Source organism: Equus caballus, chromosome 15, assembly GCF_041296265.1.
Source record: "Equus caballus isolate H_3958 breed thoroughbred chromosome 15, TB-T2T, whole genome shotgun sequence".
Lineage (NCBI taxonomy): Eukaryota > Metazoa > Chordata > Mammalia > Perissodactyla > Equidae > Equus > Equus caballus.
The window spans coordinates 23,053,065-23,118,227 of record NC_091698.1 but is presented as its reverse complement, the minus strand read 5'-3'; the positions used below and the strand labels follow the sequence as shown (position 1 = coordinate 23,118,227).

The following is a 65,163-nucleotide window of genomic DNA, read 5'->3' as shown; positions in this document are numbered from 1 at the left end:
TTACAGGACTTGGAACCACCCTTCCTCTAGGGCTCACTCCAGCTACAGCAGCTCGGGGAAGTTCCCATAGGACCTCGCTAGGAGGCCGCTGCTCCAACAGCCTGGCAGAGAAAAGAAGGCAGTGACAGGCCCAGGCCCTGAGGTGGGATGAACGTCTGGAGTGATGGTCCTGAGAGCCCTGCCCGGCCCGCTGTCCTGGAAGCAGAGTGCAGGGGGTTTTCCCCTTGTGCCTGTCTGCCTGGGGGCGCTGGGAAACCTCAAGGAGCGCTGTGGCATCAGACGGCCAGTTCCACATAGACCCTCCTTATCAGCAGGCTGTTCTGTGTTTGAAACGATGCAGTGTTTGGTTGACATGGCTCTGCTCTGGCCGTGCCTGGTTTGGAACCACCCCCAACAGATGGCACGAGCCAAGCTGCCCCGCTGGTTTCAGGCAGCAGGCGGTGCTTCCTGGGTCACTGTTGTGGACTGAATTGTGTCCCCCCCTCATTCATAGGGTGGAAGCCTAATTTGGAAACGCTAATTCCCAATGTGACTGTATTTGGAGATAGGGCTTCTAGGAGGTAATTAAGGTTAAATAACCCCAAGCCTGGCAGAGGGTTCTCACCAGAAACTAAGCCTGATGGAACCTTGATCTTAGACTTTCCAGCCTCGAGAACCGTGAGAGAAGAAATCCCTGCTGTTCGAGCCCCGCACCTGTGGTGTTGTGCTCTGGCGGCCCCAGCGGAGCTGAGGAACGCGCTCAGCTTCTTCTCCCCTCCCGCCCCGTCTGGGCCGGTTGCTTTCTAGTCTACGGCACCATCATCAGTGCCATCCTCAGACCAAGGCAGGAGGGACCCCTGCCCCAAGGTCTGTGCTTTTGAAATCCCTCCTTCAGGCAGAGTGAGGAGTCTGTGAGGTAATGGGGCCGGCCAGAACCCATGTCCCTCTTTCCAGACCACACTCTGGGTACCTCGGATCCTGGAATTCCCTGATCACATTGCCCTGAGTCTGTTTCCAGGGCCTGTGGGGGCCTCTTCTCTGCTCTGTTACCCTGAGTGTGGACTTTGCTGTGTGTGTGTGTATACTCTTTGGCCTGAGGAATGGCCAGGGCATCTATTGGGGTTGGGGGATGCTGAGCTAGAGAGTGAACAGAGCTTCTTGATCGGTGTGCTATGGGGTCCATCTTTGCATGTGAGGTCCCTTGAGGTGCTGGACAGGGCCCGGGGTGAGAGGAGGAGGGGATGGGCTCTCCTCAGGTCTCCACATTCCTGCCTAGAGCTCCTAGTGGGAGTCCAGAATCCCTCCTTCTTCCAGGTTGGCATGTTGGTGAATTTGCTAAGGTAGGAGTACACATATTTCATTGCCCTGTTTGTTGCCTGAGTCATATCTTTTAAAGGTTTAGATTTAAAGTACGTAGGCCTCCATCTGTGGTTTTGTCCTGGGCCCTGCAATGTTAGGGGCAGGCCAAGATGTCATCACAGGAATTCTTTTCTTTGCCGCTTTCTTGAGATAAGCCCCCTATTTGCCGGGTCACCTGTTTATCCACTAGCTTTCACCGGGTAACAAACCACCTTGATACTAAGTGACCCAAACAACAATGATTTTGATTATTTCTTATGATTTTCTGGGTTAGCTGGGTGATTCTTCCAGTCTGGCGTGGCTCAGCTGAGGCTCCTGTCTCTACATGGCCCCTCGTGCTCCGGCAGGCCACCCTGGGCCTGTTCACAGGGTGAGGGGAGAGTTCCCAGGGCGAGAAGAGAAGCTGCAAGGCCTCCCGAGAACTATGTAAATTGTCTTTTTGCCACATTTTATTGGTTAAAACAAGTCACAAGGCCAGCCTGGTTTCAGGAGTGGGGAAACAGAAGGAGCTGCAAAGGATTTGTGGCTTTCTTTTTTATTTGTTTCAATCTATCACAATATGTCTTCTTACTTTTTGGTTTATTCCCTGGTTCTGCAGGAGCACAAATTCCAGTGGTTTTTTCAGAAGGGTGCATGGGAGCTAAATGTTCTGAGTCCTTTCATATCTAGAACCAGCAGTGTGATTTCGTGTGGGGATGGTACACTCAGTAGTCTCAGTGTGGGGACTGGCCACACCAGAAAGACAGCAGCTTCCTGCTGAGGCTCTGTGTCTTACCTGGAGGGACTAGAGACTGGAGCCTGCAATCAGCCACGTGAACTAATATACCTACATGATGGATAAAACTCTGGAAACACCAATAAAAACTCTGGACAGCGAGGCTCAGGTGAGCGTCCCTGGTTGGCAATACTTCATGCCTGCCATCACATATATCACGGGAAAGTAATGCGCCCTGACTCCACGGGGAGAGGATGACAGAATCTCTGTATTTTGCACTTTTCCTGGGCTGTGCCCGATGCACTTCTTCTCTTGGCTGATGTTAACCTGTAGCTTTTACCTGTAATAAACTGCAACTGTGAGTATAATAGCTTTCAGTGAGTTCTGAGTCCTTCTAGCAAATTATAGAACCTGAGAATGGTTTTGGGAATCTCTCAGACTTGCAATTGGTATCAGAAGTGAGGGAGGTCTTGTGTGGACTGTGTCCACCAGTTTGGCCATTGGATAAATTTTTGCAGTTTCCCAGGAAAGCTTTCTTGTTCTCTGACTATTCCTTTATTTTAACATCTTATTCTTAAAATGTATACCTGGAGGGTGGGTGCAATATCTTCCCTTATTTCTCCAAGGACATTCTAGGGTTTTGTTTCCTGTTCCCTGTTTCATCGCCCTTCAATTTTCTGTGGATTTGTTTGTCTCTTTTGTTTCCTCTCTTTCATGTTGGGCACCTTCCTGAGCTGTCTGGTGATTCAGCACTGTCCATTCATATTAGGAACGAGGCATGAGATGGTAATCAGAAGCCTTGTGTCCTGTGCAGGCCTTGTGGACTGGGGCTTCATTAGGGGGACCAGATGATCGGTTGGCCTTTCCATAGGAGGATCCCCAAACCTGGAGATGTTTTCTCGGGGATTTGTGTTGAATTTCTCACAAGCCCTCAGACTTCTTGTGGTGGAGGTGATATAGACCCAGCCAAGAAAATTCTGGGAACAGAATTTTGTCTGGATCAGATTAAGATTTATTTCTTTTGTCTTTGGCCCTGAAGTTATACTGCTCTTAGTATCCTGGAGTCTGACACCCCTATGGTTCAATTTACTCAAAGAATATACTTCTTTCTTGTGGGTTGGGTGGGGGTGAGGATGGGAGTGTGGAGGAAGGCTAGTCACCTCGCTGCTTGGAATGAGGAGGGACCTGCCACTCTTAGTTGGGAGCACTTGATCCAGCAGTTACATACACTGCCATGTGCTGTTCTCCAGTGGCTTTTGTCCACGTCTTTTCTCCTCAATGAGTATCAATCAGTCATAGTGCTTATTGGGATTATTCCAGGTAGCCAACATTAGGTCAAGTGTTGGGAGAGATCAAAAAAAAAAAATGACAAAGTCCCTGCCTCAAGGAGATTAGAATTTTAAGAGAAAGGATAACTGCACACAAATAGCTACAATACCAGATGTATGTCCTATCTACTATGGGAGAGAACAACTATGAAGTCGTAGGAGTCACAGAGAGGAGAGAGTGCTTCCAGCACACCATCAGGGAAGGTTTCCTGGAGGAAGTAAGATCTGGCTGAATTCTGAAAGGTGAGGTGGGTTCCCATAGGCAGAAATGGGTGTGGGTCAGGGAGTGAAGAGTAGAGGAAGTAGGAGGCTTCTAACCTCTTTCCATGTGTTTTTCCACCTGGAACATCAGCTTCTTTTTTGATGTCGTGGTGTGCAGGTTGGTCCTTGGCACATGCTGGGTACTTACATTCAGAGGACTGGAGCAGGCTCTAGGACAGGCCTCGGGGACTGACTCCCAGAACAATTCTACAGAACTGGCTCACCAGGGGAGCTGCCGTCTCTGCCGTGGTCAGGCAGGTGGGAAATCAGGAGACCACCCCTGGAACCACTGAGTTAATGGCTTATTAAATAGTTTGATCTGAGATTGGGAAGCAGTCCTTCCTCTTAGTGCAACTAGCTTTCAACACCCACAAAGCTGATGAGAGGCCCTTGAAATGCTTTTCAGAAAAACCCAATGTCTCTATGGTCGTGCTTGTAGGTAGCAATAGCAGAAGCTACTGGACAATGGCTATGCTGCCCTTTGGCATCTGGATCCATGAGGAAATGCATCTAATTGATGGGACCTAGTTTGCACCTAGAACTCTAGCAGCAAGGGCTTTTAGATCTGCAGTACAGTAAGACAGGAATGGGTACCTGACGTCTTACCATCTCTTCCACATGTCTTAAAAATAATGTGATTGGTCTTGGGCCTCTGGAATTCTGTTAACAGTGTGTCTTGCAATACCCACTTCAGCTTATAGAACATATTTATGGTGATAGTCTGGATGGTGTGGTTCTTTATCTGGGCTGATCCATAGCAGAATGCCAAGGCTCTCCGTCTTCCCACTTTGGTATAGCCGGGGTCTGGGACAGTGGATTATTTGTTGTTCATAGAGAGTAAAAATTCTATCCAAAAGTTTTGCTGAGGAACAGGGAGATGGTGCCTCTAGAATCTGTGGCAACTGTATTGGGTGCCTACTCTGGGATGGGAGGGCAGCACTTGTTGGTAAATGTGTACTCAAGATACACCTTTGGGGCCATTTGTTCAGGTGAATGAACCAACCACACGTCGGAGGTTCCTCCAACATGCTATTCCTTCTGCCTAGAACAGCAGCTCCCTCACTTTTGTACCTAACTACTCACTCTTTAAAGCTCAACTTCCCTGGAAAGGCCAAACATCCCGTTGGGAAAGCAAGTCTTGGCAAACCAAACAGGAGCTGGGGTTTGCTTGATCCAGTGGCCCTTGCTACATGGTGATATCTTCTTCCATTGCTCACCTTGAAGGGCTGCAGATTGATATTGTCAAGGGCAATAGTGGGTTCCCACGGAAGGGGATGTGATTTCTAAGATGGTCGATGGTTGGCTCAGCCACGGGGGAAAGGACAGAGGAGGGAACACCAGGATGTTCAGGCTGACCCTTCTGCCATCAGTCTAGCCCGGGCCAGAAGTTGCTCGAAGGCTGGCTTCCCTCAGCAGGCAGGCCAGCAGGGTGGGTGAGGCCTCCCTAGGCCTTTGAGAAATGGAGAGCCATCTCCAAGGTTATCTCAAAGGTGACCTCACTCATGCCCCTCACTTGATAGAGGGAGAAACTGAGGCACAGAGACGCCATAACTTATGTCCGAAGTTGTTTCTTGAGTTCTGCAGAGTGAGAGCTAGAATCCAAGGCTTCTGATTCTTCAAATTTTCCTCCACCTCAAGGGCTAAAACATCTTGCATTTTAGCTGATGAGTTCGTAAAGGGGATGACTTTTTTTTAAAGCCAATTTGTAAAAGCAGATGCTGTGACCGTGGGCTTTGTGTACCTTGAGGTAGTACAGATCTTCCCAGACACTCTTGAGGATCCTGGCATCTTGATGTCTGGGAAGGCAGGAATTGCTGGCTGTGCCTTTTGCAGGTGAGGAGGTGAGGACTGAGGGAGGCTAAGCGATTTGCCCAAGGACATATAGTGACAGCAGGACCAGACAGTGTCTGCCTCCGAGCTGCCGCCTCTCTTCTTGTCATGTGCCTGCTCACTCATTCTCTGAAGGCAAAGCTTCCCAAAAGATAGCCAATATTTTCTTTGGAAACCCTGAGCCATGGGTCCTCCACTCAGCATTGTGGGGGTCTGCGAGCTGACCTCAGAGTCTAAAGAATTTAGGTGCCTCTGGGCCAAGGTCATGCAACTGCTTGGCCTAAAGCGATGTTTCCCAGGACCCCCTCCTCCAGCCTCTCCCCTGGAGCTGGGAACTAATCCTGGCCACCTGGCCTCTGGTTAGCGGCATTTCATAATGTGTTTCTGTTTTGCATAGAGTAAACCGCATGCTGTTTCTCAACCAGGCAGAGAAGTTCTGGCATCGCTTCTTTGCAAGCAAAATACTGTTAGGCAACCCCTGTGTTGAAACACAGCACAACTTCTAAAACAAACCCGGGGGTTCTGGCTTTTGTCCTGAAGATTCAGTCCTTCACATGTGTTCAGTGCAGACCATCCTGATTTTGAACACTGAAAGACGTGAGCGTGGAGAAAGGAGGCCGTACCACTTACTAAGGGGGGTGGGGGGGCTTGGTCAAAAAACCTCACATGCTCTGAGTCTCAGTTTCCACATCTTTAAAACTGGACTCAAAGCATACAACTTGATGAATGTTAGAAAACGAAATGAAATGATATCTTTGAAGCACCTAACTCTGCCTGCCCTGTTTCCAGCTTCCCCACCCCGACCAAGTGAGTTCCCAGGTCCCCACCCCACGAGACCCCTTGTGGGGTTGAGGAGAGTAACTCGCTGAAGTTCCAGCAACAGCAAAGAATTAGCCAAGGTGTCTGGTACTAGGGTGGGGTGGGGATGGGGCTTGTACCACACGAACCAAAATCAACTATAAACCAGTTGAGATTAATCCGTAGGAGGAAGAGGGGAATTGTTCACACTGTTGCTTTCCCTCTCTGGTGTGAACAATTCTAGAATGAAGGCATTCCGCTGGGTAGTTAAGAGGCCTTGTGCTGAAATGTCAGGAGCCGGATCTGGAAGGCAGGGACAGGATATTTCTAGCTGTGTGGCTTGGTTAGACCCCTGATATCAGCCAGGGTCCCAGCAGGAAGCATAGGAGGGCTACTTTCCAAAGTGAGGGCAGGGTAGGGGGCCATGGGGGTGTTGGGACAGTCAGATACACAGTGGGCTCTGTCCCACCCCTGTGGAGGGCAAGGAGAGAAGAGGCTGTTTCCTGAGCTGAGTGAGAAGCAGAGCATGGGAGTGGGGATGCCTTCCCTGTCTCATCTCACCTTTGATCTCCCACCCTGGCCTCCTGGAGGCTCAAGAGAAAGCCTGAGTGGTGCAGTGTGTGGGGCTCAGCCACCTGGCCCAGAGCAGGAGATGTGTGCGTGCATGCACATTTGAGCATGCAGGGTGGAAAATACCAAGCTCATCCCTGAACTGCTCTGAGCCTCACCTATAAAAGTGGGAAGACAATCCCCGCCCTGCCTACCTCGCATGGTGGTCCTGTCAGCACATGAGCAAAACTTCTTGAACTTGTCAGCTACGGCATCTCTGCCAAGGGTTGATAGGGGAGGCCAAGGGCAGAATGTAGCCCTGAGAATAAAGCATGAAATGTATTTGTCTTCTTCCATGTTAACTTAGAAATTAGTGTGAAATTTTGAATCCAACTGCGTAATATAATCACCATTTGTTTTCCTTACAAATAATATTTTAACTAACTTCTCAGTTGAGTACTCGGGGAGAATAAAGTATGTTTAACTTATGGGTTCATGTTCCAGTCATCCCCTCCTCCCCCAAGCTAGGACTTCTCCAGATGTAGCATCCCACCCTAAAGGAGCCACAGTCCTCAAGCCCGGTCTTCCATGAAGTGGGACTCTGAACAGCCACCCAGGTCCTGCCCTGGATCACACTGGTGAGCACACAGCAGGGCCTCATCCTCCATGCTAATCAAGGTTAGAAGGCACATGACAGCTCTCAGGGGGCCTACAGCTGACAGCTTCAAGTCCTTCCTAGAGGTGTGAAGCTGCAAGGGGGCAATAGCTGGACTAATATCAGGGGACCCAAGGTTTGGGGGTATCCTACTCCACTTCGAGAAGATGGAGGTGAGGCTAGTTTGTCCCACTGCGAAAATAGAATTAAAAATTGATGAATAAGTGAAAAGCGATAGGATATATTGGAGTATATGAGGAAGCCATTTGCTTTAAAACTAATATGGCCTGACCTTGTTTTTCCAGAAAGGCCTGATGTGGCCTGTTGAGCATGCATTGTACATCTGCTTTAAACATTTACAATATCCCAAAACCAAGAATGATGCCTTCAAGGATGGGGATGTTGCCTCCCCCATCAGCATTTCTTTAAGGATAAGCATTTCTTCCCAGAAATGAAGGATTAATTACTGACTTGCTTTCACTCTTCTTGTGACCCCTGACCTGCTGACCACCGATTTGCTGTGCTCACCTTGTGACCACTGACCTGCGATGCTAGCAAAGCATCTCATGACAGTAGTAAAAGAGACATGCCTGTCATGGAACTCTTTGGATGGATGCTCTTTGTTCCAAGATGGTATATACCCACTCTGTACAGCCCGCCTCTTCAGGGCGCTTCCTTCATGGTGGGAAAGTCCTCCTGGGCTATAGTTCTCAAACCTGGCTCATAATAAACTCACTCCAGTTTCAATTTTTAGATTGATTATGTATTATTTGCCTTGACAAAATAAAATTTTCTAACCCAGAAAACCTCTCCACAAAGGCAGAAGAGAAAGAAAACAATTTTATTAAATAAGCATAAAACCAGAATGTGATATGCATCACAGGCAACCTGTTAAGAGATTGCAAAGGCAGAAAGAAATTTTACCCCTTATATAGCCAAGCAGATATGACCCATTACATACATGTCCTTGAGATAAACCAGAACTAGTCCTCAAGTAAGAGGACTGGATAGCACCATTTGTCAAACAGAGTTGATCTTAAATTTATCTGGTAATTGGGGTCACCATCTGTCTTAGTTAATTGATTTTATACAAAGGAAATATAAACTTCTCCTATCTTTATGACAAGAAGTAGTTTTACAGCTCAATTCCAGACACCTGCCAAAGTGATACTCCTGTCTCCCACAGAAACTGGGAGACAGGCGATCTCCCTTGATGTTTACCTTTCAAGGAAATGGCTCCCAGGTCCTTGAGAAAGACATGCCTGGGTCATAAAGCTGACAAGAGGCTTATTCAGGTTCTAAAAAAGATTTATGAACATATATTTCAAAGAGACAGAGAAAGAACTTACAAGTTTTCTAAAGTAAATACTCTAAGAAAAGGAAGGGGAGAAAATTCTCTTCCCTTATTTTCAGCAAGGGGAATTCAGCTCCTCGTTTTTAATTTGTATTTACCTTTAAGGCCCCTAAGCAGGAAACGAATAGCAAGTTCCAAGGTGAGGGTCGCCATCGTCCAGCTAGCTGGTCTTTTATCTCGTGCACCGAGAGGACCTGAGGGTGTGATTTAGACTAGAGTGAGGGCGGACAGACAGAGCAAGGCAGGGTGTGCCGTGGGGTGGCAGGGGTGGATTCAGTCTTTATGGGGCTCTTTGTGGCTAACAAAGAGGTTGAGGTTTGGGAGATGTGGGGCTAAGACTAAACTGGATAGCCAAATTGGGTTTCTGAAGATTCAGTATTAAGATTTCTATAGTCAGAGAGCAAACTTAGTGGGACTCAGACAACCCCTGCTTTCTATTTTAACCCCCCACATCACAGGTTGAAACCCCTCAGTGAGAGGAATTTGGACGAAGCTGAAGTTGGATGTAGGTGCTCAGTGGGTGTTATTCTGACATCTGTATGGGAAGACAGTGCTCACTGCCCAGTGGGAAGCCTGGATCCCATGGCCCAAGTCTTTCATTGAGGGACACCAGCTTCCACTGGGCCTGGCTCTGTCCCAGCTCAGCAGCCTCAGGCTCTCCTCTCAGGCCATCCGGTTTCCTCAGGCTTCTGAATGTTGCAGGTGCTGAGGGCCCAGCTGGAATCTGGGAGTGGCAGGAGGAAGAAAGCCTGCTTTTAGTGTCTAATCCTCTCTTTCTGTGTTCTCTTCCTCTACCCTCAGGCAACACCTGTGCTTCCTAGAAAAGACACTCTCATCTTTCAGGTTGTTTTTCCTAGCTCCTGCTCCTTTCACTTGGGTTTTTTTGTTCTTTCTCCTCAGAGACAAGAGAGAGAAAGACAGGAAAACACACTCACACACACAGGGACACACGCACACAGAATGTGAGAGAGACAGACTCATTCAACGGTTTTCCTGGTGATCCAGGACGGTCTTATATTTTTCTCATATGCGGTTGAAGATCCACATCAGACTCACGTGAGCAGATGCAGGGGAGGGATAAATTCTCCCCTACCCTTCTATGTTCTTCTGGCTGGTCTAAGGATTAAATTGACATGTCACAGATCAACAGGAGAAATTCCAGTTTAATTTCATACATACGAGGGTTCCCCAAGAATATGGGGGCCCAAGGACAAATCAGGCAGTTGAGGCTTATACGCCTTCTTGAGTTAACGAGAAGGGGATAGTGGTTTGGGACTTCAAAAGGGAAAGCAAGTCACATGCAGATGGAAAAGCAAATATTTGGTAAACAAATGTTTGCTGGGCCGTGTAGAGACAATGGGATACAGAGCAGACTGCTCTCTAGGCCCTGCCAAGTCTCCCCCATGACCTGTAGCCCATATTCTCTATAGATATCTCTGGTGATAGCTGTATTCCAGGAGCAGGCCCTTTATCTAAATTCTTTTAGGTAGTTAAGGGGGTAAATAACAAGAAAAACTTCCTGAGTCTTCTCTTAGGAATCAGTCTAAATTAATCTTTATGCCAAGGAGACACATTTTGAGGTGGCAAATTATGCTCCCCTACAGTCCCACCTTTAAAACTTCTCCAAGAAGTTCTCAGTCCAGAAGCCGAATTGGTAGATTGTTCCATCTCACTGAACCAGTCTCTTAATCCTGACAGTAGGTCAGTTTGGTTAAACTCATTTTGGAAGGCGGTGATGCAGGTGGACTCCTAAAGTTAGCCCTATAAGGTGCAAGCAATTAAATATTTAATAAGAGGCATTTCTATAGAAACAAAATAATAAAATTGTTAATGGTTAGAACAAATGATAAGCCAGTTGAGCCTAGGGGCAGCCAGTCAAAAAGATTTCTAGATGTCATGGTTGAAACATCTTTTGCAGTTTGAAACATCTCTGATGATATCATTAGGTGTTTGAGTAAACTTTCGGAGTGGTTTACACAGCAGCAGGCACAAAGATTGTTTAAACATGGGCTATTATGCTGGTCTCTCTTAAGTTCATATCAAGTTGTTCAGCTTAGTTTGCAAGGCTTCAGGAAAAGGGCAGCTTTAGTTCTCAATGATTCTGAGTCAAAAGTGAGAGAAAAATTAGAAACATTAGTTTGGAGAGTTGTAGCCAAATATTTGAGGAAACTAGAAGAATTCAGGATTCAGTCCAGTTTACAGGTGAAAAACATAACCTCAAAGACAATGAACAGAACTAGAATCTAATATCCACAAGTGCGTATTATCATTTCTACTGAAATTATTTTTTCTAACTAAAATCACCCCAATTTTTTATCAAAGATAGCCAAGTTAAGACTAACTTACTTGAAAATAAGTCTAGTTTTAATAAGCTTGGCCTGATTGTTTACACAAATGCAGCAAGAATAGCAATTGATCATATAGCCTCTTTTAAATCTGCTTTGGTGGAACTTTTCATGAGGCATCTCCAGATTGAACTTTTAACCACCTCTTGAGGCTAAGAAACCAAGCCAATGTTTACCACCAAACTATGCCTTTAGATTTGGGTTAATTCCTCTCTTCTTGAGGTCCCCCAAATATCCCGAGGTTTCTGCACCTGCCAAAAAGTGACCTTCATTACTCACCTGGTAAAGCTGCTGGGAACCCTGTAAGCAAAAAAAATTTTTTTCCCAAGGCCAACTTTTCCAAGGGGACTTTATTGGCTTCCATAAAGTCAGTCTTAGTTCCTTAAAGCTGTCTGGTTATATCTGAGTCTATGTATGTTTCTCTCAAACATGACATTCCAGTCAAAGCCTTGATAGTATAACCAGTGTTTCCAATTGCGTCCTGTTACAAGAACAGATTCTTAGTGAACTTATCTAAATAAGTTTATTGTCATGAAAATAAGAATACTTACTAAGAGTTTCCAAATTCTGGAGGGATTAGGTAAGGAGAAAAAGAGAAATATTTCGATTCTGCTTACAAAGGTATAATTTAACAAATTGCTGTAGGTCATTGTTGGCTTAGGAGAAAAAACATTTCCTTGTATCTGGAAAAGATAAAAGAAAAAAAGATTAAAGAACCAGTAAGATTTCAAATAAAAAACCATAAAAGTTATAATCATCTTTGTTAGTTCATTTAGTCCCATGTAATTAATTCTTGCTGACCTTGATCTTTTGTTAGCAGTTTTATGAAGCCATCAGTTTCTTTGTTAGTGTTCTGCAAATCCTTACCCAGTTCAATGGTATGATCTGAAAGTTATTTGAAACTGGCATTCTAGAGTACTTAATATGAATCCCTTTGAAGATGAAGCATATTTGCAAAAGCATCAGAGTAAAACAATAACTGCCTGTAAATTACACAAGACAAAAAGGCATGGTTAAATCTGATTACAATGCAATTGACAAGGAAATTTGGCTATTTCTGTAACACACATTTTAAGATAGTGACTAGAATTATGACTGATAACGTTATACCAGGACATAGCAAATTTTTGGAATTTCATAGAATTTTTAGAACACTTATATTAATAGCATTTGCCCATGAAATGTAACTTACGGTGGTTTATCATCACTTACTTGACAATGCTTCCCATGTAATTTAACATGCCAAATAAGCCTGATTAATTTAATATCTTCCTTTTTACAAAAAGAGAGACAAAATCCTTTGAAATGTTCCAAAGGCCCTTTGGAACATTTAAAAGTTAGTTGTGGTCAAAAAGACTTCATTTAGAATTTGATTATGGGAAGTTTGTAAAAAATATCAAACGATTTTAAAACACTTGGTCAAATAGAATCATAGGTCACTGTGAAACAATACTTAGTTATCCATTTAACCATGATGATAATTAAAGACTTCTCGGGCAAATCCAGAATGTTAAATAGTTGTAAGTAAAACTTAGCTCTTGTAATGAAAGACTTGATAAAATAGCATAGGAAATTATTTTGATAAAACATGAAATCCATGCTTTTTAGGCAGACCACTCAAAGATAAAGAAAAACCTTTCACAATCTCTTCAACAAGGGCACACCAAAAAGCCAAGAAAACTTTGTCCTTTTAAGAGAGAGAAAACAAAATTCTAATTTTGCACCAGCTTACTTTTAATATTAAAACTCATTTACTCAATTAAATTCTTTCTAATCATAGCCAGTTTGACCATGCATAAAACTCTTTTCTCAAGGTTCCTTTTCCATAAACTTTCTATAACTTCTCTTTTTACATTCAGATATTGTCCTATGCTTATCCTCTCTTTAGGACAAAATTATTTTCTTTTCCCTTAACAAAACACATTTCCATTCCTTAAGCCCCTTTTTTTTTTTTTATCATAAATACATTTTATTTTCCTTACATACAAAGATGTTTCCCTTATTACTTCAGTAGTTTAAATTGCACATATTAATTAGAATTTTTAACTCTTAGAAACTTTAATTTCTAGTGAAAACTAAGAAATAAGCAGTTGTGAACTGTTTGTTATACCAATATATATTTTTTGATTGACAAATTTATGAATACATTTCATAATTTCTAGAAACATGTTTCTCCATAGTACAATCTTTCAGTAAAGCACAAGACATTTACTAAGAGATCCAAATTTATCTTTTAGTTGCTCTGTAATAAGAAACCAAAAGTAGCTAAACCTATGTTTAGTAATTAAAGTTCATTATTTTATCTTATTTGGAAGTGATCTAGATATTTAATGAATTTCCATAATTTAATTTATGAAAATTCTAAGGTTTCTAGTTACCAAAAAGATTTTAAAGCTATTTTTAAGCACATATATCATAACACATAATTATTGCAAAAAGAACACCTAAACATTTACCTTATTTATGTTTATTTAAATCATTTTTTCTTGACAATTATGTTTAGATAGCCTACAATAAGTTCATTAGACATTAGAAAAAGTCAGCTGTCATTCCTATCATTCTAAGCTATTATATACACATTTGTTTGCTGAAAAATTTTGTAACAGAAATAACATGAACTTATTTGACTTTTGGTAAACCTAGGTAGAATTAAAAGTTTTATATTTAATGCTGATAACTCTAAAGACATATCTATTTTAGTTAAACCAAACTTAAATTAGCTTTAATATTGAATATTTTCCTAGATCATGTGAACCTGAAAAACATTTAGATTGGTTTCTATTATATTTCTGAGAACTTTTAGGAACACTTAGAGTGCTTATTCGTTTTTAAGTAGAACTCTGTCAATACAAATAATCCATAACCAACCTATAAATAAAAATTGGGGTGAGTTTATTATGAGCCAGAGTGAGGATTATAACCTGGGAAGGCCTTAGAAGGTGTTCAGAGAAACGTAGGTTTCAGTACAGTCTTATATCTTTTCAGAACAAAGAACATACATTAAACACACGTAGGATACATTTTCATCAAAATTTGAAAGAGGTCTTCAGTTGCAAGTTAGCAGATCAATATGATCTTGATGTCGGGAAAGGGACTAATCTGGGCGTTATCAATAGGGCGTAGGAGGGGAAATATGCATTCTTATCCTAAGAGAGTGCTTTATAAAAAGAGTTTATAGGTTAAGCAGATGTACAATGTATGTTTGATAGGCTGTAAGTCGGGCTTTTTAGTTCAAGCTGAATCAGTTTTGAACTCAAATAGTTACCCCATATACCTCAATATGTCAGAATTTCTTATCTCAGCTCTTCTAAATTACCTTTAGTAATACTACCCAGAGGTTGGAAAGTATCACACATTTACAACATGCATATATAGATATACATACAGACAGACACAAAGAGAGATCTCATGGTTTTCATTTTAAAATTTTCCTTAAGTTAGACTTTTGGGCAGGGGGCTTCTACTGCAGTTTACACTTTTAGAGGTTTCTTTTCCACCTCTTTTTTCCCCTTCAGTCAGAGGAATTGGGGATGGTCTAGATAGAGTCCCTGCAGGCACAGGGAAAGAACGTAAATTACTTTAAGGGGGACTTTGGGTTGTCTGTATCTGGTCTCATAGAGATTTGCAAAACAAAGACAGCTGTTTTCAAGTCCTAGCCTGAATATCAAGAGACTGACCCGCCCATCCAACTAAACTTGCTTCTTTATATCAGGGAGATTTCCAACTAAGATGTAAATTAAAGGGTCTGTGTTCTAGAACTTTAGGACAGTTATTTAGACTGAGAGCTCTCTAAAAAAATTTTCTTTTCAATTTAGAAATTTTTCCAATTTAAAACATCATCATCTGCCATTGACAAATAGGATCTTCTCAATAGTGACTCAAACCAATAAGCCTTTTTACAGCTTAACCATGGACACAAGAGGCATCCCCAAGGGAGAGTACAAAGGATGCAGCCCTCAGAAGACCCAAGGAGTTTACTCCCAGAGTTAGCCTGAGAAAGCAAATGTGGTAATTATGAGGGGCCCTGTTTTTAAACAGCTGTTCCAAAACACAGGGTATCATGTATTTCCCCCCTCTTGAATAGAACAGGGTGACTTGCCCAGACAAAAGTTCATCAAATTATTCTAGATTCTCTAAGCTCATATCCACAGCCTATTCTGCTGCTTACCAGATGCATGTGTATCCTCTGGCTGGCAGAGACCAGAGGGAATATTTTCACTGGTCATAAAGACAAACATAGAGCAAGATGAGAGAGAAACCTCATCGTGTTGTTCTTATATGCACATTAACAACTTTAGCTAAGTCTTGAGTCTCTTGGAGTCAAACCAATACCTAAGAGGGATATGCCCCTGGGTTGGAGATTACATGATGTTTTTATGGTGTATCCCCTTGCACAGAAATTTTCTTGAGGTTGGTGGGTGACCTAGTGTCCATCTAACTTGTTCTGTGACCAATTATCCTAGCACAAGTGCCTTTTTTTTTCTGCTTTATCTCCCCCAACCACCCCTGTACACAGTTGTATATCTCAGTTGCAGGTCCTTCTAGTGCACAAGTGCCTTCTTGAGGTGGTGAACACCTTAAAGACTTTTAAATGCTTGACCCATGCCCACGACTTTTGTGGCTTTGGTTTCCAAGATGTCCCTTAGCAACAGTGTTATGACAAACAATACAATAGACAGAGACAAAGACAAAAGAAAACAATGACTATCTCTGGTAGGAATGGGATCAACAGAAAACCAGAGTATTCATTCCAAGTCTTTACCAGAGTCACTTATTCCAAAGAAACTAGCTCCACAAATATTTTCTCCTTCTACTCTAAATTGAGAGAGGAAAAAAAGACTGACCACTCTCATTTCCAAGAGACCCTGCAGACAGAGATCCAGGAGGCCGATGCAGTAAGAATGCTCACTTTCTGCTGGCTCTTGTTAGGGGTCCCAGGATCGTTCAGCTGTAGCAGTACTGGAGTAAGCAGCATTTAACCCCTTAGGCTAATCCTGCAGACTATGCCAATTGTTGGGGAGGAAGAAATTTTCCTCTACCCCTCTAGGTTCTTCTGGCTGGCCTAAGAATGGAGTTGACATGTCACAGATTAACAGGAGAAAATCCAATTTAATTTTGTACGTATGGGCATTCCACAAGAACATGAGGATCCAAGGACAAATCAGGCAGTTGAGGCTTATATACCTTCTTGAACTAAAAAGAAGGGGATAGTGGTTCAGGACTTCAAAAGGCAGGAAGGCAATTCACATGCAGATGGAAAAACAAATGTTTGGTGAACAAATGTTTGCTGGGCCATGCAGAGACAACGGGATACAGAGCAGACTGCTCTCTAGGCCCTGCCAAGTCTCTCCCAGCACCCCTAGCCCAAATTCTTTGTAGGTATCACTGGTGATAGCTCTATTCTTGGAACCGGCCCTTTACCTAAATTCTTCTAGGCAGTTAAGAGGGAAATAACAAGAAAAGCTTCCTGAGTCTTCTGTTTCTTAAAAATAATTAACCTAAATTAATGCTTGTGCCAAAGAGGTATATCCTAGGGGGGCAAATTTTACTCCCCTACAGAGGATAAAAATGCAGATTCTTTGACCTTGTATGCTTCCAGAACTGGAAACTCTGGGGGGGGGGGGGTGGTGGGTCCAGGAAGCTGCGTTTCTAACCAGCACCCCTCCATGCTTCCTACATTGGCGGGAGCTTGAGAAAGGGGCTCCTCTAGAGACAGTCTGCATAGGGAAAGGGCACTGTCCTCTGAATCAGAAAGGCAGGACTGCCACTTACTGTGTGGGTGACATTGGACAAACCTCCCAACCTCCCTCTGTCAAAGAGAGAGAACTCCTCAGCAGTTTGGGGAGGGTTTCATGAGAAAACGTATGCACAAATGGTCTTAAAACTGCAAAGTAGTATAGTAAAAACAGAAGTAGCATAGCACTGTTTCTGCTTGGGAATCTTCTGGGCCTTTAAGCATCCTTACGTTTGGAAAATACCGAGTCCCCTAAAGCATCAAGCTCTCTTTCTCCCCTAGCTGGGTCCACTGCCAGGTCTTCCTTTTAAAGACGTTCAGAGGAGGCTCCAAAGGGAATTCCAGGACCAACCCGCTCTGCGCGGGGAAGTGCATGAGGCTGCCTCCCAGCCTGTGCATGCTTGGACCCATGCGCTACCCAGTGATGTCATCTACACCTCGCCCAGGTAGGAGGGAGTTGCATCAGCTTCCTCCACTAGGGGCACCATTGAGGTCTAGTGCCCAGGTTCCTCTAGCATGGCTGCCCATGTTCCTCCGGGGTCTCATTTAATGTCCAAATGAACAACTTACATGATATGAGGAAGTAAAGTACACAACCAGGTACTCATTGGTCCTGTCTTCAAGAATGTGCTGATCTTCCCAGTGGGATTCCAGACTTGTTGAGGGCTGGGTTGAATATTCTCATTTCTATTTAATGCTAAATTGGCACTCAGTTAATTCTTGCTGAATTGAAAAGCTTTTAGCATCCTGGTTTTCTCAGATCTGGCCCTGCGGGGATCAAATACGATTAATTTTTAAATAATAATAACAATAATAAATTATTAAGAACTTACTATAAGCACTTACTATAGTCAGACGCCAAACCTAAGTGGGTTATCTATGAATTATCTCCTTTCATCCTCCCTACAATTTATAAGCAGGTACTTTCACAGCTTAATCTACTGATGAGGAAGTGGAAGCTTCTAGCAGCTAAATCAAGTGCCCAAAGTCACACAGCTGTCAGTAACGGGCTGGGGTCAGACCCCAGTCAGTCCCTTCCCCTGATTCTTTTTCCCCTGAACTAATCAGTACTCCTTTATAAAGTCAGATGCTGTAGCAATGGCTGCTGCCCTCTCTTCCAGCCCGTCCAGAGGAATTATGGTAAGAAGGAGGGTGGGATTTTGTAGGGAATAGTGTCGTCTATGTGTATGACTTTGGTTTCATTTATTTATGTATTCATGCTTTGGGGTTTATTTTTTTAACCATTTTCAAAAAACAGCCACAAACTCCATGTGATTTGATCTCCACATCAGCCTGGCGAGCTGGTCAGGAAAAATGTTGCTGCATTTTCTTTGAGGAAAGAGACTCGGAGAAGCTATGATTTGCTCGAGGACAGTGGGCTGGGAAGTGATGGGGTTGGGCCTGGAACAAGAGATTGCCCACTCCTGTCCCAGGAAAGGCAAAGAGAGCCAGAGCCCAGAGGGGGACTCGCCGGGGCGGGGGCCGGCTCCGCTGGATCTGCCCGCAGACTGGCTACCACTGCAGCCGATTTGGAGACGAGGCAGGTTTGGGAGAACTCATGTTCAAATTACTGCTAAGAAAGAGAGGATCTTGGAAGCTGATTTTAAGATCCTATTTCTGACTTGGAATGACTAAACCAGCAGCCACAACAATCACAACACAAAAACTTCCCAAAATAAAAAGAATCAAACCCTGCAAACCGGAAGCCTTCTCTGGGGAAAAACAGGCATGCACGGGTCATGTCATGAGTGAGGATGTGGTCATACCTTCCTGCCCCAGCCCGGGGCTGACTCCTGAGATGTGGGCCAACGTGATGGGCAGGGAGCGGAGCCGGCTGTGGTGACAATGATGAAGACAATGGGCTACCAGAAACTGAGGGGTTTATGTTGGGAGAACATCCCAGCTTTGGGGAGGAGGGCTGGAACCTTGGCTAGATGGCTCAGCTGAGGTGCCGGGGCCACGGCAGCTCTTGGGACCAAGAAATGATGTTGCTGAGAAAATGCCCCAGGGCTCCTGGTGCGCATGCTCCCGTGGCTTTGGCTGGATGACTCAAGACTTGAAAACACTAGGCTAGAACACATCTGTGGGCCCCTCTCAGAGAACTGATTATTCTAGCTCCTTCAAAACCTCCCAGGTATGGGTTGAAGTTTGGGACTTGTGATCACTGGGTACTGGCACAAGGTCTTTGGTCTTGGAAATTGAGAAAGTGAATATACAAATGGACAATGGCTGGAATAGATATAAAAACAGAACTCTGACCCACAATCCGCAGTAACCAGCACAGGAAGCCGGCCTGCTTTCTCTAAGTCAGCCAGCACTTCTCTAGCAACCTGTCCGGGAGGCCAAACAACAACCCCTGTAACAATCGGCCCCAAATGGCCAGGATTTGATTAGTAACTGATGGCTTCCCTAATTTTTGTCCCTGCCTCCAACTTAGGATCTGCCAGAGAAAGCCAAATGTGTACCCCTAACCAATCACACAAGATGTCCCCTACCTAGTGAGGCTACCTCCGGCTTCCCCACACAAACAGCCTCCCAGCAGGTCACACCTGAGCCTTCCCCTTTCTTTCATTATGAAGCTTTCCCAGTCCTCTGCCTGCCTTTGAGTCTCTGCCAAATCGCAAGCGATGGTGGCTGACTCCCTGCAGTAGCAGCTCTGAATAAGTAGCCTTTGCTGGTTCTCATTAGAGTGGTCTTCATTTATTTCCACAAAAGCATGCATCTGACCTATAAAGAACCCTAAAACAAAGTGGGCAGGGCCAGCTCAGAGGGCTCCTGCCTCAGCACTCCTTCCAGCTTCCCTCAACTCCTGGACTTGGAGCAAGGGGTGGGGGGACACAAGCCTTGGGGGATAATTTCAGGGCCTCTGTCCTAGGCTGGTGGCAGTGAGACAGGAGGAAGTTTCACAAGAGCAGGGAATTTCAGAGAGCAAGGTCCCCCTGAAAGCCAGCTGCTGGGTCAAGGGTCCCCGGAACGTGGCAAACAAGCATGTGTGGCTGCCCTCTTATAGAACCACAGCACAATGATCAAAATCAGGTCGTTCACATGATATGCTTATCTAACTTACGGACCTTATACCGATTTTTCCATTTGTCCCAGCGATGCCCTTTGGAACGAAAGCGAATCCAAGAGCACGCGTTACATTCAGTTGTCATCTCTGTTCAGTCTCCTGTCATCTGGAACGGGCGACGTCTTTCTTTGCACTTCATGACATTGACACTTTTGAAGGGTGCGGGATGGGGGTTCTGGAGAAAGTCCCTCACTTTCTGTCTGGTGTTTGCTTGTGATTAGATTCAGGTTTGTACCTTGGCAGGGGCCCCAGGGGTGAGGCTGAGCTCCCCTCAGTGCCTCAGGGAGCCGCCTTCGGTGTCCACGTGTGACTTCCTGTGTGGCCTGAGTGGAAGCTGTGCCCCAGGTGCTGCCGGCATCCTGGTGAAGAGAGCTCAGTCCAGAGGGCAGCTGTGCCCCAGGAGGCTTCTTGTCATTGCTATCTCAATCAACAGCCAACCCAGGTCAGCGTCAGGTTTTTTGGTGAAAACAGTGACCTATTAATGGGCATAGTGTAATTTAGAAATGAGCTCTCATTTCTGAGATTAAAGGTGTTCAAGATGTGTGGCTAAAATATTTTAGAGAGCATTTCCCATACTTCTGTAAACAGGACGATGCCCTAGTCATCCTGTATCCAGCCTGGGTCACTGGTGGATTCTGGTGGCCTAATGCTGTCTTGGCTTTTGGCTTGAATGAATACTTTGTGCTGGGTAGGTCAGAGGACCTATAAGAATGGAGAACTGGAACTTTCTTGAGCCTACTGAATAGGGTATATGAACATTTTTTTTGTCCTTGCTTGTTAATAAACAAGTTCAGTTAAAAAAAGTCTGTACATGTATGAGCCAAAAGTTGGTCTTGAACTTGTTTTCATCCTAACCTGGTGGCAAGAGGCTGGGTGGAGTTGCCTGTCACCATCTTCAGACTTACTCCCCAGACTTATCTCTCAGATCAGTTTGCAGTTGAGGGAAATTTCTTCAGTACTGTCACTGAGCATTTAAGAAAGCCCACGAACCCTGTATTTATTTATTTATTTACTGAGGAAGATTGGCCCTGAGCTAACACCTGTGCCAGTCTTCCTCTATTTTGTATGTGGGTTGCCACCACGGCATGGCTGATGCATGGTGTAGGTCTGTACCCGGGATCTGAAACTGCAAACCTTGGCCACTGAAGTGGAGTGTGCCAAAATTAACCACTACGCCAGGGGGCTGGCCCTCACATACCCCTCTTTTAAGTTCGTGTGAGGGACTCTTGGATGTCTCATGCCATCCTGCATTTGCAAACAGAACACACAGCAAGTCCTCCTCAGAATATAAAGCTGTGATTCTTCAACTCATTTACATATCGGCGTTCCCCCGGACCTTTTTAAAAATCCTGATGCCCAGGCCACTCTTTGGACCTGTGGAATCAGAATGTCTGTGGATGGGGCCTGGGCGTCAGGATTCTCCAAAGCTCCTGGGTGATGATCAGGCGTGGTCAGGGTTGAGAACTGCTGGAGGAAGGATCCTGGGCCCACAGGTGAGTAAACAGCTGGGACCTACCCTCCTGCCACTTTAGAGAGCAGGACCCATGAGGGGGCCAGGAGGACACTGGAATGTTCTTCTAGGGTTGGACACCAGGCAGGCCCGGGATCTGGTTGTGCCGTGGATGCCACCTCGCTAGCTCATCATTTTTGAGTTATCTCCTTCCCTCCTCTCAACCTCTTGGAAAGGTCCAGGTGTGAGCAATGGAGGGAGGCATAGCTTTGACCAAGAAGGCCTGGTTTGGGATTTGGGGTGAGGTTTGGCCCCCAGTACTGGCCAAATTTAGTCCTCACACACCTGCCTTAGCGGCAGATAGCTGCTCCTGCCCACGGTGGGAGGAAGGTGCTCGTGTGAAGAGGCCACGTTGAACGGTCTCTGGAAACTCCCTCTGGAAGGTTTTTGTCTCATGTTCAGTTCCCAAACCTTCCCCTCCCTTCCCACCCTGGTTGCTGGCCTGTGGTGGGGCTGTGGTGGCCCAGTGCTTCAGCACCCTCTGCCCTCCTCCCTTGGGGACACTGGGAAGGGAACGGACATCTGTGCTCTGGCGCAACTATTTTCCAGGGAAAAGCTATGGGGATGTTACTTCTGCCTGGCTCCCAGGGCAGCAGGGGGCCTGAAAAAACAAACACAGGAATGGCTCCCTTCAGTTCTCAGGAGGAGGCCGGCAGGCACTGGCGTTTCAGTTCTAGCTCCCTTGCTCCAGTATTACTGGCTTTTGCACTTCAGGGACGACACCGATGGAGACTCGTTGGCAGTGTAGACTCCCTGAGAGTGGTCAGCCTGAAGGAGCTGCTTGAAGAGGCAGGAGGGGCCGCTCTGGGAGAGGGAGTGACGGGGACAACCTTATATGGGGGTCAGGGGGCCCAGTGCTGGCCAGGGAGGGAAGATGTCTGCAGGATGAGGGCCTCGAGCAAAGGTCCGGGCCTGTGGTTGAAGGGCAGGATGCCTGAGGCCAGCGGGCTGATGGTGGAGAGTGGCAGCCCTGTGGCTAGGCCGGTGTCCTGTAGCCCCAAGGCCACGTCCTGATCTTATCCACTAAAGAGACCACCATGGACCACTCTCACCTCAGACCGGGACCAAGTTCTGGTGGGACCCTGGGCGCTGTGCTGGCTGGGTAACCAAATGCACTCAGGGGGCCTCGAGAGGCCAAGAGCTTCTCTGGGAAGATGAGAAGCATTGTCATCAGAAGGGGCTGCTCTGCATCTCTGACCACGTGCAGAGCAGAGCCCCAGGCTTGTTGGTGCACATGTCAGCTCCCTCCCCCTGGACTGATTCCTATTTCCCAGCCACCACCCAGAACCCAGGATTCTCAAGAGCCCTATTGCTCAGACTTCTCAGCTCGCTCTGCCCAATCTGAGCATCCAGTTATTAAAAGTTCATCACCGTGAGAACCAGGCCTCTGAGGAGCACAGAACTGACCAGACCGGGGAGAGGTGTCACTCACAGTTGGGCCTGCGGTCCCCTGGCAACTGGGAGAGGGCCTAGAAACGGTCAGGAGACAGAGGCCAGGCAGGTGGCCTCCACCCCATTCCACACCAGGTGGCATGTGTGGCAGGAACAGGATCTGGATCTGGGAACAGGGTTTGGAGTTCAGAGGTGCTCCTGCATTGGCACCCTGGCTCTCTTCTTCACTAGCTGTGTGACAGGCTCGCTGCCCCTCAATCTCCCATCACCTCGTAAGGTGAGCGGGTACCACTCAAGGGCATGGAGGGTTGAGACTTTAAACAGAATGATGCGTGTTGTGTATTGAACCCAGTGCCTGGAGCACGGGATGGGCTTCATAGACATCAGTCCCCTTTGTCTCCTTCCGTGGGAACTGTGCTGACGGCGGAGCTGATCATGAGGAAGTCGAGAGCTAAGTCATCAGAGCCAGGGGTTTGTGGGTATGGCCTGCTTCCTTTGAGATCCATCCCCCAAGGTCAGGCCGAGCACAAGGACCATTCCAGCTGGCACCCAGGCATACCCCAGGGAAGGGGAAATGGGACCCATTTCTCCAGCTTGGACTTCCCCCAATGCCCTCCCACCTTACTCATTCACTTCACTTCCATAGATGTCACTAGCTTCCAGGAACATGGACCAGTTTCCTGGCCTCTGAGCTATCCTTCCCACCATGGTGCCTGGCCCTAGATGTCTTTGCACAGCCAGTAAGCAGCTCCTGCAGGTCCCAGCCTGACCTGGGAGAGGGGCCTGGCAGGAATAAGGTCAGAGGCCTGGCAAGGCTGACTCGACACTGAGCCAGTAGCCTGGGGCTCCCTAAATTCCCTCTGACTGCAGTAGGCTGGTCCCAGCACCCAGGGTGGGGCTGTGCCCACGGAGGGGGGCCAAGGGCCCTGGCTGCCAAGGCTGGGAACGGGCAGGCCGTTACTCGGCCCTCCTAGGATAAACAGAGCTGTTTCTAGGTGGGTTTCACCCCGTGCGAGCCAGCTCCCTTGGTACCTCGCATCCTCACACCTCGGGCTGGTTCTCACAGCCAAGCATCAGAGTTGGGGCTGCTCTGTAGCAGCTGCTGATGTTTCCTAAGTGCTTTACGTTGTGCATAGCACTTTTTGAAATGCTAGTTTCATCCTAAAACAACCCTGGAGAGATAGTATTATTGTCCCCATTTCACAGAGGAGAAAACAGAGGCACAGAGAAGTTAGGAGTTGTGCCCAAGGCCACTAACTAGTAGAGAGTCATACTCACCTTTGCACTTTAACTCCTTGAACTCAGCAGGTGATTAACAAATGTTTGCTGGGCTCCACTGATTTAGCGAATGATATTGCTCGTGTGTCCCCTGCCCTCGCTCACCAGCACCTCCATTTGAGGCTGGCTGCTCAAGATCAGTGGTGCAGACCCTCCTCCTGGGGCAGGGTGTGGGCTGTGCTTCGGTCCAGCTCCCAGCACCCGAGTCTGGGGCCCAGCGCTGCCCCTGGGGTGTGCAGAGGCTTGAGGAGGGTGGGTTTGCAGAAGGCCTCTCAGCTGCCCCACCTGGGAAGACCTTTTCCCTCTGGCCTCATTCCACTTGGCTGGAGCAGCAAAGCAATTAACTTCTTGATGGAATGTGATAGGCTCATCGCCCCCTCCGCCCGGAGTGGAATGTCGGTTGGAAGAAGAGAACGATGGACACGCCTGCCCCCTCTGCGGTACGCACTGTTCAGGATGCACTGTTCTGTTGCTGCAGGCTGGGGAGTCAGGTGACAGTTTTGGTCTTGTTGGAGATGTTTGTCATCTTTCTTTGTATTTTTAGTCTTCTGAGAATGTGGACGGCCAAGCAATAAATGTTGCCCATTGCCTCTCGGCGGAGTTCTTAGCTGCCGCCTCCACCCCCGCACAGGTGAGCTACACCGTGTCCCGGCACTGAGCTGGCCGCTGGCCTCCTATGGGGCGGGGGGTCTGGGACCAGAGGGCCTCAGTCGGAATCTCAGCTCCAGCACGGACTGCCTGCGTGTGTTAGTTCCCACAAAACTTGGTTTAGAACAACAGCGACGTACTGTCTCACAGGTTGGGAGGCCGAGAGTCCCAGATCACGGTGTCGGCAGGCCGTGCTCCCTCTGACGGCTCTCGAGGAGGATCCTTCTTGGCCTCTTCGGGCTTCTGGTGTTGCCAGCAATCCTTGGTGTCCCTGGGCATACAGGGGGGCCACTGCACTCACACAGCTGTCTGCTCCTCCTGTGTCTTCATGTTGTCTTCCCTCTGTGTGTATCTGCCTCTGTGTCCAAATTTCTCCTTTTTATGAATAACACTGGAGTAGACCCCATCCTAATGACCTCATTTTAACTTGATTGCCTCTGTAAAGACCCCGCTTCCAACTAAGGTCACATTCTGAGGTCCTGGGGATTAAGCCTCCAACGTATCCTTTTTTTTGCTGGGGAGATGCAATTCAACCCATAACGCCCTGTTACCTTTGACACGTTACCTGCATACCTCAGTTTCTTTATCTGCAAAACGGGGCTGCTCACACATCATAATACTTATCTCATAGGGCTGTTGGGATGACTAGATAAGTCAGTATGCGCATGAAGTGCTTGGAACAGAGTTAGGCACGTAGTCGACGCTCCCGGAGTGGGAGCAGCTGTGACCATGACCCTCTTCTCGCAGTTGCAGGGCTGCAGGCTCTGGGAGGTTAGGACGCTCGCCGAGGGTTTGAAGCCGGATTAGGAACCCAATCCCTCCAATGCCTGGAAAGAAAGCCGCGCAGCCATGATTCAGGTAAGAGACCTTGGCTGCCCTGTTTGTTTCTCAGGCATTGTTCTGAGAAGCAGATCAGGCTGAGTTAGTGGGGGAATGTGTACATTTAAAAAAAGTAGTTGGAAGTCTGCCAGGTACACTCTGGAAATGGATCCAGGCTAACAGAGTTCTGGGTAGAGACACCTAGAACAAATAATTGCGATTTGTTATCAAGGCATCATCACTTTGTGACCATTTTTCATTAAGTATGTAATGTGTACTCGCTGTACTTTTGTTAGTTTTTTACTTAGCAATACTTTTTAAGACAGATGGAATCCGGATAAATTTCACCCTAGTCCCGTTCCCAAAGTGTCAGCATTATTGACGCCTCTCCTTTGCTGAACCGCTTAGTCAGATCAAGGCTTAGCCGTCCCAAGGGTAATGGGGTGATACACCGCAGACTCCGGGGGTGAGAACAGATAATGCTGGTTGCCGAGACCAAGTCCAGGGAGAACTGACGTTTGATGGCTCTGCTTTGTGGAAGGAATTGTCCTGTGCCGAGGACCTTAGTGTTGGTCATTGGTTAACCAGCATGTCGTTTGTGGTAAATTGATGTTCATTTGTTTTTGACTGTATTACTGTCCTTTTCCTCCATGTGAGTTCTTAGGGCCCAGAACAGTGCTGGGCTTGGAGCAGGTGCTCAAAAACATGTGAGTGAAATGAATGAATGAATGAATGGGGATTCCAACCCAGACCTTGGTCTTCTGTGAGCTTGGTGAGTGGAAATTGGAGTCTGATCGCCCTGGTTGACCTGACTGGATGCTGGGGCTTAGACCCGGGAAGCTCAGCTGTTCCGTGAGGCCCATTCTGTTCTAGCCAGGCAACCTTGGCTTCCCCTCTGTCTTTCTCATTAACTGTCCTCTCTGAGTCGGCCTTGGAAGCTTTTCACTCCCTTGCTTGTTCTCCCTGCAGGAGCCAAAGACACAGCCCGGAGAATGTGAGCGGTGAAACTCCTCAGGCAGTGGTTCTCAACCTGGCAGGCGACACATTAGAACCACCGGGGAGCTGAAAAAGTTTGCACTGGCCCCACCCCAGCCCACTGGAGGTCTAATTGGTGAAGAGTGGGCCTGGGCATCAGTCTTTGTTAAAAGCTTCTCGTGTGTGGCCAGAGTTGAGAACCACTGGAATTCTCTCCTCAAATTTCTTCAACATCAATCATTTCGGGGGCTGGTTAAACACCAGCTGTTTGGCTCTCCCCTAGTTTCTGATTCAGTGGTCTGAGGTGAGGGCTCAGAATCTTCTTCTTCTTTTCTTTTGGTGAGGAAGATTGGTCTTGAGCTAACGTCTGTTGCCAATCTTGCTCTTTTTGCTTGAGGAAGATTGTCTCTGAGCTAACATCCGTGCCAATCTTCCTCCATTTTGTATGTGGGATGCTGCCACAGTGTGGCTTGATGAGCAGTGTGGAGATCCGTGCCTGGGATCCAAACCCACAAACCCTGGGCTGCTGAAGCGGAGTGCACCAACTTAACCACCACACTGCCGGGCTGGCCCCAGAATCTGCACTTTTAATGTGCTCCCAGGACATGCTGCGGCTGTTGGTCTGGGCAGCGCTTTGAGAACTGCTGCCTTCCGGGCTAGCTCATGACTGCCCTGATTCTCCCCAAGCCACAGGGTTTTCTGCTTTCTGCCCCCACAGTCCTGGCTCTTCCCTCTGCACTGCTCTGCTCTTGGCTGAGCTCTGGGCTACCCCTGACAGGGTGTAGAAAAAAATTGTTTTTATTTACTTTTTTTAAGCCCAAAAGAGATTGGAGTGCTTCAAAAGGCATTCCATCTGAGAGGGAAACGACTCCCCAAATGGGCAACTAAACACATCGCAGTGGACATACTTGGAGGTGGTGGGGGTCAGGCTCTGGACCTGAGAGGCACGCTCGTGGGCGAGTTGTTTGCTGTCTCTAGGAATTGGCTAGCCCTGGGGGGTCAGCAAGACCCCAGATGTCAAAGCAGCAGTACACGGCCGCGGTTAATGAAGACATGGGTAACAAGCCGGTTCGCAGAGAAACGGGGAGTGGCTCTGAGCAGAGCAGACATGGCAGCGGTGTTCCCTGCAGATCTATTTTCAATCTCTCTTAAAAACACTGTCTCGTCCATAAAATATGCATTGGTGTGTAACTGCCTTTGTCCTCTAGGTTCAGCCAGTGTCTCCCACGCCAGGTTGGCGGGTGTGACCGTCATCTACTCTTTCCTTTCTGGAGTGTCCCTTGGTCACAGTTCCTGGACCAAGGCTAGCAGCAGCAGTGTGCAGGCGCTGGCCTCCCCCAGGCCCAGGGTGTAAACACAATAGCTTGAGCAGTGTCGGGTGAGGTGGGGTGATGTGGTGACCACACTGAATGTCATTTCCTGTGAGAGTTGGAGTGCTAGCCCATGACAGGACATTGAGGAACATGGATTCTCCCTTGTGATTAGCTTCAGCAGAGGCCCTCATTCCAGCTGTCAAAGTATGCTGAGCCTGCCCGTGACTGCCTGCCCTGGGGCCGTGAGGGTTTGGAAGACGACAACTCCAAGTCAGGGCTCTGCCTGAAGTGGGCACGGCTGTTGGAGGGCCAGCAGGATACCGCACTGAGACAGGGTTTCCGTGAGGCTGGGTCTTACATAACGTGACACACGGATGAGAAGGCAGTGGGTGTATCTGGGGCCCTGCAGGGTGACTCAAGCACCATCAATGCTTTCCAGAAGCATGGGGCTCAGGCGTCAGCTGAGCAAAATTTTCTACATTACTAAGAGATTACTAGAATTAGAAGTATTAGAATGAGTAGAAAGCACAGACATGTCTCATGATTCAAAAAACGAACAGCCTGGAAACCGGACGATATTCTGGGAGCCGGGTATATATTCAGGTGGGAAGTGGTGCGGGTTGGGCGTGGGTGGCCAGAAAGGCCATTGGACCCACGACTTGTAGTCACAGAAGGCTGCAGAGGGTGGCTTAGAAGTTGTAGCTCCACACGAGCTATGCAGACAGTCGCTGAGTTTTGTTGAATCACTTCTTTTCTAAATGTCAACACTTAAAACACAACCCGGTGCCTGTCACTCCGTTTTGGCATGGGTCTCTGCAACTTTTAATACACTCGGAGCTTCTTTTCAATTTTTTCACATTTTTTGCAGTGGCTGGGGTCTCTCTCCTTGCCGGTTGGAGCCCTGCCACGTGCCAGCTGGAAGCTGTGATCACTGGTTAACCAGTAGCGGTGGGGAGCTGGGCGGGGCTCTCAGGGGAGCTAGAATGAAGCATAGCAAGTCATTAAAAAAAGCAAAAACAAAAACCCGACACACACACCTCAAGAGTCCTAGGATAGGGGCTACATTTTTTTTAAACCACTTGTATTATGAGTGTAAAGTCAAATCATAATTCAGTTATTTATAATTTTTACTTCTACCAGGAGCCGGGAGGGGCCAGTGGGATATGGGTTAGAAGAGCTGGTGGAGCTGGTGGGCAGTCGGAGGCCAGGAGGAGGACCGGTGATGTGCAGGACAGGCAGGCTGGCCGCTGGGAGGTGGGTGATGGCTGAGGGTTGGCTCTGGTAATAGGCACTGGTTGGGACCCAAAAGGTGTTGTCTGATGGTCTTTCTAGCGCCTCTTCCCCTGGAGCCTGAAGGGTTAAACCTAGCAGCAGCTCTGGTCGTGATGAGCCCTGCAGACCCTCCGCCTCCCACAGCTTCGGTCTGGAGTTCTCTTTCGGCACGGGGTGGGGGGGTTCTAAGCACCATGCCGGCTGTCGCAGATGGCAGCATCTCTCAGCTCCAGGTGCACAATAAAGGCACCGTACCTAAGACTGATTTGATTGTGTGCATGACATCATCTTGATTTGGGTTCTTCTCTGTCAGTTTGGACCAGACTGGGAAGCAATTGGGACTGTTGGCAAGCAAAATCCTCGTTCCTACCTTCGCGGGTGGACGTGTGAGCTGGTTCTCAGCAGCGGGATAATAGCAGGATGAGTAATCATTGTGTTACTTATTGACACAGAATAAAGACCAAATCTCTGCCGTGAGGAACTTCCCCCTGTTTCCGGTTCTAAGGAAAAGGAATTTCTCTTTACCTTTCCCACGGAGCAGAGAGTGCGGCTCCACCTCTGTGAGTGGCCTGTTGGTGCCCTGTGACGTTGGTTTCTAGGACTTTTCTCCTAGACAGGCTCTGTCCCCAGCACTGGCATGTCCCAGGCCCAGAACGTGGAAGGGCAAGGTGGATGGAAGTGGTGGCTCCCATTACATGCAAGGGAGACAGCGGGCCTGCAGTCAGAGCAGGTGGGGCCTGCCTGGAGCCTCCTGAGCCCCACGGCAGAGGGAAGGTTTGGTGTGTGGATGGAGGAGCACGGCAGTGGAGAGCTTTGGGGCATTCAGTACTGGATTGGGACTGTGCACCCTTGGGAGGGAGACTAAGCATGAAACGGGACCAGCTTCCAGCTCCCCTCCCAATCATGCTCTGGGCCCTGTGGGCAGGTAGGGGTGACAGTGGGCAGTGGGCATTAGTGTCATGGTCTCCTGGAATTCCCATCCCCTCCCAGTATCTCTCACTGAAAACCAAGGTGGAGAGAAGGAACTGAAAAGAAAAGCAAAAGGCTGGAAAGGAAAAGCCTTTCCATAACGAAGATTGAACTTTCTCTGAATTGAAAAGGAAAATAAATCTCTTCTGTAGATCTCAAAATCTCCATGCGTACTCCTTCTATGCCACACTTTCTAGACAACCTTAGCCCTCAGGTGTGAAGGAAATTGTGGCATTCCAAACCATACTCATGTGGAGCCATTTCCTGTGCTTCTGCTTAGAATCATAGAGCACAAACTGTGAGAAGTGGAAGGAATCTTCGAGCTTGTGGAAGGCTGAATAATGGTCCCCTAAATATGCCCACGTCCTAATCCTGGGACCTATGGTTGTTACCTTATATGGCAAAAGGGCTTTTCCAGATGTGATTAAGGTGAGGATTTTCAGGTGGAGAGATTGTCCTGGAGTATTTGGTGATGCGATGATGGAAGCAGGAGGAGAAAGGCCATGTGATGTGGGGCTCCAGTCAAGGAGTGAGGACAACCTCTAGAAGCTGGAAAAGGTGAGAACACGGATTTTCCCCTGGAGCCTTCAGAAGGAAGTCAGCACTGCCAACACCTTAGCCCACTAAGACCCATGTCGGGCCTCTGACCTTCAGAACTGTAAGAGAATTAATTGGTGTTGTTTTAAGCTACTGTTTGTGGTAATTTGTTACAGCAGCAACAGGAAACTGATACAGCATTTTCCTTTTTATGGGGTCTGATTGCTAAATTGATCCTACGGGTTTGATGACCATATTTTCTTGAATCAAAACTAAGGACTCTGATCTGACAAGAATGAGTGACTTTATGGGGATAATATGATGGAGGCCGCCCCATAAAACCAGGGACAAATAGTCCTTGTTCCAAACACATGATGGAGTGGCCAACGCACACTCTCCTCCTCTCCTCCAAGCTCCTTTCTCACCTTCCCCACACTCTGACCTCCACACCGCAAGGAAGGAACAGGGGTCAGAGCCTCGCCACAAGGGTTTTCAGAGCATGCTGTTCATTTCCGAACGAGAACAGACTTTGGAAAGGCCTCCTGGGTCTAAAAAATGAACTCATTGCTTCAATCCTTGCAATAAACATCCTGGATGACTTTCACCTCAAACCTCAGAGGATTTCGAGATGCTGCAGAACATTCTGTGCCTTGTCTATTTCCCATCAGTTGGTGGAGAAATCGAACCAAATGTACTGGTTACGGCAGGAGGAGGCCAGTGTAGACCATGGGTGGGGAGTGGAGGATGCAGGAAAAGTAGCCATTGCTCTGTAAACACTACCGCAGACCTGCGATCTTCTGGGTGACTATTGGGTCTGAGGCATTAGTTCTTGAAAAGAATATTCAAGCAATTCGTGCGGCTCTGTGATGGAATTTTCCCACAGAAATAAGTGAGATTAGGTAAATTCCTCTTTATGGATCACAAGATCAGCAGTTACACTTCAGCATAGCCAAAAGCAGATTGCACGATTTCATTTCCTCTCTTTGGCTAGAATAAGCTGTGGTCTGCCCTTTGCTATTTAGTGAATAGGATCTCAACAAAGGCAGGTCAGCTGGGACTGATGTGTTTGGTTGACCAGAGCGAGAGTGTGGAGAGGACTGAGTTATTGGCATGCTCTTCATGCTGGGATGATGACGGTATTTGGTGAGATTGTCCTGCTGGGGTGATAACACCCTTGAAACTTAGTTGGCTTGACCCAAAATGATTGAAAAGCTCACTTTTCAATCTTACCATGTCAAAATTATGCAAGAAAAACAGATATTTCCCCTTCAACTGGTCCTTGGAAAGAGAACAAACATGGATACAATGTAGTATTTACCCTTTGCCCAACAAACTCCATTTTGGGAGCATTCAGAGCTTCCACAAAAACACTACCATCATGAAGTTATACACATCATTAAATTAACACAGCTTACCCCGTGGCGGTCCCCCTCAGTGCCCAGACCTCAGTTTGCTCTTCTTTAAACTGGGGGATGAATTTGACCACCTGAAGTTTCCGTCTATCTCTAACATTGTATTTTTCTCAGATTTTTTTTTTACCTAATCTGAGTTGTGACCCCTGAGAGTTATCTTCCTGTTAGCAAAAGGATAGAACTGGGGCCAATGGACTCTTGACTTTGAGCCACTTGCTCTGGGTACGTAATTCCTAAGATTTCTCTAAAAGAGTTTCTGTATCTGCCTTTTCACCTGTAATAACCTCAGTATTTGAATAAATGAGACAGAAAGTGTTATCAAGATTATTAACATGGATTTTTGAGGATATTGGAAAAATGTTCTTTTCCACCCGCCAACAGGGGGATCCATTTTACACCTCTGCCTAAACTAGGCAACTCGACCTGACATATAGGCAAGAGGACCTGGAGAGCCAGAGGGTCCAGGTCCAGGCCCCATGCCCTTTGGTCCTGGCCAAGTCCTTGCCTGCCCCCCACTTGGCTTCCTGTTCATATCAAGGAGGACACTGGACTGAGAGGTCTTTAAAGCCCCGTCTGCCTGGACAGCAGGGGTTTGAATCATAGGTGGGGAGGCGGCGGCCGCCTCAGCTGCATCAGCTGCATCCTCTCTAACTCCACGGGGGAAGCTCACGAGAGGCAGAGAGGAGCATCTGCGTCACCTTTGGGCCTGCTGGGGCGCGCGCAAGAGAGATTTGTCTTGTACAGACCTCCCAGGGCAGAATCTCCATTTCTGGAGTACAAACTATTCAGTTAGGAAAATTCCACAAACTGTAGTAAAGATTTGGAAAATCACCCCCTTCTTTCACTTAATCAAAAATCATATAAGACTGGGAGGGGGGTGGGGGTGATGCATATGCTTAACCTTCTTTCATCCCAGACGGGTTCCTTGGGGGAAACATCAACTATCCCACTGGCTAATGACCAAAAGGCCTCCTTTTCTCTCTAATGCAGCCATGGTCGGGCAAAACACACACCACTTTAAAACCACCTCTCAGCTGGAAGTACATAAGTTTCAGCGAGTCACAAAAAAATAGGGAAACTTACAGAGAATTTCCTCGGCCACTTCCCCATCTGAGTGATCACGTCCCCGCCACGACAGCCTGGGGGTGCTCCCCTGTGAGGAGAGAAAGGTGTGTCCACAGCACCCAGCTGGAGAGAGAGTGACACAAGCCTGATTAGGAAATCCCTGGACGATGATGAGGATATAAATCCCTGCCCAGACCGCTGAGCTTCCTTCTACCGCAGGTGAAAGTCAGGCCTGGCAGCCGTCCCCAGGCGAGAAGCGACAAGGAGAAAGAATGCAGAGCTACAGGTAAGGGGCTTTTGAGACAGAGAGACAGAGAGACAGAGGCAGAAAGAGAGACAGACAGAGACAGAGAGAGATACAGAGACAGAGAGAGAGAAAGAGAGAGAGAGACAGGGAGAGAGACAGGGAGAGAGACAGATCTGGGAGTCAGGACACCTGGGTTCTCCTGATGGCTCTGAAACTCGGGTACCTCTGCTGGGTGACCTTCCTCATCTCTGTGACCTTCAGCTGTATGAAGGTGACCTTGACCTTTCTGGGTCTCAGTTTCTCTATCTGTCAAAAACGGGGCTGGATCAGAGGGTTTCTGAGGACCTTGTATGATTTGAAGCAACGAGCGAAAACATGGTGGAATCCAGTAAGAGGAAACACTGCATTCAGAGGCTTTCTTCTTTGGAAGGGTCAAGGGATTTCCTAGTGTGGCATGTTTTCTTTTTTGAAGTAAGTGTAGCTTTTCCAACGCCAGAGCTCTCAGTGCTGGCTGAGCACCACGCTCCCTGTTGTCTTGGAGGAGCAGCTGGCAGAGTGTGGGGTCCAGCCTGAGCCCCTGAGGCTAAAGGTCTGGGTTCAAGTTCCAGCTTTGCCTCTTTCCAGCTGTCTGATATCACACATGTGTTCGTATCGTAACTGTCTCCCACAATGTCCGAACTCTAGTGAATGAGAACCATCTGAATAGAGATTGTCAGCAGCTTGCCACTAATCTACAGTCAGAAAGTGTTAAGCTTACCTTCATCCCTTGCCTCGTTCTTGTGAAAGAATACAACGGGGCATGATTCTTAAAAACAATTTCTTTTTACTCTCAATGGTAAATAAATTACAAGTTTGTTTTCACCCTCTGGGTGCCTCAGTTTCTGCATCTGTACATAGTGATCTTGGTGATGACGAGGATCACAGGGTGGTAGGAAGAGAAAATGAATCTGAATCGTGTGAGGCACTGTGTGCCTGGCACAGAATGGGTGCTGCCTAAGTACTTGCCGTGACCGTTAGACTGTCTCTCTTGAATCCCACTCCCCCCAGGGAGGCCTTTCCTCTTGTGAGAACCCAAGCTCCCGCAGGAATCCCCTGCCTCCTGCCCCAGCTCTGCCTCTAACATGGTGTGGTCTTGGTCAACACTTGCCATCTCTCTGAGTTTCCCCTTCTGTAAACTGAGGCAGTTGAGTGACCTGATCTTCCAAGACCCTCCCAGCAGCTGTGTCTGCCCTGGGAGGCTGCTGGCTTCCCTCTCCGCAGTCCATCCTGCCCCCACCAAGCTCACCCTTTCCCCCTCTCCTAGCTCTGCCTTGCCCACAGGGCAGTGAGTTCCTTCCCACTCAGTTGGGGTGCTGTTCCCCCTGCACAATAGGAGGAGTACCTCGGGGCTGGCCCTGGGGCTGAGGGGTTAAGTTCGCAGCCTCCACTTTGGCGGCCCAAGGTTTCCCCGTTGGGATCCTGGGTGTGGACATGGCACTGCTCGTCAGGCCACGTTGAGGCGCCGTCCCACATGCTACAACTAGAAGGACCTACAATGAAATATACAAGTATGTACTGGGGAGCTTTGGGGAGGAAAAAAAAATATTGGCAACAGATGTTAGCTCAGGGTCAATCTAAAAAAGAAACGAAAACAAAGAACGCCTCTCTCAAACCTGGTTACAGTCTATTTTAATTGTATTTTTCATTTTTCAGCCTCTGGCTACCCTAAAAGGCAAGAAGGCAGCTTGATTCAGGCTCAGGGGAGCTGTGAGGATAGTCTCTGCCCCAATTTGTTCCCAACTGGCTTGGGAATCCTGTTCCACACCCCGCCGGCCAAGACACCTTCCCCTCAACCTCCCCACTCCCACCCCAACCTCAAAGCACAACCGTGTGACAGCAAACAGCTGAGTGATCAAGACCCACAGACCCCTCTCCCACCTCCCCTCCCCCAGGACTAGCGACAATACAGCTGAAGTAGTGCAAGTACCATAGATTCAGGTTACGTCATCACCCGCTCTTTGTATGGGGGACATTTGATCATGGTAGTGCCTCTGGCCAGTGGTTCTCAAACTTGGGCCTGCATCAGCGTCACCTGAGGGCTGATTAAAACACAGATTGTTGGGCCCACTCAGAATTTCTGATTCGGGGGGGATGGGGTGTGATGGGGACGGGTGGTGAAGACTTGCATTTCTAGTAAGTTCCCAGTTGATTCTGATGCTGCTGGTCAGTGGGACCACACTTCGAGAACCACTTCATTAGGAAATAAGATGTGGTTTCGCGTCCAGTGACAAATCTATGAGGGAATTATTTCAGGACAAGAGCCTTTGGAGGCCTTTTTCAAAACAGAACTCATAGAGACCTTCTATTGGGTTTGCCATGAGTGCTGGGGGGAGAGGTCTTAAATAGGGATTATTCTGTTGAACAGATAGAGAAGTAGGCACGGCCAAAACAAGTGAGTCCATCACTGTCTGAAACAGACTTCAGTCTCCTATCAGTTTTGTTCTCCACCTATGAAGGTGGTCTCAGCGTAGTTGGACAGTTTACACGGTGGCTGACTCCCCCAGAGCAAGTGTCCCAAGGAAACCGGGTGGAAGCTGCATGGCTTTTTCTGAGTTAGCTTCAGAGTTCGCCCAGCGTCATTCTGTTGGTTAGACTCGAGTCACAGGCTGGCCCACATTCAAGTGAGGTGAGTTGGACTCACCTTTTGATGGTGGGGTTGTGTGGTCACATAATGGAAGACCGTATGGATGGGAGATATTGTTGTGGCATCTTTAGAAATTACAAGCCACTCTGAGAAACAGTAGCCATGCTCATACAAATCAAGAGACGGAGCTTCTGAAAGAGGGCTTCAAACCTCTTCTGTGGGTAAAGTATACACACCTTTGTGTTGCGCTCCTACTGGCTATCTTCAGCTGGTCAGATCTTTTTATCCTTGTTTCTCCTGTCTGCCTTATATTTTAGATGGGCAAGATTTCTGGATGACTGATAATTCAAATATCTGAGATGTCTACTACACTCAGATTGCAAGAGGTTGAAAGAAACATTCAGTTTAAAGACTGTGCATCTGCTCATAAGTACCTCCTGTCCCATGCCACCAAGAGCGTCCAGTTTCTAATTAACATTACCACAGAGTAGCCCAACAGAGCTGGAACTCCAACACCCGGGAGAACTCAGCAGTCGTGGGTCCTGGCTCTGCGTTTGCTGGCTGTGGGTGGTTATCCGACTAAGACCCCGACCTGGTACTTTAGAAACTGCAGCTATGCACAGGACTGAAGCCTAAGCTCAAATCCAGACAAACTTAGAGCCCTGAGGTTTGACACCTGGGAGGTACAGCAGAGCTCTCAGTAGCCCACCCTTGTATCTTAGAGGTGAAGAAACCGTGACCCAGATTGGGTCAATGGCTTAGTGGCTTGCCCCAGATCCCATGGCTGGTTAATAGAGTACAGACGGGAATCTAGCCTCGATCTCCTGTTCTGTGTGCTTACAGACTCTACCGCTGCGATGTCAGTCTGAATGATAGCATTACAATTCCGCGGTAGGCCTTGAATATGTGTGTGTGTGTTTATGATTGTGTGTTCACCTGTTGAAGATACTCCTATAATATAGATATGCAGATAGGCTATTGATTCCCTTAGGTAAAGTTGCACACCGTTCTAGCATAGTGCCAGTGTTAGCTAAGTTATCGACTCTGATATCAGAAAGTTCTTGGGCTGTATGATGGGCTGTTGGCAGGAATTAGTCAGAATGCTCACAGTGGAAGCTCTGACTTCTCACTCAGGTCTGTCAGCTGTGTGTTCTTGAGCAAGTTACTCACCTCCCTGAGTATTGGGGTCTGCTTCTGTAAAATGCTGATGAGAGCGACCACTTGTCTAGTGCTTTCTCTTTGCCAGCTCTGTGCTGACCTCTTTACATACCACATGCCATCTAACCCTACATGATGCATGCCCGGCTACAGCCATTTTACAGATTAGCAGACTGAACCCCACAAAGGCAATATAACCTCCCGCCTGGCTCTGAACCACCCAGCTGGCACATTCACACTTGCTCTGCGAGACTCTAATGTCCCCTGCTGTCCACAGTGCTCCCCTGCATGGGCTCCCTAAGTCTCAGGACTACTGGAAGATGCAGATAGACTTCTTCCTTAGGGTGGGATCAGACGCTAGGGAAGAAGTGGAGCTTAGAGGGAGGCAAATTTGCCTTCTGAAAAGACAGAGAATTTTCTGATCATGAGTACTTCCCAAGACTGGAAACATCCATCTTATGAGGGGTTAGCTTGGCGCTCTATGGAGGATGCTGGATTTGGGAAGACCATTTGGGTGGGCTTTTGGAGCCCCCTCCAGCTCCAGGTTCTGATGCTTCTACAGAGCAGAGAATGAGTATCAAGACTGAGGATTGTGTTGACTCATCTCATTAGCTCTGTGGCCTTGGGAATTTACTTAATGTATCTGAGTCTATTTCTATTGCTTCATGTTTATAATGGGGATGACGTACAATACCAGGCCCACAAGTTTCGCCCTCTGGAGTTGTTCAGAGAAGCAAATTCCTCTGACACAAACATCAGACTGGGAGAATTTCGAAGCTCGGTGGATTTGTACTGTGGGTTCTGAGGGCCTCATGGATAGAGCTTCCACGTCAGTCATTTTGGAGGACGATGGGGACTCTGGGCCAGAGGAGGGCTCTTGCTGGGGGTTAGCCTGTGGGAGGGCCTGGTGCAGGGGGAAGATGAAGGAAGTGTCTTTGGTTGATGATCCAGCCCACTGTGGGCTCTCAAAGACTCGGGCTTAGAAGGGATGCAAAATGTAGATTTGAACGAAGATTTGATGAGTTGAGTTGATTTACTGAATCTCTTAGTCAATGGTTCTTGGGGTAGAAGTTGGTCAAGGTCAAAAGGCTTGACAGGGAAAGGGTGGTTTTAGAGAGAAGGGATACTTGTTGGCGGAAAGTAAAATGTAAAGCGAACGCGTAGCCCTGGGTGGCGCTAAGTCTTCGACTCTCCAGGTTTTCCCCTTTGAGTTTCAGCCTGACGTGGCCCAACGCCCAGTTCTGCCAAAGGTGGGTCTTCCCGGGCCACAGGTTGTGTCCCAGATCCCACCAGGGGCAAGGACATGGAGGTGCTGTCATTCCGACATGGCCATGCAGACCAGAGACAGTCCCACGTGCTGCTCTCAATTTTCTTAATTCTGGGGGGAAAAAAACCCTCATTTCTCTTTTTTCTATAGAATAAAAATAACTTGTGGACAGCCCACCAAGGGTTCTGCTTTGAGCCAGTACATTTCTCAAGAGAAGCCTGTCAAATATTTCCCTGTGTCTGAACCTGGAGGATCCCCCATCCCCCAAACTCTTACCCTTCTCTGCTTTCCAGAGACTTAGTTCAAAATGCTTTTAATTTTGCTTCAGCTCTGAATTTTAAAAAATTTCCAAGCTTAATTATGATGTAAATATTTGCTTTCCCGTGGGGTTCAGAAGGTTTTATGTTACATGCCTGAAACAACATGTTAGGGTATTTAGGAATTTATTGTACAACCTGGGGGTGACTAAGTGATATGAGTCAGGCCTGATAGCTATGTGTCTTCATTAATATTCAACATCTGTCACCTTGTTTTTGTTTATGCATGACTGTACCGCCTGACTCAGTGATGAACACCTGCCTAAAAGCTTTTGGGAACAAGGTGAGGATAGAAATAAAGAAAAGATTAATCTTCCGGGGAAATTAAGAGATATATTCAAATATGCTATAGAATAAAATTTCCACTACTTTGAAATGCCTGAACATTGATCTCTGCAGCTATCATTTACTTACTTATTTCTTCTCAGTCTGTGAAAAAAATGTCTTCCTATGTGCATGCTGAAGTATTTAGGGGTGAAGTTGGCTGATAAATGCAACTTTAATGTTTTCAGGGGAAAATGTATGTGTAAATATGTGTGTGTGTGTAGAGAGAAAGAGAGAGAGACAGAGACAGAGAGACAGAGAGTGAGAATAAAGCAAAATGTTAGTAATTGGTGAGTTTAGGTGAAATGCATGCTGGTGTTATACTATTCTTCCAACTATTTAGTCTGTTGGAATAAACTGGAGTAAACCCCTGCATTCTCTGAAGCTACACGCACCATCCGTGAGCAGGAGGTGATGCCTGGGATCAAGGGCAGGTGGGCGGCTCTCTGGCCCCAGTGAGCGCTGCCCGAGGATGCTGCCCACAGCCTGTCCCACCTGCTGCTCCACCTTCCTGCATTCTTTCTCCTTCCTTCAATTCTTTTTTTTGCCATTTTGTATGCCTGGCTCTGCTTTTCATCATATTCATTCTTTCCACCTCCTGCATTCTTTCTCCTTCCTTCAATTCTTCACACACTTTTTGTAATTTTTGTATGCCTGGCCCTGTTTTTCACCCTATTCCTCTGTTTTCTTACATTGAGTGTGGTGACACACGGTTATTTGGGGGGGGGGGGGGAGGATAGAATTGTAGCTGAAACACTTGGAAGGAGCTGACTTTAACATTTCTTTCTTCCAGTAAGAAGGTCAACTCAGGTTCAAGCAGAAACGTCCAATTGTCTGTAATTTAAAGACACATTTAAAGGAAGTAGGGCAGGAGAGTAGTGTTTTGCTGCAAACCTCTGCAAAACGAATTCTCTTTCCTCTGGGCTTGCCAAGGACTCACTATTTTCCACACTCAGGCAAATTTGGGTCCAGCCTTTTTCTGAGGTTTTGATTACTGAAAATGATCACTACTGTGTGTTTGTGGTTTAATTGTCAGAAGCCACTTCCTGGAGAGGTTGCAGTGAAGCAGCTGTCTTACACAAGTCCATGGAGAGAAACCAGGACAATTCCTATGGCCGAGGGGCTGGGCAGGGTGGGGATAGAGGTGGGGAGTGGCCGGTGCTTGAGGACAACATGTAGGATTTTGTTCCACTGGAACAGAGTCCTTGTTGAAACATCTCCGCTTCTCACCCTGACCCGACGTGCAGTTTTGAGAAGAGGGTTAATGTCCTGCTCACTCTCTTCACCTGAGGAAGAAAGTGATGGGACTGGATTTCTCTAGGTCTCCTCAGCTCTGTGGCTCTGTGAGGCTTCAGCCAGCAACTGCCCCTGAGCCGGCACAGCCTGACTTTCTGGCGCAAAAGTCATCTTGAACATCGTTACAAACCTTCCCCTAATCTGAGGCTAAGCCTGCCCGTGAGCCGGGGGTTGCTCTCATCCTGGGGGAGGCTGCATGGCTCCTCCTGCTTTTGGCTAGAAATGCCATGCTCATTCCCCTGTGGTCCTCTTCATAAACTCTGGAAAGTTCATGCATTAGGATTAGGTTCGGCTGTGCATGACAGGAAGCCTGAACATATAAAAAAAAGATAGTTTGGGGAGGGGGGTGCAGCTCCACAAAGCCACTGAGGACTCATGCTCCTTTCTTGCTGCCCCACTACTTTCAACAAGTGGTGTGCACCTTGTGACCCAAGATGGTGGCCGTAACCCCACCACCATATCCATACTGAGCCAGCTGGAAGGAAGACTAGTGGAGACTTTTAAGTCTTTTGAGGAGACTTTTTTTTTAAAGAGTGGCACCTGGGCTAACAACTGTTGCCAATCTTCCTTTTTTTTTTAAGGATTGGCACCTGGGCTAACAACTGTTGCCAATCTTTTTTTTTTTCTGCTTTATCTCCCCAACCGCCTCCCTCCCCCACCCCGCCGCCCCGTACACAGTTGTATAACTTAGTTGCAGGTCCTTCTAGTTGTGGGATGTGGGACGTCACCTCAACGTGGCCTGACGAGCAGTGCCATGTCCGCGCCCAGGATCCGAACCCTGAGCTGCCGCAGCGGAGCGTGCGAACTTAACCACTCGGCCACGGAGCTGGCCCCTTGAGGAGACTTTTAAGTAGACTCCCCAGGAGGATCACACATTTCCACTTACATTTCATTGGCTCAAATTTTGTCATGTGGACACTCCTAGTTGCACGGGAGGATGGGAAATGTAGCCTTGATGTGGGGTGGTGATATGCCTTATTAAGAGTCAGGGGTCCTATCATTGGGGAAACAGGGAGGACAGATATTGAAGGAGGAAACTAGGAGCATCTGTCTCAGAAACTATACTTTTGAAGAGTAAGGGCTTTGGAATCACTAGTCCTGAGTTTAAACTTCAACCCTTTCTTACTAGCAATAAGATATTGGCCAAGTTACTTAACCTCTTTAATCTCTTCTATTATATCATCTGTAAAATTGGCATGATATTCACATCGTGGGGGTAAATGAAAGAACCAGTGCTCAGTATTTAGCATAGTAGCTGTCACTATTACACTAGTTTCTGTGCCAACATCTTTGACTTCATCCACTTATTTGGATATGTGCTGTTGGTTATCCTTGGTGTATTTAACTCCTACCTCTTTCATATCCTTACTAGAGAACTAGTGAGTCTGGGTGGGACTAGTACAGTTGGGGATGTGATAAGCTAATGCGTGTCCAAAGAGGACAAAGCAAGTTGGTCAATGTTGCTGTGTCCTTTATGCTAACCAAGTAGCCTGGTGACCCTGAGGTAACCTGAGGTTAGAGGTGAAGTTACAGAAAATATTTGTGTTTCAGAAACACGGGAAGGATAGGACCATGTAGAAGCAGGAAGAGCTTAGGGGAGACACCAGCTAAGGCGAAAATCTCAGGTCCTTCACTCCGCACCCCTGGCTCCTCATCACTCGAGGAGGAGTTCAGACTGCAGCTCTGAGCCCATGCCTTCTGATGGTTCCTGACTGATGAGGGAGGGGTTCTGGAGTGCAAGGGTCACTTCTTCAGTTTGCCAACCCTGCCCTGGCCAGTTAAGAGCCCTCTGGATTTACTGTGAGCCATTCAGAATGAGATCTGTTCCAGGAACAGGGAACAAGTCAAACTCCTTCATGGAAATGGGGGACGGATGATGATATGGGTTTTTTTTTGGATTCACTCATCGCCTCCAACTCTCTGGTAGACTTTCAATCATAAATATTCCTGGTACTTTCTGGGACTGGGCACCATGTAGGCCATGAGGGCTGTGAATAAGACCGGGCCTCTGTCCTCAAGGCTGTCCCCACCCATGGGGAGCCAGACAAGAAACAGGTGTGGTAGATGGCATGATTGCTCCCATTTCTTTCTCCTCCTGGTGTAACTTTGCAGCTCCTCCCACTAGAGGTAGGGGTATTTCCCCACCCTACTGATGGCAGGTTTGGCCATGTGACTTGCTTTGGCCAATGGAATGTGGGCAGACAAGAGTGAGCTAGTTCTGAGCAAGGCCTCGAGTGTTTTTGCCCACATTGTTTGCGTTTTTGCCATCACATGAGAAGATCATCTCCTGGGAAGCCACTGTTCCAAAGAGGATGAGAGACACATGGAGCTGACTTGGATCCCACCTGAAGCTTGGAGCCAAGCCTAACCCAGCCTAACCTAGATCAGCCAACCACCTCTGACCCACAGACTTGTGAGCGAGAAACTCTACACTATTCAGTTTTGGGGTGGTTTGTTGAGCGGCATTCTTGTGGCTTTGGTCAGCCGATACAATAGGCGATTGCGATTGAGTATGAGAGGGAATACAGGGAGATACAGAGGCATCTGAGACTCCAGTCTTGGGGAGGTTTGTGGGGAGAAATGCTTCATGAACTTGTTTAAGTTTCTCCTGGGATGCTCTAGATCAGAGAGTTAGCAGTATATAGAATCCCTCAGCATATGTCAGAATTGTATGTAAAATAAGAGTTAATCCATAAGGACTATAGAAAAGTTCTTTGACAAGTAAAATATGAGGACCTTTTGATGTCTAATGATTCATTCACTCATTCGACAAATAGGAGTTGGGATATACCTGTGAATGAGATGAAGTAGGATCCTTGCACACATGGGGTTACATGCTAGAGAGAGGAGACACGGTCAATGATGAGTGCCGTAGACAGTGAGAGAGCAGGGAAGGAAAATATAGAGTACTGGGGTGGAAGGGTGGTGCAATTTTACCCAGGAAGGTCAGAGAAGACCTCACCAAGAGTGGCGTTTGAGCAAAGACCTGAAGGAGGAGAGGAGAGTAGGGTGAGCTGAGGACAGCGCATCTCAGGCCGAGGTGAGGGAGCACTGAGGCACACTTCAGGAGAGAGACACTTAGGACGTCGAGCCCCTATTCTAAGACAGTTTGCAAGTGCTCCAGGGAGCGGATGTTAGTCCTGTTCGGTGAATGTAGCTGTGGAGGGACAAATCTAAAAATTTTGAGTTTTCGTGTTGAAAAATCTAGGCAAAAAGGTTTCCATCATCAGGTGAAGCCTCCAGAAGCTGCCCCTGGGATCATCTTCGTGGTGTTCTCTCTTTGGGTGTCTGTGGCTCCTGGTGACCCCTCTCTCTCCTCCTCTAGGCTACAGGGTGCTGGCCCTGAGATCTCCACTTTCTGCATCCTCCAGAAGTTGTCGAGAACAATGCCCATTTTGTACATGTTGATATTGGGTGTTCCCGCCTTCACCATTCAGCCTGAGGAGCGCACAGGTAAGAAGTGAATCTTTCAGCCGGAGAAGTCTTGCCTGCAGCTTCTCTGGGAAAGTAGTTGTTTATCTGGGGAGGTTTTGTTGTCATCAAAAAGCAAGGTGTGAGCATTCACGCTTGATAAGTGACAAATGCTCCCTCTTGCCCGTCTTCCCTGTTGCACGGTGCTTGCTCTGGACATTGGTCATTCCTGCCAAAGAAGTGAACCAAGGAAGTGGTGCGCTCGCCCTTGATGAAAGGAGCCTTTGGATTGTAACCGTACGTCCTGTCAGAGCTAGGCTCTTTTTGTATCTGAATTCAGCCAAGATCTACTTTTAATGATAGGAGTCAACAAGTGAAAAATATTGCCAAACTTTTTAATCATTTTTTTCATCACCATGTGAACCTGATTTGAATTTCCCATAAAATATCAATGAAACTGATAGCAGTCCTAAACTCTGTTATTTGGAGTTCTGAAATTGCAACAGGAGGTGAAGGGGCACCCAGGGTACAGGCCACTTTGTTAGGGCACGTGGCTTCTTCAGATGTGCCCGTCAAAGGGAAGTTGGGGACCCAAAGCCTGACTGTGGTCTCTCTGTCCTTCAGTGACTGCAGGAAACTGCCAATTTCTTGGCAAGCATTTCAAAACCGACCTCATGGTGGAAGGGGAGCCTGTGGTCCTGAGGTGCCCCCAGGCATGGTATAGGTGGTTGGACTCTGCCAGCTCACATGTCAACGTGACGTGGCGTAAAAACGATTCTACTAGGATGGTTCCAGAGGAAGAAGAGACGCGAATGTGGGTCCAGGACAATGCTCTCTGGATTTTGCCGGCCTTGCAGGGGGACTCTGGCACCTACATCTGCACTGTCAGGTGAGCCCCTCTGGGGCCACGGTGGGGAGGGGGCTCCTTGCAGAATGGATTCTTGCATGGTGCTTCAGTGATGATCTGGATTTCAAAATCCAGTGTACAGGGGGGACTCCACCTTATGTCCTCCTCACTGTTCCTGAAATACTTCCGATGGGAGAACCTTCCCCAGATGTCCTCATGGCTCACTCCCTCCCTTCATTCAAGTCTCTGCTCAAGCGCCACCCCATTGGAGAGGACTGCGCTCCCCACCTGACCTAAAGTGGCACTCCCGTGACTCTCCCACCTGCCATTGTTTTCCTTCATCTGACACACACACGTGTTTGTGTATTTACTGTTTCCCTCCCCAGTAGGAGGACAGGGACGTGGTCACTGTTTTGTTCACTGCTAGATCCACATGGACACAGAAATAGATAGAGAACATGGAATAGAATTCAGACCTGGATGAGACTTTAGGAATAAGTTAATCCAACCGATTATTGTACATGTGAGGGAACCATGTTCACTTCTAATGGTCTCCCAGGTGGTGGATGTGGAGCTGACACCAGACCCCACAGCTCTCAATATGGGATCTGGTCTCTTTGTCTTGTTGCTTTTTTTTCTTTATGCATAACATAAAATTTACCATTTTAACCCCTTTTAAGTGTACAATTTAGTTGTGTTAAGTACATTCACATTGTTGTACAACTATCACCAATATCCAGCTCCAGAACTCTTCATCTTCCCAAACTGAAACTCTGTACCCTTTGAACAACTCCTCATTTTCCCCACCTCCAAGCTCCTGGCAACCCCAATTCTACTTTCTGTCTCTATGAACTCACGTAAGTGGGATTATATAGTATTTGTCCTTTTGTGGCTGGTTTATTTCGCTTGGCATAAGGTCATCATGGTTCATCCATGTTGGAGCATGTGTCAGAATTTCCTTCCTTTTCATAGCCAAATAATATTCTATTGTATGTATATACCACATTTTAGTTATTCTTCTATCTATCAGTGGACACTTATCTTGCTTCTGCTTTTTGGCTATTGTGAATAATGCTGCTATAAACACTGGTGTACAAAAATCTGTTCAAGTCCCTATTTTCAATTCTTTTGAGTATATACCCAGAAGTGGAATTGGTGGACCATATGGTAATTGTTTGAGGAAACATCATACTGTTTTCCCCAATGGCTGCACCATTTTACATTCCCACCAGCAAAGTATAAGCATTCTAATTTCTCCACATCCTCACCAACATTTATTATTTTCTGGGTTTTTTTGGTGGTGGTGGGGGTGTGGGTAATAACCATCCTAGTGGGTGGGAAGTGGTATATGGTTGTGGTTTTGATTTGCATTTCCCTAATGACGAATTATGTCGAGCATCTTTCCATGTTCTTTATTGGCCATTTGTGTACTTTCTTTGGAGAAATGTCTATTCAAGTTTTTTGCCCATTTTTAATTGAGTCACTTGTCTGTTTTTGAGTTGTAGGAATTCTTTATATATTTTGGGTATCAATTCCTTGCCAGATATATGATTTGAAAATATTGTCTCCTGCTCCATGGGTTGCCTTTTTACTCTGTTGATAATGTCCTTTGATGCACAAAAGTTTTTAATTTTGATGAAGTTCAGTTTATTTTTTCTTTGGTTGCTTTCGATGTCACATCTGAGAAATCATTGCCATATCTAATGTCATGAGGCTTTTTCCCAGTGTTTACTTCTAAGGATTTTTATACTTTTCACTCATGTTTAGATCTTTGATCCATTTTAAGTTAAGTTTTGTGTATGGGGTAAGGTCGTAGTCCAACTTCACTCTTTTGCATGTGACTATCCAGTTTTCCTAACACCTTTTGTTGGAAAGACTCTCCTTTCCCCATGGAATGGTCTTGGCATGTCTTGCTGTTTCTTGAAGGAGAAAGCTGTGTGCCTAGTGTCGGGGATCTTAAACATTTCCTGGCTTAGTTCTTCTGAAAGGATTAGGGCAGACTATAGGCCTTACTGTGAAACAGCGTTCCGGGCCTTCTCTCTTCAGCGGCTGCCTCCATCTTTCTCCGAGGCTCTCCTCCCTCCTTCTGCCAGCCCACTTCACAGGCTCTCCGCGTTTCATAAGCTCCTCTGATTTGAGGAGAAACCGTACCCATGAACATTTACGTTTAGAAAGAGAACCAAAGAAAGCGACATTCTTAGCCCAAAGGAATTAGTGGTGAAGGGGAGAGTTTCAGACAGCATCGGCCCCAGTCCTGGATGGCACGTGTGTGTGTTCAGTGCTGTCAGTGGACCTGCCTAGGAAGCAGGCAACCAATTGCTCATTTCCATATCAGGGAAATGTGGATGTCTGATTTCACAATGACCATAAATGCATAGTTGTCTTTCCTTTTTAGTATAAAAAATTTTGTTCTTTTCTTAGGAGCACTGCTAGAAAAACTTAATAGTGTGGGAGAAAAAGAATGGAATTTCGAGTCAGAATGATATGGATGTGAATCTCCACACTCTCCTTGTCCGTCTGGGAGGACCTTGGTCTTATTCCTCAACTTTTATATTTATGGGCCTCAGTTTTCTCTTCTATGAAGAGGTTTGTTGGGAGGTTCTGTGAAGTCACAGCATGAGAAGCATCTGGTGTGAGGAGCACCATAGTAGACAGTCAATATACACATGGAATTTCTCTTTCTCTCCCAAAAGACGATACTTATCGACTACTGAAGTGATCATATGAAAAATCAGAGAGATGTGAGCTGAGTCATGTTTGTCTTAAAGTTTTTTTCATACTCAGTTAAGAAGATTGTACCTAATACCCTTATTTTACTTTCTGGTCTCGTAGAACAAAAGAGCTCTGAGAGTGTGGGGGCAGTGGAAATCCCAGTGTGGGCTGAGCTTTCTTAGCATGTGGGAAAGTTTACTTGGCTCGTCTCTACGACTCTCTTCTGGCTCTAAGACTGGGTGCTAATGGAGTGAGCATCCCCAGCAGTTGCCATAATCCCCTCTGGCATATAGTCATAGGGCACGCAACTGCCCCGTTCCTGTGATTTTCATAATTTTGTGACCTAGAATCCACATGGCCTTTCTGTCAATCAGGGGGACGAGGTGATGCTGCTGAACCAAAAGCCCCCAAATCTCAGTGACTTAAAACAACAAAGGCACATTTATCACACAGGCCACAAGCCTGTGATGGGTCGGCAGACGCTCAGGGACCCACGCTGAAGGAACAATTGTTATTGCAAATGTTGTTAGTCGCTGTACCAAAAGGAAACAGGTCCGGGAGTGTCTCTCCTGGCTGTTAAAATTGTGGTGTAGAAGTAACATACATACATTGACCAGAAAGAGTCCTATAGCTGCACCCACCCACAGTGGGGCCAGGACGTGTGATCCCTCTGTGCGCTCAGGATGGGGGAATTGGACACATTTGGTGAACAGCGCTAATGACGACACCTCTTTGTTGTGGGGATGTCCCACTACATGGGAAATATGCTTGGTGATCAAAGTATTCCCGCCTATATTTCTTTTGAGTTATTTTTGTGGCGTATCTTGCCCAAGGGGAATTACCAGATCAATAACGTGAATAGGTTTGTAACTCTCAATACACCAAGTGCGCTTGCTTTCTGGGGCTATTGCTCTAATTTACGGGTTTTCCCACAACCCTACTGGGCTTCCAATCTTGATTTGACCTCTTAGTAGCTACACAGCCTTAGGAAATTTATTTCTGTATACCTAATTTTCCTTATTCAAAAATGATATAATAATAATTCCTACCTCATAAGGTTGGAGAATAAATGAAATAATGTGTGTAGAGCATGCAGCACGGGCCGGGCACGCACCTCCTCCCTGCGAGCTAGCTGTGGGACGACACTTCCGGTCATGCACTGTCCTTTAGACTTGTCCTCATTTGCATTTCTATGACTTGCAGTAAGATTATGCCTTTTTCAAGGTGACAGTTAACTTTCTGCATTTCTTTGTGCATGAAATGTTTGTATATCTTTTTCCTTTTTACAGCAAGATATGACATATGATATAGATATTGGCCTTATCTATTTGAATTAATTCTTTTTACTTTCAGGTAATAAGCTTTTATGACTTATTTCTTTCACATATATTTTTCACATTTTCTTCCTTCTTTGGATATAAATTGTTTTACATTTTGCTGTGCAAGTTCCTGTTCATTCCTGTCCCCCTCTTATACAACACACATTCTCATTGTCTCTGCAGATGTCCCGTCTTTCTTAGGTAGCCAGGAACTTAGCTGAAATAATTATATTTTTATGTTTTTATACTTAAAAAATAGTTTTAATTAATATCCTCTGTCCTTCCCTCTATTTCCTCCATATTTCTATCAGTGTTTTGCCTCTGTTCTTTTCCCAGTTCTAGGGTCTTGCTAGAATTATGATAGTGTGATTATAGTTAGGCCAACCAGAAAAAAATGTAAAAAATCAAATAAACAAACTTATTAATTTCCTTTATGCAGTTTTGCAAAAATGTTTTATAGCTCTTACACAAAGCTCTCAGCAGTTTTTGAAATTTGACTTCAGTAAACGATTCCCAAAAGAAGTAAAGGAAATTTTCTTTATACGGAAACAGCGGCTCTTAGGAAGCACCCTCTCCATTTGGATATGGTTCCCTGGACCAGGGAGTTGGAGCATGCTGGGGCCGTGCTCAAGGACCCCCAGAACCTGGAAGGGTTTAGGCCCCTTCGAAGAGTACTTGGGGACTTCTGAGTGGCCCTGGACGGCGTTGAAATCAAGCTTGTGGGGGGTCCTTTGGGAAAAACGTGGACTACATCACCATTTCTATACAGTAATTCTGATGCGGCACTTTTTCATCCCCCAAGGATTCAAAAGGATCTGGGACATAACTATTGCAATACGAATCAAGAAAATGCAGGATGCAGGATTTAGTGGGACTGGGGAAATTACTCATTTCATTTAGTTTTGCTTTTATTTAACCTTGCCATTTATTGTCATTTTTCCCCTTTTAAATCAGAAACGCCTCGTACTGCTATGAAATGTCCACTGAGCTCAGGGTTTTTGAGAAGACAGAAGCTGCCCTGACTTACATCTCATACCCGCAGATCCTAACCTTGTCAACCTCTGGCTTACTAGTTTGCCCTGAGCTGAGTGAATTCACCCGGAACAAAACTGACGTGGAGGTTCAATGGTACAAGGTACATCTTTAAAAGTTGCCAGTTAATAAAAATCTTTTTTACTACCCATAGGAAAGACATAAAATACCCATTCAGAAGACAAAACATTTGCTTTTATATTTCTGGGTTTTTAAAATCAGTTAATTATAAAAGGGTCATGATTACTACGTTCCATTGATCCCTGTGTGGCTTGGATGAGGGTCCTTAGAATAGTGATCTGAGAAGACAGAATACAAAATGAATCCAGAGTAAATAACAGCTGGAGAAAATAGCTTTTTACTCTGTCATCTGTCTATAAAAATTTAGAAAAAACTGCTAGTTTATTTAAGAACTTTATACACATATTGATGGAGTTTTTTAAAAGCTCCTTTGGGTTAAAGGAATAAATGTAAACTCAATTTGTTCTCTTGCCTGGTGGAATAAACACCATGATCAGATCACCTGTGTAGACCAGGCGTGGGCAAACTGCAGCCCGGGCCCACACCAGGCTGCCACCTGCTTCTGTATGGCTCGCAAGCTTAGGATAGTTTTCAGTTTTTTAAATGGTTAAAAAAAATGGAAGGAAGAATGATATTTTGTGACATGTGAAAATGATACAAAATTCAAATTTTGGTGTCCATAGATAAGATTTTACTGTAACACCGCTGCGCTCACTTGTTTCCACACTTTCACACTGCAGTGACAGAGTTGACTAGTTGGACAGAGGCCACGCAGACCATAGGCCTAAAGTATTTACTATCTGGCCCTTTACAGAAAAAGTGTGCCGACCCCTGATACAGGCCATAGATTATACTGAAAAGTACAGTTATTTGTTTAATCATTGATAGAAATTAACCCTTTAATCAAGAATTAGGTTCATTTAAAAAACTTATATGGAAATAATGAAACGGATATATATATATATATAAAACACTACATTGCAACATGTTTACTGCAGCATTGTTTATAAGAAGATATTAGAAACAAGGCAATGTTCACCATTAGGAATTGGTTAAACTTAAGTTTCTCACTGGGAATAGTGGAATATCACATAACTATTTACAAAAATGAGATAGTTTTATATGTATCAACATGGAAAGATATATACAATTTTGTTATAGTTTTTAAAAGGCGTTAGATGGTATATGCTGTATTTCCCATTTATGTAAAAATATTGTTACCTGTATTTAAAAATATGGAGGAATATACACTGAAATGATAAAACACGTTTTGGGAATAAGAAAGGACCGTCAGTTTCTACTTTTCATAAGTCAGTATTACATAATTCTTTTTACAACGTTGAATGACTTTGCTAATCACCAAAGTAGTAAAGATATTTCTACTGTGTAAAAAAAAAAGCGAAGAACTTCCTTTAACTTAGGAAATAATGTGTCATTCCTTAATCTATATAAATTTTCCAATATAATCTCAATCAACATTATCTGTAACTTTGTCATAATTATTAAAATGTGCCTTTTCAGAAAAAAAAGAATAGGTTAACCAGTTGACTGGTATTATGACTTCAACATATATAAGATATCAATTTAATACTGGAAACTTAAATGATTTCCCAAAAGTAGAGGAAAAACGCCAGCTCCTGTGAATGAGCCAGCCCCACTAGGGGGCGAATTCTCTCTTGGTTCAGGAAGAACGTGAAAAGGACAGGCGCGAGGTCTCACCGGTAGAGGAAAGAGCACTGGGTTTGAGACCCTGCTCCTTTGTTTACCTTTGTGCTGCCTTGGCCACATTATTTCGCCTCTCAAACCTGTTTCCTCTGCAAAATGTCATTAGTCTCTCCTCCTGCCCGGGACTGTCTGGAAGATTAGATGGAGCACGGTGTATGAAGCACCTAGTGTGGGGCTTGACCTACAGAAGGTGCTTGATAAGTAAGGATGGACAGAGAGATCATGGTGGGGCTTAATAATATGTGTTCCCTTCATAATAATGCGAAGCATTGCTGAGCTAGTCATTGCTTGTACTGTGTAAAAGTCTGTTGTAAACCCCCTGACTTGTACCCCAATGATGTAGGGACTGTTAATAGCTCCATTTTACAGATTAAGAACCAGAGCTACAGAAACGTAAGGAATTTGCCCAAGGTCACACAGTTGGTAGATGGTGACGCCAAAACCCTAACTCAGCACCCCAGGCCCTGGGCACCAGTGCCCTGCAGGGGATCCCTGGTGGCTCACGGGCCTTGGACCAACTGTGGTGATGGGTCCCCTGTGGCATTTTTCATATTTGACCACTCATGTTAGGAACAATAAAACTCTCAATTATATATATTGTGCGGTAATACTTTATGAGCCATGTGGCTGACAAACCATTCCAGTTACGTCTGCGTTCCCATTCAGGGTAAGATTCTGAAATGACTCAGGGTTCTATTTGACTATAGCAAGCTTTCGATCATCATGGTTTTGACAGTGATGTTCCTGAGAACATTTTGTGCTCGTTCGGATGTTTTCTTAAATCCCGTTCACTGTTTCTGTATTATTGGAGGCTTTGCTCTTGAGAGTCTATTAAGCAGAACCCACAGTACCTTTGTCTATATGAAAAAGTGTGGCCTCATTTCTCACATTTAGTTTTCTCTTGCAAATTTTTCTCCATCTCTACCGGCTCATAAAATTGAAATGAATTTTAAAGTAGTTACTGCAACATCATCTCTTCTGAACATTGTTTTCCGAGTCACCATGACTGCATAACAGCCCCCCCCCCCCCGCCCCGGGTATTTCCTAAGGCCTGTAGGCAGCTATTAGGCCATAAGTGTGCTTGTATTTTAAACGGCCTACTTTGTCAAAGGAGAGTTTCTTTTTTTCCCACTGTGCTTAAACAAATGTGCTTTAAACATCGTTGTTCAACAAATCCAGCAATTTTATTTGTTTCATATGTTAACAAACTGCCTCTCCTAAAAATACAGTTAAAATTATATCCACAGTCCAACATTTGCAAAGTAAAAGTAAATTCCAGGGCAATTCTTGGGTTGCAAATTCAACGTTGACTGACAATACTGATGCTGTTCATAGCTTTTGAGATATAAATTAGTATACAGTGTAACTTTGAAAAACATTTTCCCTAAGGATTCTGTCCTTTTGGATCAAGACAACGAGAAGTTTCTAAGTGTGGCAGGACCCCCTCGTTTACTCGTACAAAATGTGTCTATGGAGGATGCGGGCTATTACAGCTGTGTCATGACCTTGATCCACAATGGCACACGAGTCAACATCACTAGAAATATCGAACTCCGTGTCCAGAGTAAGTACTTGCCGTCAAGGTACCCCTTCACCTTGGGTCACTAACAAGCACGCAAAGAGCAAATTAGAGTTCGCATAGAATTCCTTGAGTGTCTTTGGTATGAAAGGAAGACAGATACGTCAACTGTCTTAAAGCATCAGGCTAAGAAGACTGTGACACTTTGAGAAGTAGAAAGCGGGCTGTTAACCTACCATGAGGAAAGCTGGATCCCTGGGTGTCGATAGGGTTCCAAGTCTGAGGCCACAACACACCACTAGAGGGGGCCAGGCAATGGTCCTCTGGTAGGTTCTCTTGGAAAGCCCCCTTTGGGAGGTCTGCAGCTCCAGGGCCAGCCGTCAGAACATAGTTGCCGTAACTTTATGTGTAATTCTAGGATACCAGGATTTTCTTGGACTCTTCAGTTAGAAGGCATATTCAGTAAAAATTGCCCTTTTTTCGTCTCCCCCAAGGCATGTCTACTTGCCTTTGAATCCAGGCTTTCAAATAGTGTGCGCTCTCTTTGCTTTAAATGATTTCTACCTGAACAATGTAGTGAACAGAATCGATTAGCATTTAAAATTTGCTCAGCTCTTCCTCCGCACCTCCTCCGTGCTGGACGAGGGCATGGTCCTCGCTTGGTCCAAGGGCTTAAAAGCATTTAAGTCTCGACTCTGTCCTGGAGAGCATGCCATTTTTCTTCACTTTATATACTGAATACACAATTGGAGTCTTTTAAGGGCAATTCAGAGAGCTTTGGAAGTCTACTAAAGTTAAATAATTGGTCTATGGGGGAAAAAGACTTTTTTTCTCACAGAGAATCCAGAGATTCAGTTTTACTACAGGGAAAATCATGTCTCCCATGAACCGAAATCTCTAGATTATTTTTCTTTTACTGTCTTGAGAGAATTCATTCATATCAACCGCCCGTTCCCCCTCAGGGAATCACCGAGACTTCCCGTGACTTTGAAGGGACCCGTCATTATTCTGTTTGTGTGATACCGCACGGGAACACTAGGGGGCGGCCAACCTACGTGTTATCCTGTGTTGTGCTCACACTGTATCCCTGGCGTTCTCACAGGGTGGTCCTGGGCCAGCAGTGCGGCATCACCTGGGTACTCACTGGACATGCCAAATCTCAGGCCCCAGCCCAGACCTGATAGCCGCGCGGGTGGGGGTCGGGGGCGTAGCAATGCCTGTTTAGGAAGCCCCCACTCTGATGCGTCCTCAAGTGTGAGAACCACTGACATACTTAGTCCATGAGGCTGCTTTCTGCCCGCTCCATGCGCCAGCCTCTGTAACAGCCATGTGGCTGTGAGGGGAGGGACAGGCTCCTGGTCACCGTCAGGAAGCCGCTGCTCCTTAGGCTCTCCCGCCATGCTGCCTAATGCTTACTCGCGTTAGGGCTTCCAAATGCTCTCGGGTGGAAGAAGCGAGGATGGCGCGAGCAGTTGCAGAGGCGGCCGCCCTTCACCCACTCCCCAGCCGTCCTTTTTGTTCCAGTTCAGGTGCCAGTTTCTTCACGCTGCTGGGAGACCCTCCTCTTGTGGAGCTGGGTTCTGATTCCTGGGAGGTCCACCTCTGCCTCCCCAGAGTTTATCTCAATTAACAAGACCCAGTGGCCAATGCTGGGTCACTATGTTTCTCTCTCACTGCGGGATTAGCATTACACACAGCTGCTCCCCAAGCCCGTGTGCCTTTGTTTGGAGGTGATTCTTCGGTATTCTGTGTCAGACACTTGGGGAAACAGAGGTGGAGTGGGGGGAGAGATTTTAGGGCAAGTAGACCTTGTGGTAAAACCTGTCCCGTGGACATCAGGAACGTTACCATTAAGAATTTATCCAGGAAGCCAGGGAGGGGAATGGTTAATCGTTTATCACAGAGCAAAGAACCTCTGTCAGCGGAATGTGTGTTCAATTGTGGCCTCTTCCAGTAATCTCTCTTCTGGGAAAGGCATTGGCCAAAGATGCTCAATTTGTGGAGAGGCTGTTTCCTTTGCCAGACAAAGGCCAAATCTCACAATCGCTGGCCAGACTGGAAAAGATAACTTGGTTAATTATTTAAACAACGGAACTTGAGCCTTAGCTTGAAATGAAGGCTTTCCTAATTGAGTCCCTTTTTTCTCATTTCTTTCTCAGAAAGAAGAGAGGAGACTGTTCCTGTGATTGTCTCCCCCCGCCAGACCATACTGGCTTCACTGGGTAAGGCTGCACGACTGTGTTGCCCACGGGTGTGTCTGCCACTGCACCCGCCCGGTTGGTGTGAGGCGGGCTGGGTGGAGACCCGGAGCCCCAGCGCAGGGGGCTGAGATAACAAATGTGGGAGCAGTCCTTTGTCAAGTGTGGTTAGAAATGGCATGGTTTGAAAACAGGTATACTTTGCTTCATGAAAACTCTATCTACAAAAATCCAAATGTAAATTCTGAACATTTTGGTGGCAGTTATTAACTGTACTAAAGGATTAACGGCGTGACTCTCTTACGTAGCCAGCACCTGTAGTATATTTAAAATAATTCACTTTACCAAAAGTTGGCTGATGCTCAGCGTTTCTCTGAGATTCCGTTTGTAAAGAGAGGCCAGCCCTGCCACTGCTGGTCCCTCAGAGATGGTTTCTTGTTGCTAAAATTGCTGGTCAGCTGGTCAGTGGGGTGATGGAAATGATTGACAGGGTTTTCTGTTTCCCACCCTGTTGTGAGGCGGGCCGTCTTGGCCAGCACACGGTTCCTTATTGTCTACTGGGATGCCATTCAGTCTCAACATTGACCCTGTAGAAAGGCCTTATTTCTCCCATTTTCCAGAAGGAAAAGCTGCCCAGGGGGGTCATGGTGGCTCAGGGATGGTCAAAAAGCCACTCTTAGGTCAGGCTGAGGTCCACACTCAGGCCTGTGTGTCTGTGAAGCCTCTACCTTTTCTACTTGTTTGTTTTTGTCTCACAGTTTTTAGGTCTTCTGCTCATTTGTTAAACCCTGGCTGCAGAGTCCTATCTATCTATCTATCATCTACCATCTGTCTATCTCTTCTGTTTGATATTGGGCTTATATTTTAAATTTTAATGGGTGGCTGTAAGAAGGATGGCTTTGCAGATACTGGGTTCATTGCCTGCCATGTGAGTTGCAGCTCCCAGCAGCTGCCTTGGCTCTCGGAGCAACCACCTGGAAACCTGGGGAGGTGGGGACACGGGCTAGTGCTGACAGGTGTCCCCTGCCGATGGGGGCTGAGTTTCCCACCCTGTTGCTTTGAATGCACTGACCCATGTGGCAGTCACAGGAGGCCAGAGTTAATGCCTTGCTTTTGGCTGAGACGTCTTTAAGGTCATAGGGGCGGTGAAGGAGGGGCAAGAACCAGCTTTCTGAGCCGGAAGTGGGGCCAGGTGCATTAAAAGACACCACACAGGGAGGCATATCAGCGAGGAGGAAGAAGCAAATGAGAAGGATTTGTTCATTTTTTCCCCTTCTCCCCTTTGGTAACTTAAAAAATATAACTTATAGATTGAGGCAGGGGGCCCAGTGCTGTCACGTTGCACAGCCGTAGGAGGCACCACTCAGATAAAATACAGTGGCTTTTTAAAGGGCTAAGCCCACATGAGCATGATCTGAGAGCGGAGCGTTCCCAAGGGGACCCTGAGAGCTGAGACCAGCAATAGGCAGAGAGGAAGAAACCACACTTTAATCTGGATTTTTTGAGGTAACTAGAATAAACTGTGGAAGCAGACAGCCCTTGAAGTCAGAATGCCCCATAGGAGCTGAGTGGCCTTGGGGAAGCCACGTGCTTCCAGGTTTTCATCTGCCACGAAGACCAGTTGAAGGAACTGGAGACACTTGGTAAATACTGATGCTCCGTGTGAATGGAACCATTCGAGGGAACTAAGTTTCCTTCTAAGAAAAGAATCGACTGTTGAGGGGTATTTGAGGAGATGGGGAAGGGGCCACTGCCCTGATTTGCGGGCAGACACGAGGAGCTGGGGAGACCCCTGTTCGCCAGCTGGGTTCTGACTTTCGATGTGCTGTGTCTTGCTGTACACAGGGTCAAGACTGATAATCCCGTGTAAGGTGTTTCTGGGAGCCGGCACACAGTGGACCACCGATCTGTGGTGGATGGCCAACAACACCAACATAGACATTGCCTACCGGGGAGGTCGCGTGACGGAGGGGCAGCGCCAGTAAGTGGGCGGAGATCTCCTTTGTCAGCTTAGAAGAGTCTTCTGGGCAGAGCTGTTGTGAGGCCCCTGTAGGCTCTACTCTTCCTTTTAGAGACAATGTCATGTCCAACCTATCAATACAACACATGTTCCACATTAGAAATAGTTTTTTTGGCTCTAAACGGTTGGATTTTTAGAATTTTAAAAGTTGAGTTTTGCTAAGATTTATGAATCGTTCTTGAGAATCTAACTTTCTATATAACTATAGAAGCTGCAGCTGACAACTTGGCATTGGCGTTGCATTTTCTAGCTGCTTAATTAAACCTTCGTTTCTTGGTTTTTTGCAGTTTTTGGAAAAATACTTTGGAGTTAATACATTTCCATTCCCCACTCTGCAACCTGAGTGTCAAACATTTTCCCAAACCTTTAAAAGGACTCTGGCACTTATCACCGTGTCGGAGAGCCTCCTCCAATTTTCAGGGAGCCGTGGGCTGCCTCAGTCTCTCAGGAAGGGTAATAGGAAAAGAAAGAAAGAATTCTGTTCCCAGAAGCTTTCGTCTCTGGAAAGTGTTTTCTCACTCTCAAAGCAGAGCAATCTGACCTTGTAAATGGGAACCATTTGTTTATGAGGAAGGGAGACCATTATATCCAAATTATAAAGTACTTTTAAAATTATAGTTCACTACTCCGAATTAGCCTGTACTTTTGCTGGCCAAATTTTTGTCTTTTTGGAAAGGCTTATCAAAAAGTCCTTTCTGGATGCAATTTAACAGATACAAATTACGTGTGGTTAGCACAATTGTTTGTTTGCAAGTCTTCGTTGAGAAAAGTTTGGGCACCAATAACGTGCCTCATGTCAACGAACTCACACTGCACATCTACTTGAAGGAGTCTGCTTTTCTCCTGTAGACAAAAAAAGTGGTCTTAGTGGATCCACATCAGCAATATTTTTATCACACAGCTGGGTAATAGAGAAGCCTTTCGGATCCCGGTGACGTTACCCATGGCAGTCGTGCTCACTAGAGCCGTTCCTCCTGGCTTGACTGCAGCCTCCGCTCTGCACTCGAGATTCCAGAGTGAGGGTTGGCAAAGGGCTGGATTCCTGGAAACTGCCTGCCCTTCAGTATGCAAATGACTTATTGGTGATACAGTCATATTTTCCAAAACTAGACCTTTTTATTCCCACTGCTGGTTCTTTGTCCATCAAGAGCCTTAAGAGTTTTTCCATTATCCAAACTAAGCTGGCTCCTAAGTTCTTCCTGTAACAAGTGTCCTGTTACAGCGACCAACATCTTCAGTGTCTCTCCTACCTTGAGGAACAGGCTTAGAAAGTCTCCCGAATAAGTAACAGTTGTAACGGTAAGTTCTCCTAACTTTATGAATCTCGAAATCAGTCTAAGCACAAGGGATCCTTCTGGCCAAGAACGCTTGGGTGTCTAGGTTGTAAAGATGAGCCTGCATTTGATTCACCATGTTTAAGTAAATGTTTTCTAACCCAGGGAGTACTCAGAAAATAATGAGAACTACATCGAAGTGCCATTGATTTTTGATCCAGTCATAAGAGAGGATTTGAACACGGATTTTAAATGTGTTACCTATAACACACGGAGTTTTCAGACGCTACATACCACAGTCAAAGAAGGTATGTATTTTGCAGACAGTAAAGGGGAAAACATGTTGAATGTTCTGTGGATGCTAGACAAAGCTACTAGTTCTCCAGATGATTACTTAGGAGGGCCCTTGTGTTTCCTGCTGCTGGAGTGTTTGAAAGCAAATCTCTCATTTTTTATGACTTTTGTTGTTGTTGTTGCCAGCCAGGAGGCTGGCTTTGAGAAGTTATACTCAAATATAGCAAGCTGATTTTTGGAAAAAAGATACAATGGTTCTGTGATAAACTTTAAAAAACCCTGTCCTCATGTGATTCTGCCCTGGATCAGCAGGACTAGCTGTCCTTTCACGACCCCTCAAGGAGGGGGAGACATTCTTTATCGCAAGGCTGAGATACTGCATCCTCTAGGAGCTGGGGACTGAAAGATACCCCGGGCTCGGGGCAGCTTTAGGGTTAGAGTCATCAGTCAACAGGAAGTGAAGTGTGAGAGCATAGCCAACTCGACCTCGTGTCCATTTAAGGACATTTAAAAAAGAAGAAAAGAAACACCTGTGTTATCATTGTGACCAGATTGATTCCTTCTCAATGCTTAAGCACCAGGCAGGAAAGGAAGATGCAGCTAATGTAATCTGTTGACAGCCAGGAGGACAGCAAGGGGCAAGCTGGAATGATCCCCAGCTGGAATCTCATCATGCCTTCTGGGCAGTCTGCAGCAATCAAAGAAACACACATTACTCAACATTCTCCGTGTTTTCTGGGGAGGCAGCTGCAGACACACTTTTAATTGGAAAGCTGAGGATCTGGTTAAGCCTCAGGGCAGAGAATGATAACACGACACAGCTTTTCTCCACCTGTGGTCTGTGCCCCAGCAGCATCACCCACTTGAGTCACTAGTTGAAAAATCCCTGGGCTCACCCCAGATCTACCCAGTCAAATTCTCCTGGGGTGAGGCCAAAGACTGCAATTAGCCAGCTGCTTTTGTACTAAAGTTTGAGAACCATTGTCCTAGAACACATACGCAAAGGCTGAGATTTCAGATCCTATCCATGAGAGAGTTGGTACAGGCTTGGAAATGGAGGAGTCCATAGAAAGCAGAATCCACTGCAGGGCTGAAATTAGTGACCCAAAGGAACCTGTGGTTTGTCCGTCCTGACGCTGGGAACCGTGAAATGTTTCTATAACACTAGCCCTGCCCCTGCGTGTCCTTCGCTGCGTTGGCTATGACTGATCTCCGAGGGCAGAGCTGACCGGTTCACCAGGACCGAGAGGTGCATCTGAATGGCTGCTCAGAAAATCAAAGCTTCACTTGTGTCTAAGCTGTGGAATTTTAAGGTGTAAGAATCATCTGGAGAAATAGTCTGAGATTGTGTTGATTCTTGAATGCCTAGACAGACTATGATAAATGGTAGCTTAAAAATGTAGAATTCTGACCTCATCATCACTGTGTCCAATAGCACTCATGTTCTTGTGTTTCCTTGTTAACTCTTTATTCAGTCTGTTCCTACATTTTCATAACACAGAGGTACCAAGGAGTAGGATATAAAATAGCTGGATCTAAGCAATAATCTGGACACCTAAGGCTCCTTTATTCAAAGTTTGTTTAGTTTTCTTTTTTACTTTATTTAATCCTCATGACACTCATGCTCATTGGAAAAGGGCACATTGTACCTGGCCGTGTCACTGTTGGCTGGTTGAGACCTAAACAGGTGATATCGTATGTACACTACTGAGCCAGTGGAGCCAGGTTAGACCCTTATACCTGCCCTGCACTCCCGTGTTGTTTCTCTCTGGTGGATGTTTTTTTTTTTTTTGAGGAAGATTAGCTCTGAGTTAACATCCATTGCCAATTTTCCTCTCTTTTTTTTTTTCTGCATGAAGAAGATTAGCCCTGAGCTAACATCTCTGCCAGTCTTCCTTTATTTTGTACATGGGTCGCTGCCACAGCATGGCTTGTTGAGTGGTATAGGTCTGCGCCTAGGATCCGAGCTTGGGAACCTGGCTGCCAAAGCAGAGCACAGCAAACTTCAACCACTTGGCCATGGGGACGACCCCTCTCTGGTGGATTTTTATTCTACCTTGCTTGTTTCCCAAAGGCCACAGATATTATTCTCAAATATCCTTGATCTTAGTGTAAGGGACAAACTCTCTCAAAATCAATGCACGTTTCTTAGGAAAAACAAACTCTACTTCCTTTCTTCTCTGTAAACCTGCACTGCCCTGTCCTCTTTGGCAGTGAGAGAATGTTCAACCCCTGATGTCACTCTGTTCTTCCTACAGCCGCCACGTTCCCCTGGGGGACTGTACTGGCCCCTCTTTTGCTGGTCTTCTTGGTTTTGGGAGGAATATGGATGCGCAATCGGTGCAAACACAGACGTGGAAAAGCGTATGGTTTGACTGCATTAAAGATTGAGCGTCAAGTTTTTCAATCTTATCCAAGTAAAATAAAGGAAATAAAATAATTCAAATACAAACGATATGCTTTCTTATGGAAGTGGCTCTGCCTTTTTGAGAGACTCTGTTATTTTCCTCGGTTGTTTAACAAAGCTGCTGAGTTTATAGTGGGTTTGTAGTAAAGCGCTGAAGTATTAATGTAAAATTTATTCTGAGACTGATTGACAGGAGCAAATGAGGAGCGTGTGGGTGGGGTGAGTAGCGCTCTGCTATGTGTGACCTATTTAAGAGTGAGGGGCCTGAATAAGGCCAGAATAAGAGTTGACAACATCTAAATGAGTTTTGAAATTCATTCATTCATCATTTAACAAAAATGTATTGAAAGTTTATTCCAGCTATGCTCTATGGGAGGTGTTATAGATACAAAGATAGTTAAGACATAATTTGCCTTTTCAGGAAGATGGAATTTCATTTTGAGACTGGAAAGGATGATTTAGAAATGCCGAAGAAGAAGAAAGAGCAAGGATTGCGGAATTTTTTCAAAAGGATGATCCAAAAGATAGCAATTAAAAAAGAATAGATTGTCAGGAAAATACACGTTAGAACATATTAGTGAACTGAGAAATAGACTCAATTTCATAACATAGCTTCTGAAAATAAAGAGAAAGGAAGAGTATTGAGATAATTGCATACACATTGGGAAAAAATAATCAAAGCTTCTGTTATACCGTATACTGGAAAAAAATTCCAGTTAAAGTAAAAAAAATAAAATTACAGGGAAATCAGCATGACTCGCTCCTTCGCCTAGTCAAGTCTGTGTTCAGGTGTGACCTTCCCAGAGCCCCTTGTAAATCGCACCTCTTTACGTTCCTCTCTGTCCCTCACTCTGCTTGGTGTCAAACCTTCCATGGTGTACTTGCTTGTTTCTGTTTTCCCCACCGGAACGGGAGATCCGTGAGGGCAGAGATGTTATTTTGGTCACGGCTGTATTTCTACTACCTTGAATCATCCCTGCCATACACTGGGCATTTAATAAATATTTTTGGAATAGAGGAAAATAGGATGAATTCTCCGTGTTCACTACCAATAGAAGCATCTCCAGACTAAAGATTGAGAGGCTTAATTATGTTACAACTTCTGCATAACAAAATAAAAGCAAAATGTGAAGAAAATTGTGTCAGGTAAGTTCAAGGAATTAATAACTATAACGTGGAGAGCTATTCAAAACTTAAAGTAAGGCATCCTAATCCTAATAGGTGAAAGACTATGAGTAGGGAATTTGCAGAAGAAACACACATACGGGACCATGGACAAATGATCTGTTGCAGCAATAATCAGAGATGTAAATTAAAGCAACACTGAGATACCAAAGCACTTGCACACTATCAAGTTTTAAAAGGTGGTGTCGAGGGGCCGGCTCCGTGGCTGAGTGGTTAAGTTCACGTGCTCTGCTGTGGTGGCCTAGGGTTCGGATCCTCGGCGCGGACATGGCACCGCTCGTCAGGCTACATTGAGGCAGCATCCCACATCCCACAACTAGAAGGACCTGCAACTAAGATATACAACTGTGTCCGGGTGGGGGGGGGGGTTTGGGGAGATAAAGCAGAAAAGAGAAAAAAAAAAAAAGATTGGCATCAGTTGTTAGCCCAGGTGCCAATCCTTAAAAAAAAAAAAGAAAAAAAGTTTGGCAACAGTTGTTAGCCCAGGTGCCAATCTTTAGAAAAAAAAAAAGGTGGTGTTGAGGTCATTTCAAAAGGGTCCCTCTCACAGTCTGTAATTCCACTTATGCTTTGGTCCTGGGAAGTAAAACGGCGGTTTGTATCAAGCCAGTGGGGTGTTGGCTCCAGCTGGCGCCTCCTTGCAAGAGCTGAGTGTAGCATCTCTTCCCAACTCTGTTCAGTGGTGTCATGTTGGGAGCTTAAAATCGCCCCCATGGGAGTGTTTACACCACAGAAATTGGCAGATGGCACAAGTCAGCACTCCCTCCCCAGCATACCACTACCAGGCTCATAGAGATGCCCAGTAATCCTACTCCTGGGACGTAATCTTAGGAAATAATTCAATAAAAGGAAATGATTACATCTATGAAATAGCTCAGTGAAACTTATTACCCTGATGTTGAAAAATCAATTATAATTATCAAGAATGCGAGACTGAAGTATTTGTAACGTGAAGGGAAAATTTTATGTTGTTTTATACCACTTACATGGTAACAACACTATTAAAATTCGTTTGCAGCTAGAAAAAGAGAAAAAACAAGGATTTTGATGACAGATTTCTTGGGTTCAATTCAGTCTTCACCACGCGGTTTCTCTGTGACACTGGGCAAGTCCTTTAATCCCGCGGGGCATGGGTCTTCTCATCTGTAAATGGAGCTGACAACAGAAACTATCCAAACTGCTAGTATTCAATAAGCGAAAACATGGGAGGAATACACAGTAATAAAAATAGTTGCATCGTTTGGACCAAAGGTCGACAAACTGCAGTCTTCCAGTCAAATCCAGCCTGCCCTCTGTGTCTGTAAATTAAGTTTTATTAGAACGCTGCCACCGCTATCTGTTTACATGTTGCCTGTGGCTGCTTTTGCTCTTTGAAGGCAGAGCTGAGTAGCTGAGATAGCAAAATCTGAAATGTTTACTCTCTGGTCCTTTACAGAAAAAGTTCGCTGACCAACCGCTGGTTTAGACAAAGGAACTCATGGGCAGTTTTGCTTCTTACGTTTATATTTCCCTATTAATATCTTCTCTCCCCTTCCTCGCCTTTTCTAAGCGTATAAGGAAGGAGAAGGGGCCGGCAGAGGCCTTAGCGTCGAAGCAGGAACTTTCACAGGGGAGGAGGTGGATGCAAAGTTGGAGACGGAAGGAGAGGGGCGGACGTTGCAAAGGCTACTCCAGGTGCTTCTGCCCTTTCCAGATCCTCAGGCTTGGGGACCGCATGGCTGTCATCCCTCTTTCTTCCTGGGACTCCTCCTCCAGTGCTCCTTGGAGTTGCCTGTGGTAAGGTTTTGGCAGGTTCAGCAGTGACCCAGAAAAGAAGCTGACTGCAGGCAGAAGAGAACCGCCAACGATGTTTTAGACTCCACCTTGCTATTATAAAAAGGAGACGATGGGGGAATTTTGAACGCTGAATTGATGATAATGTCAAGGAATAAGTGTGATGTTGGAATTGTTACATTTTGAAAGAAGAGTTATCTTTCTAAGAAACATATGGAAACATTTCTGGATGACAGTTGAGATTTGCTTCACATAATCCAGTTCTGGCGGGAATAGAGGTGAAGTAAGATTGGCCAAGTGGTGATCATTGTGAACACGGGCGATGGGTGCAGGGGGCGTTTCTTATACCGTTATCTATTTTTGTATATGTTTAAAAATTTTGATAACACAGAGGAAAAAAACACCAACAGAAACAACCCCATACCCACTAAACAAGAGAGTGAGTACATAAATTGAGGTGTAAGAGCACAGTGGAATCTTACACAGTAGTGAAAATGCATAAACTACAGCTATGTGCAATAATATGGGTGAATCTTAGAAATAATTATGGAGTAAAATGTAAGTCCCAGAAACGTTTATTTATAGCATGATACCCTTTCATATAAAGTGAAAAATGACTAAAACTAAACTCTCTCTCTCTCTCTATGTATACACAGACATATATATAGTAATATATGTTTATATTTAAGAGCACATATGTGATAAAACTATATTTTAACTATATATGCATGGATGTATATACTTTTAAAGAACACATCTGTCATTTTAAGGGTTTAAGATAGTCTCTATTTTAAGAAAGCAAGAGAATGAGAAACCCAAGGTCCGGGATAGTGAATACACCAGGTGACAGGTGGGGGACCAGGGTTGGGATGCGTTAGGAAGGTGTAAGTTCCATAAAGTTCTAGGTCTCATGTTGGGTGGTGGGTTATTACTGTTTATTGTCAAAAAGATTAAGAAATGGGCCGCTCTCAGACTGGTGAAGAGAGTGCATCTTGAACCAAGGATTCTGACTAATCTAATTCTGTGC

The 65,163-nt window shown here is 46.0% G+C and overlaps 1 protein-coding gene and 1 long non-coding RNA gene across 10 annotated transcripts; one reads left to right on the top strand and one right to left on the bottom strand.

The window, feature by feature from the left end:
• Positions 1–8,292: 8,292 nt before the first annotated feature.
• LOC138917807 (uncharacterized) lies at positions 8,293–33,325 on the bottom strand. Of its 6 annotated transcripts, XR_011426262.1 has the most exons (6): positions 33,186–33,325; positions 24,158–28,890; positions 17,478–17,675; positions 11,975–12,156; positions 10,439–11,856; positions 8,293–9,552 (listed from the first exon to the last, which is right to left on the bottom strand). It is a non-coding gene; the product is annotated as an uncharacterized lncRNA (long non-coding RNA). The 6 variants fall into 6 exon arrangements; XR_011426264.1 differs by lacking the exon at positions 33,186–33,325 and having other exon boundaries at positions 8,293–8,772; positions 8,927–11,856; positions 24,158–25,718; XR_011426267.1 differs by lacking the exon at positions 33,186–33,325 and having other exon boundaries at positions 8,293–9,022; positions 9,387–11,856; positions 24,158–25,718.
• IL1R2 (interleukin 1 receptor type 2) lies at positions 24,623–61,226 on the top strand. Of its 4 annotated transcripts, none has more exons than XM_023618377.2 (10): positions 24,623–24,788; positions 25,553–25,663; positions 43,725–43,852; positions 44,435–44,699; positions 49,643–49,823; positions 52,856–53,030; positions 55,145–55,207; positions 57,029–57,164; positions 58,643–58,785; positions 61,030–61,226. In XM_023618377.2, exons 3-10 carry the CDS (start codon positions 43,786–43,788, stop codon positions 61,209–61,211), a joined length of 1,212 nt encoding a protein of 403 aa, XP_023474145.1. In that variant the 5' UTR covers positions 24,623–24,788; positions 25,553–25,663; positions 43,725–43,785; the 3' UTR covers positions 61,212–61,226.
• Positions 61,227–65,163: the final 3,937 nt, after the last annotated feature.

Coding starts and splice junctions, on each gene's coding strand:
- IL1R2 (XM_023618377.2), top strand. CDS start 43,786: ATGCCCATTTTGTACATGTTGATATTGGGTGTTCCCGCCTTCACCATT. Junction 43,853..44,434: donor TCAGCCTGAGGAGCGCACAG/GTAAGAAGTGAA, acceptor TCTGTCCTTCAG/TGACTGCAGGAAACTGCCAA. Junction 49,824..52,855: donor TGGAGGTTCAATGGTACAAG/GTACATCTTTAA, acceptor ATTTTCCCTAAG/GATTCTGTCCTTTTGGATCA.